The following is a 70,799-nucleotide window of genomic DNA, read 5'->3' on the forward strand; positions in this document are numbered from 1 at the left end:
TACCACCAAAAAAAAAAAGAGAGAGAGAGAAGTGTCTGCCCCTTAACTGAACCTACTTCCCAGGGTTACTAGCTCATTTCACAAATAAGAACATAGAGGCCCAGAGCGATGAAATGACATATAAAACTAAATAGTGGGTGAGCAGCAGTTGCCCAAATAGCTCCCCCCTTCTGGGTGTGGATGACCAGCTGGAGAAGAGACAGGAGCAAGTGGAGGAAGGACAGCCACCCAGTAGAGGAGTCAAGAGCATGGAAAATGTCTCTTTCGGCCAATTTTCCCGAGGAACCCTGGCTGAGGCTCAGGCTGGGGAATGGAAAGTGTGCAGGGAGGAGGCGCAGCCGTGTCCATCCGGAGAAACTGTTTGCAAAGTCCTGCTGGGAGAGGCAAAGGGGAGGAACCACTGGGCTGGGGAGGGGGAAGGGAAAGGAAGATCTGGGAGGCCAAGGACCTGGATCAGCCCAGGGCTGGGTCTCCTGGGAAAAGAGCAGGCGTCCCAAGCTCCCTGCTTCCTCCTTGGGCTCTGCCAGCTCCCTGCTGTGCCCTCCCCACGTATCTGGGCATCTGCCACTCTTAGAACCCAGAGGCTGGCAAACCCGGCTCTCCAGGGATGTGCACAGCTGACTCAGGGAGGGTGTGGTGACCAGGAAGAAGGCTAGATTCTACTCTCCCAGGGCTTGACCAGGGCTAAGCTTGAGAGCCATCAGTCACACCAGAAACAGCCTGATTTCTATGCCATCACTGTGGCCCCTCTGCCCAGAAAAATATTCCCTTGCTCATAGTACCCATAACTCCACCCCTGTAGGTTCAAGCAAGGCTGGTGGTTGACGGGTGCCCAGTACTCAGGCGATGGGCTTACTGGTTGTTAAATTATTTAGCTGGGGCCCAGCTAGTGGTTAATAACCCTGTCCAGATGCCCTCTGAGTATTTCCCAAGCATAATGGCCGTTTATGACTACCCTCTTCCAGGACACCCTAAGACTCCCCCAGTCACAAAAGGAGTAACACTGACCACTGCAGGGCTATGGGGACCATCAGGCAGTGACCCTCAGAACGGGCTGACACTTCCACATCGCTCCTTGAACCAGCCCTTTGGCTTATAACTTGTTTCCTGTTCAAAGACAAGTGGTAGAAATCTAGAAGCAAAGAGGGCTTGTGCATTCTTTTTTAACTTTCCATCTAAGAAAACTAAGACAGAGACTTGGCCAAGGTCACAGAGCCTATGCATTTAAGACAAGGCATTAGAACTCGGGTCCCTGATTCCTCACACTTCCCTGGGGCATCAATGTATCTGGTCCCACAAACACTGATGGAAGTGGAGGTAGAAGAGAGGAATCTGTCTCAAGGCAGAACTGAAAGCAAATAATCACGTGCCACTTATACCTGGTAACCATAGTCATGGCAACTGTCTCCTTGGCCACTATCTCATCACAGAGATTGTTGCCATGGCAACCACCACCCAGGGCCACCAACTTCCTGACACCCAAGAGCCTTAAGATAAAGCCAGAAGCAAGTCTGTTCCATAGCACTGACCCAGATCAGAGTTCCAAGGAGGAAAGAGACCAGAAAGTTGGTGAAGCCAAGCTTCTGGAGTCCTCCGCCCAGGGCTTCACAGCTTCCTTCTCTCCCAAGGATGACACCCCAGTCCCTGCCCCACTTCTCTGCCCACTTGGGGCTTCCCACATTCCTCCAGCCCCCATCATGATCTCCTTCCCACGGCATCTCACCCTTGGCTGCCTGTCAGCCAGCCCATCCTCCTGGGAACAGCTGACATGGGCGTATGGAGGACTCATCACAGGCTTTTCAACATTAGCTGAGGCTCCCTGAAGACGCCTTCAACACCCTTTGCCCTCCAAAGGAAACGCCATTCAGTGGTGGGGCTTCAGGCTCTGTGCTCTGAATTCACGAAGCCATTCTGATCCATCAGGCCCTATACACTGTGTAATGCCACACAGAGCTGCTGTCCTATTGTGGAAAGAGCTGAGCTGGGAAGCCGGAGGCCTCAGTCCTACCCCACTCTGAGCATCATCCCCTGATTGGCTTTTATCGAGCCACTTCTCTCTGGGATTCCATCCCCCACTGGATAGATGGGGATGGGGACACTGTTACGGTCATCCTCTTCTTCATGACATCCATTGTGAGACTGCTGGAGACCAAATGCAACCCAGAGTTTCACTAAACGAAAGGTGGCCATGGTGTAAAGAACTGACCTATCTTCCTGGAATCTCCTATTAAAGCAATGGAGCCACGTGTGGTGGTGCATGCACCCTATAGTCCCATCACTTGAGAAGTGTAAGAGGGAAGATTGTGAGTTCGAGGCCAGCCTGGGCAACTTAGCAAGACCCTATCTCAACAAGTAGAAATAATAATAACAATAAAATAAAAATTAGAAAAATGGAAAGTCAGAGGCTGGGAGTAGTGGCTCATGCCTGTAATCCCAGCTACTCAAGAGGTAGAGATCAGAAGAATTTTGGTTCAGGGTCAGCCCAGGTAAAAAGTTAGTGAGACCTCCATCTCAACAAACAAGCTGAGTGTGGTGGTACGCATCTGCAATCCCAACTACTTAGGAGGCTTAGGTAGGTGCAATCCCACACTGGCCCTGGCAAAAAGCATGCGACTCTATCTGAAAAATAACTAAAGCAAAAAGGGCTAGAAGACTGGATCAGCTGGTAGAGTGCTTTTTTAGCAAGTGCAAGACCCTGGATTCAACCCCAGTATTGCCAATAAAAAAAAAAATAAATAAATAATGGTATGTCAAGATTGGAAGGATGGTCCATGCACATGGAAGACCTGCAGCAAAAACAGGAAGGCTAAAAAGAATCTAAGGAGCCTGAGTAGCTAGTGTATATTGAAGAGTGTGGATGAAGAAAAAAATAGGTTAGAAGGAAACACCAGAGGTGACCGAGATCAGTTACCTCCTGGGAGTGAGGACACTGCGCTGTGGACCTCCAGGACTCACCGAAAGCTCTGAGGCAGTCTCCTGCCTGGGTCTGACCTGCGCACTTCTCTACTGTGGGATGTGGCTGGGCAGAATGAGGGATGGCCTGGGGCAACAGAGACCAAGCACTCTGGGAAACTGACCACTCATCCCTTCATTCAATGAAGATTTATTAGATACAGCCCAAGCTGTGTGGCCTTGGGCAAATTACTTAGCCTCTCTGTATCTCGTCATCATGTATCAAATAAGGACAATGAAGATGCCTGCCCCTTAGGGCGGTATAAAGATCAAGTGAGTTCACACATATGAGTGTTAGTCACAGTGCAAGGAAGGAAAGCCAGTACTCCAGAAGCATGCATTATAACTACCATGATGATTATTGGGCTCCTGCTAAACCCGTGGCACTCTCTGGATGGTAGATACACAGTGCAAGCCTGACTTGAATAATTCTCACCCTGAAGAGCTCATAGTCTAGTTAGGGAGAAAAACCAAAAAGGAAGACTTCTTAAATAATAAAAATAAGTACATATCACAAATTGTTGCATCAGATGTAAATCTTAACCCCCAACTCAGGAGTGCAAGAAATATTCAGTTCTTCATTTTCTCAAAAACAAATTTTACCCCAATCCCCATCATTAGGAGCTGGAGGGAAATTCAGTCTCCATCCTCACTGGAGGCTACTGCCTGCCAGGGACAAGGAGGGAAGCCAGGGGCTGTCCCTGGAGCTGGACCACTGGAGGCCTCTACAGCCCCCAAAGTCCAGCAACCCCTGCTTCCAAACCAAGAAAGGGGCCTGGGAGCCTTGCTGGAGGCTGGGACCAACCACCAGGCCTGGGCCCAGCCTTCCAGGTACTCCTTCTGTCCATCCCCAGAGTCTGTCTGCCTCTTGGGATAGGACAGTTCTGGATCTGGACTACACTAACCTTGCTTCCCTTCACAGCTTCTGACAGCTCCTATCTCCTGCCTAAGCTTCTAGAAGGGTTTGCAAAATCAGAATCTCCAGGCACCAAAAAAAGTATGATACTTGGTGACCTAAGGGAGGCTGCAGAGCTCATCTCTCCAAACTCCTGTAGAACAAGTAGCCTTTTGGTTAGGGGCCTGCACTCTAGAGCCATGCTACCTGGGTTCAAATGCTGGTGCTGTTGTTTGCTGTCTGTGATCCCTCAGAGAAGCTACATATCCTCTCTGTGCCTGTTACCTTAACCATGAAAGAGAGTCATATGTTTATTACAGGCACCACAATTTCACATGAAAAGTTCTCGGGACCATGCCTGACATTAGCAGATACTGAACAAACATTAGCACCCATCACATCAATGTGCAGGACTGAGACTGCCAGCTCTTCCAAATGTGTGAGAGAAGCCAAATACTCAAACTTTTATTCTGAAATTGCTGGACCAGTGCATGCAAGTCGTGGTGAAGACAATGGGAGTCACTGAAGGGTTTCCACCAAGGAGGTGTGTAGCCCGGGAGAGATGACGTGGCTTGGATTGGCCAGCAGCCTTGGGCGTGAACAGGCCCAGATTTCTCCAGGTGGAATCAGCCTCAAAGTCAAAGGCTGAATTTGAGTGTTAGAGTAGCCCTGGCACTTCCCCATAAACCAGGTGGTGGCCTTCCCATAGCTGGTGCTCCTGGGCCCATCTTGGACACAGCCACACCTCTGGGGCCCAATTTGATAACTAGCCTTGGCTGCCCTCTGCTGGCAGGAGAGGGAAGTAAGCAAGGTGAACCCCTGCCTCCCAAAGAAATGGAGCTGCATGGGGATGGCACGGAGAAGGATGCCTGCCCCAATCTTTCCCACCTCTTCCCAATTCAGAGACCCAGGACTGTGTCTTCCCTTTACATACTATCAAGAGTGCTTTTCTTTTTTTTGGCGGCACTGGGGTTTGAACTCGGCCTCACACTTGCTAGGCAGGCACTCTACCACTTGAGCCACTCCACCAGCCAAGGAGTGCTGCCGGAATAATTAGGAATTCTACTCCCTAAACAGAATCCTAATTCAGAAATGTCCTGCCTGATCTTAATCATGGCCACTTCTGTCCCCACTGTCCCTATCCTAGCCAAAGCTGCCACCATTTCTTCTTTCATCTACTTACTCACTTTTGCTCCTGGCCAAACCACTTCCCACTCAACAGCCAGAGTGCTCGTGGTATCCTCTGATTCCAAAATCCTTTTTCTTCTACATATAGCTCCTCCATGTCAAATGAGATGGGAAATCCCTAATGTGCGCAAATCACCCATCAGGGCGCTCCACAGTAGAAAACTGTACTGAACATGGGGCCGCCACCATGCCCATGTCAGAGCCTCACAAACATGGGGTTTGACTGCCCCATCTCTGGGAATGTCCAGATCTCTCAAGCAGAATGCCAGCCTCAGGACACCTTACTGGCTCCTCTAGTCTCTAAATCCACCCCTTCTTTCCTGACTCCTCATTATCTCCTTCCCACAAATTCCTGTTCCCTTCTAATGCAAAGAAGACTTTCCATTTCAACCCTGCCAGTTGGGAGCACTGGGGGGGTCTCACCTCCCCTCAAGCAGTTTGTCAAGGCGTCTTCCCACATATACGCACAGTTCCCTCTCCAGCAAAAACACTGATGTCGGGACAGGAACACTCACCTGGGTATCTCTGACTAACATCCCATCATTCCAGCCTCTCATGGCTCAGCCTGAGATCATGCAAATCCTGTGCCATCTCAGATTCAGCCTGTAACAGAAGCTCTGCCCACCCTAGAGGCTTCAAGCTAGGCACCCTGGCCAGCTTCATCCAAAGAGGCCCATGACCCTGGCCGCTTCCAGGTTTTTGAGGAAGTATACAGCATGTTAACGCAGTTCATGGGGTCTGCCATTTGCAGCACACAGGTTGGCCATGAAAAAGAATAAAAATGCTAAGCACATAAAAGCAGAGGAGATGCAGAGAGAGAAAGATGCAGAGAGAGAGCCTGGAAGTGCAGATACCAAGGCTCCTGGGGGTTCGTGAGGCCCAACTCCAGCCATGCCTGTCCTGGGCAGGGATTTGGTTCCTCACCTGTTCCTTGGAGTTCAAGAGCCAATAGGTTCCCTCCTTTGCCAAAAGTGCTTTGCCTAAAGCTGGGCTTCCAGCCCTTGTAAACTGAAGAATCCTGACTGGCTATCAGAAGGGCACTTGCCATCCCTCAACCCACAAAGAACAAAGGGAAGAAATCCCCAGTGGCAACTTTCTCTCCAAGTCTTCAGAGAGAGAACTTCTTTTTCCTTTTTAAATTTCAGAGCAGAGGAATGAGTTTGTTATATCATCTCCATTTTCCACAAGGACCTGTTGATTTGTACTTCTTACATAGTTTTTTATTCGTTTGCTTGCTTGATTGATTGCTCTGTTTTGTTTTGTTGTTCAAGGCTGGCCTTGAACTCGCCATCCCCTGCCTCAGCCTCACAAACTCAGGAGAGTTACAGATGTGCACCACCACACCTGGCTGTAGGTTTTTGTTTTAATCCCAAATTCTTGTGCTAGCTCATCCTTCTTTAGGTAACCATTCTAATGTGTTTGACACCCATTCTTTACTACATAAGCGTCCCTGTTAGATTTGCCTTGTTAGATAAATATTCTTAATTTATATAAATCAGATTCATTTTTCTTCTCTTAATGCTCAGCTCTATATTACAAAATCTGCACGTGTGGATTAGGGTTAGGGTGATAGTGAATGGGCCTTTATTGCCCCAATCAGATCCCCACCCAAATGCATCCTCCCCCGGCTATTCTGTATTGTGTGCATTGACTGAAAACCTGCTCACAAATGCCTGCTTCTCTGGAAAATTGCTCTTGATCCAACAGGAGCCAACTAGCCAGGAGACCAGCTCTCACCCCTGACCCTTACGCTGTGACCAGTGACTGACAGATGAGAAGTCCAGAGGGCTGAGCCACTAGCCCCAAAGTGGGAACAGCCCTGGTGCTGTTGTGCTCCAGAGTGCCCCTTGGGACTGAGCTGGAGCCAGTCTCCAGCAGAAACCACATCTCACTTGGCCTTCTGTCTCCTGCATTCTTCTCTCTTTTTTTTTTTTTTTTTTTTGGGTGGGACTGGAGTTTGAACTCAGGGCTTTGCGCTTACAAAGCAGACACTCTACCACTTAAGCCACACCTCCAGTCCATTTTACTTTCATTATTTTGGAGATGGGGGGTCTCACAAACTATTTGCCCAGGCTGCCCTCAAACTGCAATCCTTCCAATCTCAGTCTCCCAAGTAGCTAGGATTACAGGCATGAGCCACTGGTGCCCGGCCCCAAATCATGTAAACAAGACTCCTCATATCAGGCTCTGCTTCTAGGAACTCGACTTAGCCACTGTGCATTATCATCCAAACTGATATGATTTGAGAATGAGAGGGGCGCTATTATTAATTAGACCTAAGTTGGTTACAGTGGCTCACACCTGTAATCCCAGCTACTTTGGAGGCAGAAATAGGACAATTGTAATTCAAAGCCAGCCCAGGCTAAAAAAAGTAGTGAGACCCGATACCAACGAACAAGCCTTATGTGATGGTGCACATCTGTAATTTCAACTACTAGGGAGGCACAGGTAGAAGGATCACGTCCGAGGCCAGCCTGGGCAAAAACCAGAAGAACCTATGTGAAAACTGAAGCAAAGAGTGGTAGAGCACTTGCCTACCAAGCACAAGGCCCTGAGTTCAAGCTCCAGTACCCCAAAAATAAATAAAAATAATTAGACCAAGATGAAGGGGACAAACCAAACTGTCTTGCCCATCCCAGGACACAGCATCACCCAGAGTGGGCACTTGGGTGTGACTTCTTGTCAATGTCTGGGACACCAGAGTGAACATCTAGTACATTCTGTCCAGGCTCCAGTCACACACACTGGGTTTACTCTAACTTTCCACTCCACACACATGGTGTATACACAGGTACAGTGCAGGAGAATCTGACTTGTCCTCTGACAGGCCTCTGAGAATTTCTCTAGGATTGTGGGGCTGAAAACAACTTCTTAGGCACATCTGCACATAAGCAGTTTTGTACTCTAAAAAGATTTTCCCAAAGAGGGGATCTTAGCCTGGATACAAGGAGTTATGGGGGCAGAGAAGATTTGAGCCCTATTTCTTTCATCTCATACCTAACTCCTGTGATGCTGCTGGCTCCATCCTGATGGAAATGGAGTTGTGCAGGCTGTGGGGTAAAAAGAAAATGGTAGGTCTCACTCTTGCTTCCTTTCTCTATCCTTCAATTCTTTTTTTTTTTTTTTTTGGTAGTACGGGTATTTGAACTCAGAGCCTCACGCTTGCTAGAGAGGTGCTCTACTACTTGAGCCACTCCTCCAGCCCAAAAGAAAATGGTAGATGAAGGGAACAATACCCATCCATTCCTACACTAATAATTACTGAACTCGTACATTCATAGGTTCCATGGAGCCAGGAGCAGGTGGCTCACGCCTCATTTCCTAGATACTTTTGAGATTGGGAGGATCCAGGTCCAAGACCAGCCTGTGCAAATAGTTTAAGAGTCCCCATCTCCAAAATAACCAGAACAAAATGAACTGGCGGCATGACTCAAGTGGTAGAGCGCCTGTTTTGCAAGGATGAAGCCCTGAGTTCAAATCCCAGTCCAAATAAATAAATAAAAATATAAAGGCCCTGTGGCCTCAGCAGATAAGAACAGCAAACAGGTATACAGAATTTTACTGCTTTTCAGCTGGTTCTCTCACAAGCACCAAGAGCACGATGGACCTGGGCTCCTCATGGCTATGTATTGGCCCCACCTGCAGCCTAATTTCTGACACAACCAACTGAAGCATCCCTGAGGAGTTCTCAAACTAACTGCGCAAGTGAGTCACGTATAGAAGTGGGTGGAGCCCAGATCTGAGATTTTGCATTTCTCAGGCTCCTGGTGGGGCCGCACAAGCCTGAGGCCCTCACCTTGAGCCACAGTGTCCTGTGGAACCATTATCACAAAAGAGATTCTACATTGATGCCATAGTATTGTTATTTAACAAACAATCCACATTCACATTTCCCTACTTGTCTGAAGTTTCTCTTCATAGCATTTTTTTTTTGGCAGTACTGATTTTGAACTCAGAGCCTTGCACTGACTAGACAGGTGCTCTACCACTTGGGTCACACTCCTAGACCAGCAGCTTGTCTTTTTGTCCCATTTTATTATGTATGTATTTATTTATCTTTTGATTGGACTGGGGTCTGAACTCAGGGCTTCATGCTTGCAAAGCAAGTGCTCTATCATTTGAGCCACACTTCCAGTCCATTTTGCTCTGGTTATTTTGGAGATGGGGGTCTAGTGAATTATTTGCCAGAGCTGGCCTGAAACCTTGATCCTCCAGATCTCAGCCTCCCAAATAGCTAGGATTATAGACATGAGCCACCTATGCCCAGTTTGGGTTTTGTGCCATTACTGGTGGTAATGAGCTTGATCTCTTGGTTAAGACAGCATCCCAGGGAAAGTTGTTCTCTTTGTGATTACCAAGTTACTCAGTGTAACACTATGTGAATATCCAGTCCCTGAATGACCTGCCTCCCAATGGTTTTAGTATTCAGTGATTATCCTTGCTTGTTACTATAGAAACTATTTAAACATTTAATGGTGTATGCAGTGTGTGGGTGGGTGGGTGTGAGTGAGAGAGAGAGAGAGAGAGGTGGAGGAAGGGGGAGGGAGAGAAGACAAAGACACAGAGAGAGACACAGAGAAACAGAGAGAGAATGAGTGTGTGTGTGCCTGGAACAAATGGCTCACACCTGTAATCCCAGATACTCAGGAGGCAGAGATCAGGAGGATATGTTTGAAGCCAGCTCAGGTAAGTAGCTCCAGACCCTATCTCAAAAATACCCTACACAAAATAGGGCTGGTGGAGTGGCTCAAGTGGTAGAGCACCTGCCTAGCAAGTATGTACCCTGAGTTCAAATCCCAGTACCACAAAAGAGAGAGAGAGAACATATTTGAAGGAACAAATGAAAAGTCTAAAATCTATTCATGCTCACTGTACACAACAATATGGGGAAATGAAGTGGGTTGCATCTTTCTTTGGAACAAATGTTTAGTAATTTAATGACCCCAGACTCTAATCAGGCTCCATTCTTGATCTCCAAGAAAGTAACCCCATATGGGAGACTTCCCCTTGGGGCACTCACTCTCTGACTGCCTCACTCCTGTCCCCAGGGAATATCAAGACAGGTGGGCTGCAAGCCAGAAATCCAACCCTTCACACACAGGAGCCCTGGCAAGAGATCTTTGAACCTGGGTCAGCCCCTGGATTTCCTGGTCATGTTCACAATCTCCTATCCTGGAACATAAGGGAAGATGCCAGATCTGCCCTATGCCAAACCAAACCAGGGCTCAGCCAAGCAGGAAGCAGAAGTGTCTCCAGTTTCCAGTTCTGTGCTCTCAGATGAGGAGATTCTGAGTCATGAGCCCTGGCTCCTGGGCAGAGTCTATGGCCTAAATTATTGATGAATGAATTCATGAGACCCACTGCCTCACGCATCCAGTCAGTCCATGTCCACTCTATCAAAAAAAGAGCATGAAACTACACCATCTGGCACAGAACTACATCACCCTGTTTGTCCAGACTTCTTAGCCTTCTGTGTAGCTGGAGTGTTAGAAAGAGCAGAGGCTTTGAGACTGACAGACCTGAATTCAAGGCTCTTGATCTCCCACTGCTCTGTGACCTGGGTGGGCAACTTTGCCTCTCTGAGGCTCAGTTTCCTCATCTGCAAAATGGGACCAATCATCCCTTACAGGTGTTATTAGTATCAAAGAAAACATACATGGAGTTACTGGTCCAGTGCCTGGCAGGTACTGCCTTCCAAGGCTGTATCAGGCCTTGTGATTCTATACCATCTATAATGTTCATCAACTTCCTGCCTCTCAATTCTAATTTCACTCTTTTTTGCCTGCTCTGTAATAAGAGTTGGGCTTAGTAAATGTTTCTCCTTTGCCAACTGACATGTGTTAAGCCTTTTTAGTAGCAAATATTAGATCTACACTGAAGGACAATGGATCTTCCCTGCCAAGTGCCAGGTTGGGTCACCATCAGGTGGCTTGAGGGCATGTGCTCTTCTCCACTGCTTGGTCTACAGTCTCTCCAATGCTAAGAACCCTCAGGGTGCAGCTTTCTCCAGTTTTCCTAGCACATGCTTTAACTAGGGTCACAATAGCTTAGCCAGAGGCCTCGGGAATTTTCTATGTGTGTCTAAAGGTTGTTTTAAAAATCAAGTGAGAGTTTTTTAAAAAATCAATCAGGCATTGTGACTCACACCTGTAATCCTATTTGGAAGGTAGAGATCAGGAGGATCATAGTTTGAGGCAAGCCCAGGCAGAAAGTTTACAACACCCTATCTTGATCCATGGCTAGCACGGAGGGGTATGCCTGTCATCCCAGCTATGCAGAGAAACACAAATGGGAGGATCATGGTCTAGGCTGCCCTGGCACAAAGAGCAAAACTATCTCAGCAATACACACACAAAAAGGCCAGTGGAGTGTCTCAAGTGGTACAGCACCTGCCTAGCTGAGTTCACACCCCAGTACCACCACCAAAAAAATCAAGTGAAATATTCATGCATTCATTCAATAAACATTCATTGAGTGAAGCCACAAATAGTAGTTCATGCCTATAATCCCAGCACTCAGGAGACTGAGGCAGGAAGATCATGAGTTCAAAACTATGTAGCCTGAGCTACATAGTAAGACCTGTCTCTCTATATACATTTTTTAATTGAGTTCCCACTATGTGCCAGGCACTATTCCAGTTGCTTGAAATTCAGTGAATGTTAGAGACCTTGTATCTGTCTTTATGAAGCATACAATCCAGCAGAAAACACAAATTAAAATAATTACCTCCAAAACTTATGACCAATAAGTTACTAAGCAATAATTATCATTAAACAATAATTACCAAAATACAAATATTATATATATATCACTCCCATGCATAACACCCTAGACTATCTTCACATTACTCCTAGAATAAATCCATGCCATAGTCAACCAGGCCCAGTGTGAGATGATTCACGCCAGCCAATCTGACCTCATTTTGTACCATCTGCCCCCTTTCTCTTCCCTCCAAACATCATTCAGTTCCTCTAGCTCATTGAGCCCTTCCTCACCTCAGGATACTGGAATTCTTTTTTTCCCAGTCCCAGAAATCAAACTCACGTGGCAGGCAAATACTCTACCACTGAACTACATCTCCAGCCCCTCTACCTGGAATTCTTATCCATCTACTGACTCCTCCCTTCTCCTTTAGGTGTCAGGCCTCTTTTGAAGACTCTATGGGAGGTAGTTTCCTTCTGTCATTCACTGCCTAGCTCCACGTGGGCTTCATCTATAAAACCTAGAATCCCAGAGTCTAGCACCACATCACATATGTACTGGGTATAATTTGCTGAATGAAGGTGTTGATAAATAAATATATGTGCTTAAAACTGCTTGGGAAATGTTCTAGAATGATGCATAAAAAACTATTAAGAGTAGGTGGCTTCAGGAAGGCTGGACAGGAACACAAAAAATGTACCCTTTTGATCTGTTGAATTTTTATCACATGCATATGTTAAGCTTTCTGTTGTAAAAACCAATACAAGGGCTGTAGGAGTAGCTCAAGGGTAGAAAGCCTGCCTAGCAAGTGCAAGGCCCTAAGTTCAAGAGCCTCAATCCTGACATAAATAAATAAATAAAACTATACTAAACTGGGTGCTGATGGCTCACACCTGTAATCCTAGCTGCTCAGAAGGCAGAGATCAGTAGAATTGCACTCCGGCCCAGGAAATAGTTCCCAAGATTCTATCTCAAAAATAACCAATACAGGGCTGGCGGAGTGTCTCAGTTGGTAGAATGCCTGCCTGGCAAGCATGAAGCCTGAGTTCAAACCCCAGTACCACCAAAAAAAATACACAAAAAAGGACTGGTGGGGTGGCTCAAGTGGCAGATATTGAAAGTAACCTAAGTAATTAGTTCCTTCTAATTGTGATAAAAACCTTATAAACTGTAGGGGGTTACAGACTGGTAAGGGCTTATTGTCTGGTACATGGCAGGCATTTAATACATTTGCAAATCCCACATACTCCTTAAGCTATTTTTGCTCTGTTTTTCTCTAAATTGTTTATCTGCATTAACATGCTATATGACACTTAACTATACACTGACATTTTTATATTTTAAGAACGTTATAGTTTAGATTTTACATTTTATTTATTGTCTTCACAACCTTGTCCCCTAAAATGCAAGCTTCATGAGGACAGGGACGAACTTTTGCCTGTCTTGTTCACATTAGTGTCCTCAGACCCTAGGAGAGTGCCTGGCATAGTGGGACACCCAATAAATATTTAAGGAGGGAATGAACAATTGACTATTAGATGAAAGCATGCGTGCGTAATAAACAGATTCCTAGTTGGAGAATGAGGATTTGTGGCGAGTAGGACAGCCTGGGATTGAAGAAATAGACTGGGACTAGGGACTTGGTCCTCAGGCCTCTCTCTGACGAATGCTGGCCACAGTGGTCCAGAGCTCCTTTCCCGACAGCCCGCACGTTGCTTAGCAACCGGCCGCCCCGCCCTCCGCCGCCACTAGAGGGCGGGCGGGCGGGGAGACGTGGGCGCGCGCGCGTGCGTGTGCGAGTGTGCGCGGCGGGGGCCGGCGAGGGAGGCACGTCACTTCCTGTTGCTTTAGGGGAACGTGGCTTTTCTCCGCAGCGTCCGTCCCTCCATCTGCTTTTTCTGCTGCAGCGGCCAGAGCTGGAGTCGGAGCCCGAGCGCAGCCTCGCGATGGACTCGGCCGTCAGCGACCCGCACAACGGCAGCACCGAGGCAGGCGGCCCAGCCAACGTCACGACGCGGCCGCCCTCCACGCCCGAGGGCATCGCGCTGGCCTACGGCAGCCTCCTGCTCATGGCGCTGCTGCCCATCTTCTTCGGCTCCCTGCGCTCCGTGCGCTGTGCCCGCGGCAAGGTAGGGTCGGCGGCCAAGCCGGCCGCATTCCGCCCCGACCCCAGACAGGCTTGGCACATCCCCTACCCAGAAGACCCTTCATGGACCCTTCCCATTGTTGGTCACCGTTCCCTCCGCCCTGCGTCCCCATCGGGAGCTGGCCTTTGGTGTCTCAGAATCTGGGCACTGACCCCTGAACTTGGTACTGACACCTCCTCAAATAGGAACAGATTTCTACCTGTCCCTAGCACATGGCTCTCTGCATCATGCCGTAACTCTGAACACTGTGAGCCCACCCTCACTACGACTCTCACCCAGCCAGACCAGCCCCACCTTCTGCTGTTACCGGTCAACAGCAAGATGTTCTTATCCCACCTGGAACAGTCACCCCGTCCCCGGCTCTGAGTCAGCCCTAGTCTGTACCTGATGAGTATGGTCCTGAGAACAGAATGGCACCATCTCTTGTCCTCCCTCTGTTGGAAGCCCTGCCTGGCCTCACCTAGGACTATTTCTGGCATCCAGACCATCCTTAGGTTCTGACTCCTGTCTTCTCCTGGAATTATGGTCCTTTCTGTGATCCCCTAGAACTCCAGGCTCTTGCCCCTACCAAATTTAAAAAAAAAAAAAAACCCGCAAAACCAGGAATCTAGCCCCAGCTCACCCTCCCGTCCTTTGTTTCACTTTCTGGAACCAATTCCAGTCAGCCAGCTCCTCAGAATGTGGCACCTTGGTGCCTCCACTTTTTAATCAGGCACAGACCCTTCCTTTTGTTGTTTTCTTCTCCCTTACTATCTCCTAACCTTGGATTATCCTAGTCAAAGCCCAGACCCTGCTCCTAACCGCTGTGTTCCCATCCCAGCCCCCAACCCTACCTCAAAAGTAGTTTTTCTTCCCACTCCCCTAAGGCAGGCCCTCTGTCAAGTCGGACCTTCTGGCTGAGTAACTGAGCCACTGTTGGCCTCTCTAGTGAGACTGGGCCTTCCTTGACATCTGTCTGATTGGATACTTAAGAGGACTACAATGGGTTCTCACTTCCTGGCACCTTCTGGGGCCCCAGAAGCCTCTTAATGTACAACTCCCCGCTGCTCCTCCCCCACCTGAAGATGGACTCAAGCGGAAGCTGCCTAACCCAGAGAGGGCAGGCCCTCAAAGCAGCTGCCACTTTTGAAACTGCTCCATCTCAGGTTCTCAAAACATTACCCAACTTTGGCAGTGGCTGAGGGCTGCCACCTTTCTTCCCAAGAGTAGAGAACCCCCTTCTGGCTGTGTCTATAGTCAGACACAAGGGAGAACAGTCAGGCAGGGCATCAGCTGAGAGGCTCGGGTGTGACCCACTTTCCTTTCTCTTCTGAGCAGAGTTCAGGTGGCCTTAGCCTCTCTACCAGGCCTGTCAGGCAGAAATAGACCAGGACAAAGGCAGCAGAGAGCAACACAACATGAAGTTGGGTGTTTTGATCTGAGTGGCTCCTGGACTGTCTTGAGTAATTCTGCTTGGTACCTTCAGGAAGTGGATCACTCATTTCTTCAGAAAACACCTTCCAGACACCAGCATTTCCTGAACTTCCACTATTGTCTAGGGTTGGGGGGTGCTGCAATGATGTGTTGGTGAGAGTCCTGTCACCTGGGAGCTCAGGAGTATGAGTGAGGCAAGGATGACTACACCTGTGATTAAAATGCAACCAGTGCTGCAGGGTTGCAGAGGAGGGCCAAGCAGGCCTGGAGCAGGGTAGAGGGACTTTGTGCTGGAGGTAGATTTGAGCTATGATGGAGATGAAAAATTCCAGCCAGGAGAGAGCATTCTAAGCAGGGGAAACCAGGAAAGAGGGAGTTACTAAGGCTGGAAGATATGAAGGCAGTTCAGGAGACAGCTGAGGGTATGGTGTGGCTGAGGCAGAAGGTATAGCTAGAAGAGATCCTTAACTTCAGTTATCTGCCCTAAGCATCTCCCGCAGGGAAGCAGGGTTGAAAGACTCTGAAACTGCAACTGAATGTGACCATTCATTTGTGGTCTCCCACTACCAGTAACCAGGATGCTTTAAAGTTTATTAAACCATTTCCCCCTTTGATACTCACAGCGTGTGAGTGTGGCAGGCAGAACCAGTTTTGTTACCCCTAGAAAAGCCTAGGGTCAAAGAATGACTCCTGAAAGTCATTCTGCCATTTAGGGGCAGAACCAGGTGTGCCTTCTCCTAGACCAGGTGCTATCTTTGATACAGGTGCTTCTGAAAATCCACACAAGTAATATTTGGGCCAAGGGGAAGTACAGACCAAACCATTCCTTTTTCCACCCTGTCATTTCCCTGGCCATTTAGCAAAGAGGGAAAAGTACGTGTGAGGTACCTGGGAGATTGGGATTCCAACTGGTATTAAGACCCCAGAGCCAGCTGTGAGAGGATATGGGAGTACAGAATTCCTCTGGGATCAAAGTGTCCATAATAGGCAGGGCACACTGTGAAATTCTAGGAGAAGATGGAGTGTGTAGGGCAGGGGATTAGGAAGAAGTAGCCTGGGAGGGGCTCACCCTGTTAGGAGACTTGTGTTCCCAGGACAGAGCAAATCCTGCCCAAGCACTAGCTACACATTGAACTGGTTCAGAGGCTTTTGGCCTGAAGCACAGAGGAGCCCCTCAGCCAACAGGACTGGGTTTCTGCTCTGTGCTAGGTCCTGGCCTGGGTACCAGGAATGGTGGAGCAAGAAAGAGATGTGCGACCAGCCAACTACAGTGAATTCTGCTGTGCCTCCTGGAAGAGGCAACAGGTGTCTTTGCATGAATGAATGAGCGTTCAGCAGACAGGAGAGGGGACCAGTGAGAAGTGAGATGAGAACCCAAGAGAGGGCCTTGGACACCCCAGCAAGATACTGAGGGAGCTGGCACCCTTTCCAAGGAAAAGAAATCCTGAAGGCAACACAGTGCTTAACCTTCCCCTCCCTACCCCCCGGTACTGGAGGTTGAACTCGGGGTCTCATGCTTGTTAGGCAGGCACTCTACCACTTGATCCATGTCCCCTGCTCAGTTTGTGTTGGTTATTTTGAGATAGTGCCTCACTTTATGCTGGGGCTGTCCTGGACTGGATCACAGTCCTCCTAATTGTGCTTCCCTGAGTAGACAGGATGGCAGGTTTTGAGCCATCACACCTAGCTCACAGTGCTTAATCTTAGTAGTGACAAAAATACTACATACTTATAAAAAATTCAGGCAGTGCCAAATATAAAGAAAAAGTCTTGATACTACTTAGAAATAACCCACTTTGCTACTTAGTGTGCAACCTTCCAGAGCTTTTTCTTTTTTGTGGTTCTGAGAATTGGACCCAGGCCTTACACATGCTAAGCACACACTCTGCCAGCAAACTTCATCCCAGCCCACCTTCCAGAACTTTTTCTGTGTATGCATACAAACATAATATGTATATGCTTGTGTATATTTACACCTGCAAATTTAATTTTATAAAAGTGGGATTATACAGTATATATTGCTCTGCTACTTGATTTTGTTTTTCTTTAACAAAATGTATTAGTCATTTTTCTATGTTAGATCTACCTCGTCCTTCTATGACAGAGAGGATAGGTAATGTATGCCCCTGGTATAGAATTCAAAAGGTCCAAATAAAAGTCTTCTCCTGGGCTAGAGGTATGGCTCAAGAAGTAGAGTACCTGCTTTGCAGGTGCAAGGGCCTGAGTTCAAACTCCAGTCCCACCAAAAAAGAAAGTCTCCTCCCACACCAGTTTCCCTTTCCAGACTGCCCTTGTCATCTTTTTCTTAGCTATCCATCCCCAGAGATCCTGTGCCTTTTCAAATAAATAAGACTATGCTTTTCCCCCATTTTTGTTACATAGCATATTTTGTTACACTTTTCTACACCTTTTTTTCACCAAATACATGTTGAAGATACCCAATCATGTTTATATGTATGATACAGTCGTGTTCTTTAACAGCTGTGTAGTACCCCACTGTGCCCCACAGTTGTTCTGATTATCAAGAGGGCAGGCCCTGGGCCCACATCTTCAGCATCACCAGGGAACTTGTGAGAAATGCAAATTCACAATCAAAAGGCTGAGGCAGGCCCTCCTAGTCTTTGGCTACCACAAACCATGCTAAAATGAATATCCTTATACATTTAGTATATTTGTTTGTAGGATAAATTTCTCTAGATTGACTTGCTGAGTCAAAGACTATCTCCATTTTTTTACTTCAATTTTAAAAAACGATTCAGCATAGAGAGATGAGTTTACTCTACCAACAGCAGGGTCCTTGCTTCTTGTTTGATGGCTGTGTAGTAGTCTACAAGCAGGCCTGTGCTACCAGCAGGTGTAGACTTTAGAGAGAGCTCTCTGCAACTAGGTAGATGATGGTAGAGGGGTAAGAAGGCTGGTGCAGTTGTGAAGGTAGCCATGGCGCCCAAGTAGGTGAGTTCAGGAACTGTTCAGGGGGCAGAATCATGGCGAAGTGAGTGAGTGACTGTGGACATAAGTAAAGGAAAGCCTGGTGTCTCCAGCTGGGATGACAGGAACAGAATGGCCCAGGAATTCCAGATCACTTCTAGGGCACGGCTATAAGCAGTACTTACTCTAAGAGCTCAAGCTGTGCCAGTGGCTTGAAGCCGGGCATCTGTCTTCCCTTAACTGCTTTTGCTTCCGCCCTGATAACTGAACATCCAGAATGCCAATGGAGGCTAAATTTACTTCTGTTATTTGTGTCAGCTTGTTTTACCATTCTTTAGTTATGTTTTGTGTTCCAGGAGTTACTGTATCTACATTAAGTGTATTCGGTTTTAAAATCCAAAGTCAAAATGGTAGAGAAGCCTAATGGTTCAGGATTTTTGTGACTAGAGATTAACGTTCTTTACCTTCAGGATTCTGTCCCCACAGGAAGGCTACTGCCTTCCTGAGCATCGTCTTCTTACAAACTTCCATCAGAAACTTTCAGATAGGAAAGGTGGAGCTCATCTAGTAAATAGGAGCCAAGACCAAGCACCCAAAACACTGCTTAGCCCATGGACAGTTGGTAACAAATGTTACCTTTGCTACTATCACTGCCAGTCAGATTGCAAGTCTCCAGCTCTGACTCAGCACTGCGAAGGAGATGTTTATAAGTCACCCACAGAGGAGACCAGATTCCGCTATTTGGTGGAGCATCTGTCCACCCTTGGTTTGTCATCGAGTAATGTTAGGCCTCTTCCTGCCTGAGTACTGGGCTGAAGTGAAAAGGATTTGTGGAAATGAGCTGTAGCATTGGTTTGCAGGGGAAGCCACAGAGGCCTCTGTGTGCTTTCAAGCCCTGAGACTCTTATGTGCACGTCTCTGCCCGATAAGCACTCCATTCCCTTATACACAAGATAAACTCAACTCAGTTAGCATCTGTCTGCCTCCAGCTGCATAGCAGGACCTGTGCCTGCCTCTCAAAGCCTTAAGTGGCATCTGCTCTAGCCACCTGAGACACTTCTTATTTTCCTGGAGAAATAGTGTCTTGTCTGCCTGCTTGTGACTTCCTTGTACATAATAATGATACTACAAATAGCATATACAGCTTGAATGATTACTCAAGTCACAGTGCTAAGTACTTCCAGTGCAGAAATGGGAATCCTTGCAGCTCATTTTACAGCCAAGGAAACTGAGGCTCTAAGAGAGAAAATCACTTTCCCAGAGTCCTCCCTACAGCTGGGAGTCTGGCTGGGCCTCTTGGCCTGAACCCTCTCAGCTACTTAGTGTTCTACCATTTATTGAATCAGTGTGCATGTCTGTCTTGTCACACATTCCACTGCATTATAATAGTCTGTTTACCTGCCAGGGTGTGAGCCTGTCTGCCTGGGAACTCTTCAAGATCAGGAGCTATCTGATTTATTTTATACCCACACTGCTGTATTAAACTTGTGGAGGTGCACAGAGCAGGCAAGGTACTTGTCCAAGTCTCATCACACACTACTGCCAAAAGCAGAAACCAGGGGCTGGCAGTGAAGACAGAAGAAAACTGGCCCCACCCCACCTCCTGGCATAGCTGCCAGAGAGTGATTCACACAAAGCTGCCTCCAGTGGCTTCAGAAAGGAGGATGTCCTTCAGCCTGGGCCTGGCCTCTTTGGCCCCTCATATAGGAGTTTGGTTAAGGGCCTCCTCACTTGCCTCTCACTGATAATCACAGCCTGTCACATGGTGGTCACAGTACTTTGTAGTTTTCCAAGCTATTTCACATCCCATAGCATTTGATTTAAACCTCTCAGCCCCTTTTTGAGGTAAGTGAAGCTAAAGATTGACATCCTGTTTGACAGATGAGTAAACTGAGGCTCAGAGAGCAAATAACTTGCCTCAGTTATCCAGCAGGCCATTGACAGCAGTGAATACCTAGGATTTATTTTTTGTGGGCTGGGGGCAGGGGGTAACATGGGGTTTGAAGGTAGGGCCTTGCACTTGAGCAATGATGCCAGATGTTTTTGCTTTAGGTATTTTTCGAGTAGGGTCTTGCTTTATGCCTGGACCACTATTTAGGCTTCCCCATAGCTGGGGTAATAGACACGTACCACCATGCCCTGGCCAGCTTTTATTGGTTGAGATGGGATCTTGCTATTGGCCCAAGATGGCTTCAGACTTCCATCCTCCCAATCTAGGACTACAGTATGAGCCACCATGCCTCCTTTTTTTTTTTTTTTTGCAGTACTGGGGTTTCAACTCAGCTTCGCACTTGCTAAGCAGGCGCTCTTCTGTCTTACATGCATCTTTTTGTGTTTGTGTGAGTTCTACCTGTAGGAAAAATTCCCAGAAGTGGAATTTGCGTAGTCAAAGTTACCTCTACAGGAAGACCAATGGGCCCTTTCTTTCCCCACAGCTCACCGACTCAGTACATTACCAAGTATGAACGCTTGCCATTCTGATGGACGAAAAAGAATCTTGTTTTACTGTAGGTTGAATGAGGGGCTGGGGATGTTCCTCAGGTGCAGAGTGGTTACCCTAATGTGTGAGGCCCTGGGTCCAATCTCCAGCACTGCAAAAAAAAAAAAAAAAAGAACTTGTTTTTCCCTATGGCTAAGAGCCATTTGGAGCTCAGTGCATCTTCTCTTTGTGCCCTTGGTCATGTGCAAATTATGATTTGATGCATCCAGCCAAGTTGTACCCCCCAAAAGGCCAAATAGGGTTATACTCAAGCTGATGGTATGTACACATCTCTGTTCCCCACACCTCCCTCTCCTAGTGGTCACTTTCTTGCTGCCTTAGACTCCCATCTCCTTGCCCTTTCCAATCTTTCACCTCAGGGCAGAAGAGTCTCTGAGCCAAAATCATCCTCTCCAGGTGGCTCCCCTCTTAGTATGTTTTTCCCTGGTGGTTTTTAAGAGCCAGCTATAAGCCAAACTATTGGTGAGACTGCAGAACTGTATGTGGTCCTTTCTCCCAGGGATGCCTGTTAACAAGGCAGATGTGGTGGTGTTGGGATCTCAGGCCCTCTGAGAACCTGTTCTTTTGTGGAGAGAATTTCACTTTGGCATAAGCAGAAGTCTAATCTTCCACTGCTGGGACTTTAGGTAACCAAGACATAACACAGTGGAAAAAACACACCTGTAATCCCATCTACTCAGGAGGTTGAGGCAAAAGGATTGCAAATTCAAGGCCAGCCTAGACACACATAGTATGACCCTACCTCAAAAGAAAACTTTGGGGAGAAAGCTTATCCTAGTGGGGAAACCTGGAAGGGCTTCAGGGCAGGACACGGGGGGGGGGGGGGGGCTTGAGGACTGTGAGGATTTTGACTAGAAGAGGGAGGGCACATAGAGAGCTTTTCAGCACACATTTTAATACAGGGTTGTACTACCACTAGTGAGTTTTCATTAGAAAATCTTTGGCATGCATTCTGTGAAGGTGACTGAATTCCTATGTAACACTCTTACTGCATTTTCAGTTTCCGTTTTTACAACAGTGAAATTGTTTTTTATTGCGTTCTGTCCTTTTTCACGTAAGTATCCTTTCAGCTCTACACTTATATCACCTTACCAACCATAGCATCCACCATTGTAAATTTAATTGTGGCTTTTCTCTTCACTGTAGTGAGGTCTCCCAATCACATTTTTTGAATTTTAAGTTTAGCTTTTTCCTGCAATTTGTGTCTTCCCATGTGCAGTTTGAACCTTTGTCAGTTTTGTTATATTTCAATTCATAATATTCATTACCTGCTGGGTAAAAGACTAACCATAGCTCCCTCTTAGCTGACCCATAAGAAAATTGGTAACAGGAGCCAGGTGGGATGGTGCATTCATACCTGTAATCTTAGCATGTGGGAGACTGAGGCTGGAGGATTGAAAGTTTGAGGCCAGCCTGGACTACGTAGTGAGACCCTGTCTCAAAAACAAAACGAATGCAGTTTTCTTCATGAAATCTAGTGTTACCAGTTTCCAAGGCTTTTTCTCACGGTTGTCACATGCTGTAATTGCCTCTGCCATAGCTCCACTCTCCCAGGTACACCACACGTACCCTGGGTTCTCCCTGGACTGTCTTAGTCAGGGTCCAAGTCTCAATGGGAAAATGATGGGATGGAAGTATCTTGCCCAGTTGTGAGGTGGGCAGCCTCTGGAACAGAGAGAACAGCATTAGCTAAAGCCTTGAGGCAGGAACCCCTGAGGCAGTGACTGGACCATAACCAAGGAGGGAAGAGACAAATGAGGTTTTGAAGCATCTCATTCCACCACTATTCAGACCCCCTGCCCCAACTCAGCAGCACCTTTCTTCTTTCCTCTAGAATGCCTCGGACATGCCCGAAACCATCACCAGTCGGGACGCTGCCCGCTTCCCCATCATCGCCAGCTGCACACTGCTGGGGCTGTATCTGTTTTTCAAAGTAAGTTTTTTGCTACCTGTGGTGTCATTTGGTTTAAATGATTTTATTTCATTTTATTTTTCCCATCACAGGGGCCATGCATGTTCATTAATAGAAAATAAAGACCAAGTAGAAATGAATAATTCATCCATAGACCCATGAGCCAGGGACAACTGCTGTCAGTGTTTATATCCCTTTCCCACCAGTCTTTCTTTTCTCCATGTAGTGTTTTGTTCTGGTCTGGTCTCATTGTACTATTTATGTTGGGCTGGGGTATAGTTTGTGTCACAGACACACCTCTACCATACTAATCGCCTTTTTTTTTTTCTTTTTTTTTTTTTTTAATTTATCGAGGTTTATTTTCCAAATAAAAGTTACACAGGCTCAGTGTTGAAAACCTGGAAAACACAGGAAAGTAAAAAGGGTGAAACAACAGCCATCCAAAACCCCACTTGCAGAGACAGTCACAGTTTCCCTTTGGAGGTGTGTCCACGTTTTCCCGTGCATGGTCTCTCCATGGCTGTGGCCACATGGTGGATTTGGTCTGTAGCTGCTTCATTCACTTCACATTGACAACATCGTGAGCATTTTCTCATGTTACCGCAAACTCTCCTTAAGCCTTTTCTTTTTTTAGATATAACTGTACTATTTTCTGATTATAAAATATATGCAGAAAACATAGAAAAGTGTGTCGAAGAAAGAGAACACAGTACTCTGTTAACCATTTGCCATGTCTGCTGTCTCTCCTTCCAGGCTTTTAATAAGCATATTTTTAATATAATTTTAACTGTGATGTTGTATTCTTTGTTTTTTTAATAGTACCTCACAAGCACTTTTTTCCTAGACATTGAAAATTACTCAAGGATGGCGCGTGTGTGTGTGTGTGTGTGTGTGTGTGTGTGTGTGTGTCTGTCTGTCTGTCTGTCTGTCTGTGTGTATGTGTTACTGGGGAAGTGCTCTACCAGTTGAGCCATGCCCCCAGTCCTCAATGATGGCTTTAATTTGTATTTTCAACGTGCAGGAATATGGTTTAAATTTTTTTTCAAGGCTAGATATGTAGTTTAGTGATGGAGTACTTGCATGTATGAGGCCCTAGGTTCAAGTCCCAGCACCACAAAAAGACAAAATAATTTTTTTTCAACCTAAGGAAAGGTGCAGATAAACCATAATCCTCTACCCAATGTAGTTTCTTATGAATCTCTTATTCATAGATCTAGGTGCATGGCTTTTTTTTTTTTTTTTTTTGGCAGTACTGTAATTTGAAATCAGTCTCTTGCTTGCTAGGCAGGTGCTCTACCACTTGGGCCACTTCACCAGCCCTTTTTGTGTTGGTTATTTTTAAAATAGGGTATTGGTTTAAGCTTATGCTGGCCGAGACCATGACCCTCCTGTGCTGGGATGGCAGACATCCAAGCATTAGTTGGGGTGGGGTCTATCAAATTTCTTGTGTGGACTGGCCTCAAACCATGATCTTCCTGATCTCCAACTCCCCAGTAATTAGAGTTAACAGGATTGAACCACTGCACCTAGCCAAAAGAACTTAATACATATATCAACTTAATCTTACCAGGAAGGTATTTTTATATCAGCACAATCAAATCTACCTGATTATTTTTGTGGTACTGGAGTTTTGAACTTGGGGCTTCCTACTTGCAAGCAGGTGCTCTACCATTTGAGCCACATCTCCAAGCTAATTTCCTCTGGTTATTTTGGAGATGGGGGTTGTTGAACTATTTGCCCAGGTCGGCCTCGAACCTTGGTTCTCCCAAGTACGTAGGATTATAGGTGTGAGCCACTAGTGCCTGGTTACCTGATTCTTTTTTTAACAGCTACTCATGGTTCTGTTTATGAGGTACCCCTGAGGGTATTTGGTTGTGTTGAGTGTTGGAGATCATAGCAGTTCTTCTGTGAACATTTTCATCACATATTTTGAAATTGGTACATGCTTATATTTTCTTCAAGTATATCTACAGTCTTGGTTTGTAACTGGACAGATAGTACCAATTGTGTGTGTGTGTGTGTGTGTGTGTGTGTGTGTGTGTGTGTGCGTGCTGGAAATCAAACCTAGGGCCTCACACATACCAAGCACATGCTCTTCTACTGAGATACCTCCCTAGCCCAGATAGTGCCAAATTGGCCTCCAAAAAGACTGCACCACTTTATATTCCTACTAGCATTTACAAGTGTGCTAGTTTCCCTCTATTCAGCTATGTTAGCTAGCACCAAAATTTTTTGTCTTTACCAGAGAGTGGATGAAACAAAAGCATAATTTTTAACGTCTGCTTCCCATTGCATCAGTCCTTCATCGTTGAGTCAAAAATACTCTTTAAAGCTGAGCGCGGTGGCTCATGCCTGTAATTCTAGCTACTCAAGAGGCAGAGATCAGGAGGATCAAGGTTTGAGGCCAGCCCAGTTCCCCCTACAAAAAAAAAGTTTGGAGGACCCCATGTCAACCAGTGACTGGGTGTGGTGGAGAGTGCCTGTTGTTCCAGCTACACAAGTAGGCACAAATAGGATCGCAGTTCAGGCCAGCCTGAGCATAAAGCAAGACCCTGTCTCAGAAATGACTGGCACAATGTTCATTGAGAAGAAAGCCACACTAGTGGTCTTTACACATTCCCGAGATCATGTTTTCTCACAGAAAGTCTTATAAGTTTGGGAATCCAACCAAGAAAGGTAATTATGTTGGGTTTTGCAAGATATACAACAATGACCTATTCTCTGTCAGTTTTTCAACAGAGTTTTGATTAAGGAAAAAAAATAACCAACACAAAAAGGACTGGGGAATGGTTCAAGTAGTAGCATGCCTGCCTAGCAAGCATAAGGCTCTGAGTTCAACCCTCAGTACTGCCAAAAAAAAAAAAACTTCTTTATCCTTGGTTTGGTGGCAAATGCTGGAATCCCAGCACTCAGGAGGCTGAATGCAGGAGCATCTTGAGTTCAAGGCTATCCTGGGTTGCATAGAGAGACCCTGTCTCAAAAAATACAGAAAATAGTCAGGCGCCGGTGGCTCACATCTATAAACCTACCTACTCAGGAGGCAGAGATCAGGAGGATTGAGGTTCAAAGGCAGCCCCGGCAAATAGTTCACAAGACCCTATCTCGAAAAAAATCCATCACAACAAAAGGGCTGGTGGAGTGCTCAAGTGGTAAGAGCACCTGCTTAGCAGTCCTAGCAAGTATAAGGCCCTGAGTTCAAGCCCCAGTACCACCAAAAAAAAAAAAAAAAAAAGGAAAGGATGCACCAAATAACATTTGCATATTCACCAATTTTTTTTTTCTTTTTTTCCTGGACCTCAGGTGAATAGCTGAATGTATCAAATGCCTTGGTTCACAGCCTACAAATCTCAGACCCACCTTCTTTGTGTCTTCCCCTTTACCCGTAATGCCAACCTCCATTTCCCTCTCCACCAGAGGTCCCTGCTCTATATGTTTGGTGTGTTGATGTCTCTTTGTGTAAGAGAGTTGAGCTGCCATACTTAGAACTGTGCACTGTGTCTCCCTCTGCTTCCTGTCCCTCCACCTGTACTTCTGAGGCCTCCCTGTGGCTCTGCACTGCCAGCCCATTGCTTCTGACTTGGTTTGTGGAGGACATTTCTCAAAACTCTGTTGTGCTAAGTGCAGGAATATATACCCAGCCTCTTGCCACAAGACTGCATCATATGTTTTAAGTACTTAGTACTCTTTCCTTAGATCAGATCCCCTTCCCTGAAAGGAATTTCTGGCAGCAAAGGTTGTGAACCTTTTTTGTTGTTGTTGTACTGGGGTTTGAACTCAGAGCTTCACACTTGCTAGGCAAGAAGCTCCCACCCAGAGGGGCATGTGCAAGTACAAGGTTCATTACACTCACACACAGGGCTTAATATAAGGTTGTGTGGGAGTCACTTCCAGGGAGTAGGTTCATCCAAAAAGGTGGGAGGAAGAACAACTGGGCAGGTGCCTGTGTTGGCAGTTAATGCAAAGAACACAAGCAGAAGGCATGAGAAGATTTCACTGTGTGTTTAAATGTCACTAGGTCACAGTTGAGGTGAGGGCAAAAGAACTTGTAGCAGGAACCAGCCTTACCATACTGGTCCACCTGTTCACCTGGCAGGGTGTTCTCAGCCTATTTGTGAGGGGATGTTGATGCATCAGAAAAATGTGAGGTTTTAAAATTTTTTAATACAGTAATATTTACTTTATAGCATTTACTTTATCTCAGCTTCATTTAAAACTAATTGCTTTGAGACAACTTACAAAAATTAAATCCAAAACAGAATGTACTAGCACATGCCTATAATTTCAACACTCAAGGAATAGAGCCAGGAGAATCATAAATTCGAGGCCAACTTGAGCTACATACATAGCAAGATACTGTCTTAAAAAAAATTAAATCCAGTGGCAAAAGAAAAACAGGGAGAAATTAGGGTGAAGAAGAAAACTGAAGAAGACCTTGGGTGGGGAACCTTACCCAGACACTATGGTCTAAAAACATATTCTTACCATTAAAAGCCCATAGTTGTACCCCTGACTTTCTAGCTGCCAACACAAAGGAATGTGAGTCTTGCTGCTCAATTCACAGGTCCACATAGTCAGAGCAACCAGAGCTCACAGGTGTGGCCAAGACAGATTTTTGTCCCAGAGGCTCACATTGAAAGAATGCTATGTTAAAGGACCTGCACATCTCTATAAATGAAACACAGTTCTTGTGTTTTGTGGACAGAATATGTCATGAGTCTTGTTCTTGTAGCATTCACGTTTTGGGACTCTGATTTGTTTGTCCATTAGTCTTGCTGCATTTATTGAGAGCCTGCCACATCAGGCCCTGTACTATAGAGAGAAAAGCAGCAAACAGTCCCCATCCCCAAGGAGCATCTTGTTAAGTGGTAAAGACAGACACCAATCATGTAGATAAACGTGAAGTGGCTCTGAGAAGAGCTGTGAAGGGTGAAGACAAGGTCTCTAGTGCCAGGAAAGCACAGAAGAACCAGCCAGGCTAAGCCCCTTCTGCCCAAGCCCCATCTCAGACAGCAACACCTCCATCTTCTTGCTCCTCAACCAGAAATCAGCCATCATCCTCAGCCACTCCGACTCAGCACTGTTCAACAGCCTCCCCTCCCCTCCCGTCCAGGGTACCATGCTCTCTCTGCTGGGTTATACAGGACCTTCCTCCCTGGACACTCGGCTTCCACTCTTGCCTTGTAGGCTCTTCTACACAGCAGCAGAGGGATCCTCTCAGGCCATCAGATCATGTCTAGTGCTGGCCTGTCTCACTGGTGAATCTGCAGTCTCCTGGCACTGTAGAGGGTGGCTCCCTCTTGCTGCCCAGCTTCATCTCCTTATCCTTTCCCCATGGTCCTTCAGCTCCAGGTTCTCACTATTCCCTGCACACACAAATGAGCACCCATATTTGTACCAGCCCTTCCCTCTGCCTCGGGTGTCTCCCCCGGGTTTCTCCAGTGTGTTCCCTCACTTCAGGGTTCTACTCTAGTGTCCTCCTTTCCAAAGGCTCTCCCTAGCCATCTGTGTGAAACAGCAGCTCTCCCCTTGCATTCTTAACTCCTTGCCCTGCTTTGCTTTCCTAGTGCCTATTACCACCTTATAGTGTATTGTATATCACTGTTTCTTTTGTGATTCTTTCTCCCTCACTGGCACATGAACTCTGGCCTTATTCCTTGCTGCATCCCCAGCATTCAGCATGATGCCCTGCACAAGTAGACAACCAGTAAATGTCTGCTGTATTGCTAGGGGGAGAGGGCGTGTCAAGGAAACAACCCAAGGAAAGTTCCTCTGAGCTGAGAGCTGAGGATGGATGGGTAGAGGTGGCCTAGGTGAGAGAGAAGAGACAGGCAGCCTAACAGCACACACCAGGCCAGTGTGGCTGCAGCATGTAGAATGAGGGCAATGTACAAACCAGGACTGAGCACATCTGCAGCAGCCAGCACAAGGGCCTGCAAGATCAGGTCAAGGATGTGAGCCTTCAGCTTCCTCTGGCAGCAGAGGGAAGCCATCGTGGGGCTTAAAACAGGAGTGGTCCAATCAGACTGATGTTTAAACGACTCTGTAACAGGCGTACATGGGAGCACACCATCCCCACCCCCAGTTAGAGACCATCACAGTACCAAATTCAGAAGAGAGTGCAGCAGATGGGGAGTGATACAGCATAGCCTTCCCTGGATCAAGAATTAACATGACAGTTAGTTTTGGAGCGTTGCAACAGAATGTTTCTTAGTTTTACCTGGCAATAAGATGACAGGAGGCAGCTATCAGGGCCGACTGTCCTAACTTGAAGGGTTGTAGGAAGAGTGGTCAGAAGAGCTGATGTGGAGAGTAGAGCAGCATACCAAGATGTCTTGTAACTAGCATGTCTGCAGCTTTGGTGGCCACTCTAGTAGCTCTCCAGACTTTTGAGCAGGGAGAAGGATACATGGATCAGTGAATTCTAGGTTCTGACAGCTTTCTTGGGTCTCTGCGTAAGACTCCCTCACCCCCCAGGACTACAGTGCAAGACTCTGGGCCCAAACAATATAACTGATGCTCTCTAGATAATGGAGCCACTCAGTGCATTTGGGAGCTTAAAGGTCCACCCTCTTTCCCACAGCTGTAGAAGATAGAGGCCCCCTAGTGTCTGAGATGCTTCCTAAACATCCCCTAACTTCAAAGGCTGAGACTAACCTCCAGAAGAGGCGTGGGGACTCTGGTTTCCTTGTGACCACTGGTAACCCTGACTTCCTGTTTCTTTTTTTTATTTTGCCTCAGATATTCTCCCAGGAGTACATCAACCTCTTGCTGTCCATGTATTTCTTCGTGCTGGGAATCCTGGCCCTGTCCCACACCATCAGGTCAGAAGGCACCTCTGCGGCATTTGAAGCAGCTTTCTCGGGAGCCAGTAAAGGGTCTTGGATATCATGACCATTGGTGTCATTCAGAGCCAGCTGTGAAATCTGGCTATAAAATCTAAGGGAATCTTTTCCTTGTTGCACTGTAGGTGACCTGGGATGAAAACCATAATCTCTCTGGGCCACAGTTTTCTTTTATAAGGACTGATAAGAGTATCCATTTGGGAGAGTTGGTTGTGAATAGTAATATCTTGGTAACTGTCACAGTACTGGGATGGTGATAACCAGTGCACTTTCCAGGCACTAGGCTCAGCTACACTTTGGCTTTTTTCATGAGAGAAACAGTATAGAGAGCATTAAGGAGTGCGGGTTCTGCAATAAACTACCTGACTTTGAATCCAGACTGCCACTTACTAGCCCTGTAACCTTGGGCAAGTTACTTAATCTCTCTGGTCTCAATTTCCTCCTGAATGTGGAAGAAAATAACAGTACCTTCCTCCTGGGGTTATATAGAAAACTTCTAGCATGGTGTCTTGCACTTACTATGTTCAGTAACTGAGGGCTGGGTATGTGGCTTAAGTGGTAGAGTGCCTGCCTTAAAGCACAAGAGCCTGAGTTCAAACCCAGTACCACAAGGGTAAGAAGAAGAAATACAGTCACTGTTACCTTTGTTATTACTACTGTTACTGTTACCTGTGTTAACCTGCCAGACAACCTTATGTGATTAGCTTTTGCTTTTAATGGAAAGTGTAGCCCAGAAGGGGTAGGAAGTTTGCTAGGATCATACAGCTAGTAAGTAATAGAGCCAGGATTCAAACCCAGGTCTGGCCCCAGAGCCAATCCTCTGGGAGAATTCTAGTCCAGTTCCCCAGTCTGAACATGAAGGCCCAAAGAACCTGAGTGATGGCAACAGGCCCAGTCACCTCTGCTTATAGGACAGACCTCTGCACTCATGAGGACCTGGGGCAGGAGTGGGAAGCAGTCATTTTAGGCTCTGGTCCTCTCCTTTACTAGGTGATAAGGACCTTCCTTCCACCCTCTCCCCCACAAGTCTAGCCCATCCCATCCCAGCATCTGCAAGAGGCTTGAGATCCCACTTCTCCTCACAGCCCAACCTCACCACAAAGTGAGAGAATCCAGTATATTTTGAAAGCCATAGTTAGGCTATGTGCTAAGGAATTGACATGTCACTTTATCTCAGCAACCCTGCAAAACAGATGATATCTCCACCCAACTGACCATGCAGGGTATTTTGAACTTCTGTCATTTTGACACCAAAGTCATTTTTTTTTTCCCCATTTAGAGCAATAACTGAGAGACAATGTCCCAAATTTCTTATAGGTTAGCCAATAAACAGTGGTCTGTCTTTAGCCAATTCATAGTTTTTAGTAATATTATCAACAAAAAATAAAACCAGCAGTGGGCTAGGGGGATAGCTTAGTGGTAGAGCACTTGTCTAGCAAGTTTAAAGCTCTGTGTTTGATCCCTAGAACTACAGAAAAAAAGAAAAGAAAAAAACAATAGCAATTAAAACTGCACATGGTAAAATTCACTAACTAGAAACTAACAGAAACTCTGAGGATGTGGCTTAAGTGGTAGAACTCCTGCCTGATAAGCACAGAGCCCTGAGTTCAAATCTCCATGCTGTTCCCCTCACCCCCTCCAGCAGCAGAATAATAATTCTCTCTCTCTCTCTCTCTCTCTCTCTCTCTCTGTATGTGTGTATGTGTGTTTGTGTATGTATGCGCACGCTGAAGGTCAAACCCAGGAGGACCTCATGCATACTAGTCAGGTGCTCTGCCACTTAGCCACATACCCACCCATGAGTCATTTTCTTAATAAAATTTAGAGCCAATAGCCAGGTGCAGTGGGCAACATCTATAATCCCAGCAACTCGGGAGTTTGAATTGGGAGGATCTTAAGTTCAAGGCAAGCCTAGACTATGTTTTAGAACAATAAAATTTGACCTGGGAAAAGTAAAGCTTGTAAAAATAATGGTTGGCTATGGGCAGATGGGTACTCACCACACAGTGTCAAAGCTGTCCGCTGGAAAATTTGATAGTAATCAGAAAATGTCAAATGAAATCGTTAGCATAAATTTTACAGGGAAAAGAACTAAATCCTGTGAAAATTTCATTACAACGGGGGATTCTAATTTAATCATGTTTTTTGGAGAGTTGATCCAAAAATTGAATTGACTCTTCTTCAGTTAAATTGGGTTTTCTTAAGTACCTTCTCAAAAAAAGTTACACTGTCGGAATTTCCATGAGCTGTTTGTTTCTGCAAATTTAAGAATCAGCCATTCCTCAGGATCTACACAACAAGGCCCAAAGTTCTGAAACAGGAAAATCAGGCTTAAAAGGGTTACGTGACTGGTAAGAGCAGAGTGAAGTTTTGAGCCCAGGTCTGTCTCACTCCAAAGCCAGCAAAAATGAAGGGAGGAGAATGCTCAGAGAGGTTGGACTACCCACCTCTCTCCATGAATCTGAGGGTTGTCAGAGGAGAGGCCTGCCAAAAGGCTGAAAGAGCTGAGCCCCAAGCAGTGCCAGCCCAGGCTGCAGTTCTCCTTGGATCTCTACCAGACTCACTCTTCACTCCCTGCCCACCTCAAGTGTCTCTGAGAACAAACCACATCTCAGAGTATTAGGGAGAAGGGACATGACCTGCCTTCACCTTGTGTAGTCACCAGGACTCAAGCTCAGCCAGATCCAGACATCCTCTTGCCAAGAAAGGCTTGGCTTATTTTTATCACCTCTGACTGAGCTAACTGTTGAAGGACAGAGGCCCAATCTGCCACTCCAGGAGGGGAGGGCAACATCTAGTTTCATTAACATTTTGTCTTCTACCCCCCAGAGGAGAAGGGCACCAGGATGTGGCTTCTTAGCAGGAGGCAGTGACTTTTGGTTTGACATGAGTCATTGAGGGCCAGAATGAATGTCTGCCCGCCACAAAAGTATATTCAGAGTAGTTCACCAAGCATTTACAACACACCACCCAAGCACTATGTCTGACGTTGGTGGGATGAAGATGGATGATGAGACAGGACCACTGCTCACATTCACACCTGCCGGGTATCATGACTCTTCCCGTGAATAATACAGCATCCCCTCTTCTCAAAATAAAGACATCAGTCTGCTGGGTATGATAGTGCACACCTGCAATCTCAGCCACTCAGAAGGCTGAGGCAGGAGTATCACAAGTTTGAGGCCAGTCTGGGCAACTTAGTGAGACTCTGCCTCAAAATAAAAAAGGGCTGGGGGTGTAGCTCAGTGGTAGAGCACAGGATTAGCATGTGCCAGACCCTGGATTCAGTCCCCAGCACCAAAAAAAAAAAAATGACATCAATCTAAAAGATTTCATACTTGAAGTTGCAGTTAAGCCCAGAGGGCGCCAAGCACTCACTTAGTCCTCTTAATAATCCTCCAAGAAAGGTACTGTTTAATGTTCAAGAAGAGGAATTGGTTGCACAGTTAAGTAACTTTTCCAAAATCACACCTCGAGTAAGTAGTGGAGCTAGGGTTGGAACCTAGAAGTTTGGCTCCAGAATCCATGCTCTTAACCATCACACTGCTAGTTGAAAAGCAGAGCACCAAGCTCCGAACGAAGGTGGAGAAGGAATAAGCCAGGCTGGGATAAAGGCCTTAGCTCCTCAGGCTGCCTTTCTGCCTCTCCCTGTACCTACACATACACCCTGGCTTCAGACTCCCCCAAAAGTGATGTCAGCAAACTGATCATCCAGCCTCATCCATTCCAGCTTCTGCCTCCCCCTCTTCAGAGCCCTGCCTTAGAAACCCACTCCTGATTCCAGCCCTGAACCTGTTACATCTCTGTCCACAAGACCTCTCTTCATTTATACCACAGCCCCTGCAGTCTATAAGGGATCACTTGTTTGACAAGTTGGGAAACTGAGGTCTGGAGATAGTTTTTGAATCCACATACTTCTCCAAGCCACCATGGATTTAAAAAGAGAACTCCCTTGTGCCTTCCTTTACCATGGTGGTCTGGACATGTCTAGGTTTGCCTTGGTCCCTTTTAGTTGGTAGGATCATTCCTGGATGTGCCCACTTCATTAGCCATTACCAGTCTGATCAAATGTCACCACATGCTTTCAAGCTCATGCTGTAAAGACTGTACCATGATAGAAGCTCACAGTTCTTAAATGTGCCTGCTACAGGCTCAACGCTGGGCTGAGCATCTCACTTCTCAACTTTACACAGAAATCATTGACACAGGTGAGGAAACAAACCCAGGAAGACTCTGCCACTGGTGTGAATCCAAGCCTGAGGCTCTGGATTCAACCTCCAGGACTGAAAAGAAATAGTGAAGTGACAGCCCCTGGACCACATGGCTGGTGTGTGGCAAAGCAAGTTTTAGGGATGGGCTGCTGGGACTGATAGCTATTCCACAATACTGCTACCCCCAAGACCAGGCTGGGCCAAAAGACCTTGGTTTGCTAACTTGCTTTGAAGATGGTCCAGAAAAGAACAATTCACAACTGGTTCCCTGCCTGACTAGGAAGTAGAGCATACTGGATATGAGAGAATGCTTCTAGAGATGAGCCTGGACTGGTCCTGAGCAATAGAGGTCTCATAGTAGGAGTGAATGTGAGGGCTGTGATTAATCTGGCTAATGGATTCCAGCTGCAATTGCAAAATTTCAAGTCTGTTGCTGGAAAGCAGAAAAACATCATAGAGTGGCAAGGGTTGGCTGTCAGGTCATCAGACTTGATGGGTGTGGAAAGGAGTCAAGGAATGCGTTTCTTGACAAGAGACTTTCATATAGGTGCTACATGGACCAGACTTGAGAATGCCTGACTCTCACACGCTTTTACACCAAGTCTATGTGCCTCTGCTTTGCATTTGTTTGGTGGTAACAGAAGCAGTATGAAAATCACTAATTTAGAGATCTAGGTTTGAATCTTGACACAGATAATGGCTCCCTGTGTGTGACCCTGGGAAAGCTATTCTGTAAGGCCTCTGTTTCCATATCTGTAGAGTGGGAACAGTGAAACCTACCTATCAGAGGAGCTGTGAGGGTATCAGAAGATGACAGCAGTAAATGTGTATTGATGGGTTTGTCAACTCTGATTACCCATGGGGGCTGTTTGCCGACTTGCTTTGTCTTTCCTTCCAGCCCCTTCATGAATAAGTTTTTTCCAGCCAACTTCCCAAATCGACAGTATCAGCTGCTCTTCACACAGGGCTCTGGGGAAAACAAGGAAGGTCAGTGTTGCCCACTTCCCCCTTCCCCTGTGATGTGTCATGGCTGTCTTCTCCCCCTTTGTCTCTCCAATACTGGGTTCTCCAAATAGGTGATAGGATGAAAGAAATAGGCTCTGGACTCTCATGGTCTGGGTTCATATCCCACCTCTGCCACACCTAGTCATGGGACTCTGGTGAATGCCTTACCTCTCTGAGCATTGGGTGTTTTTGTTGGGAGTTTTTTTCACCCCAACTACAAAATGAAAATGATGGTGACAATCTAGCACCTTCTTAGGACTGAAAGTAAATGATGAGTGGAAATCATTCAGCACACTGCCTGGCTCATAAAAAATTTTTATTATTGCCCCATGTAAGATTTGAAAAGGAGATTCAATGGTTTTTTTTTTAATTGGTTATCATATGGGTTCTAATATAGTGGCAAGATCATCAGCGGCTTGACCAAATGCAAGGTATTTCTTCTGTAAATTATAAGTTTGTGAAATGCATCACACTCCTCCCGAGCCTAGGAAGGCTTTGTCCCTAGACAGCATCGATATTATGTGATTCTTTTCTGTACCTCTAGTGCATCTGTGCCAAATAAATTATTGGATTTTTTTTTTTTAAAGCTAAGGCTTTTTTTTTTTTTTTTTTTTTTTTTTTTTTTAAACCTCGGGGTCCGCGATCCCAGGTCTCATATGGCCCAACTCCGCCATACTTACGGGTGGCCCTCGGGTCCAGGATGTCGACCATCACTCCACAGTCCAACCAGAAGAACAGGCATCCGGGTCCCTTTAACTATGGTGGGGGGAAGGGAGGGTGTGAGCAAGTCGGCCTCACGTCCAGTTAGAATCATCAGGGCGCACCCGTCTGGGGTTCTCCCCCCCACACACCCTCCCCATGGAGTTGTACGCACCTCTTCCTGCCCGCGGCCCGCCCTTTCCGGTCCCCCATCCCATGGTGAATCGGAAATTGGAAGAAGAGCCGGAAGTTGGGAGAAGAGTCGAATGACCACGGATGTGTTCAGAGAAGCGGAAGTAGTCATATTTTGCGCAGCCGTAAAGTGCGGTTGGCTGGATCACTTTCCGGTTGACTAGATCACTTTCCGGTTGACGACAACGGCCCGACCGGACCATCGGTGCCGGCCTGCCTTGAACGCGGATCTCTGTGGGACCCTTGCCGATTCAAGTTTCCTGTCTATCCTTCCCTGTCGGCATCCCCTTCACCCAAGATCATGTTCAAGAAATTTGATGAAAAGGAAGATGTGTCCAACTGCATCCAGTTGAAAACTTCCGTTATTAAGGGCATTAAGAACCAACTGATAGAGCAGTTTCCAGGTATTGAGCCGTGGCTTAATCAAATCATGCCTAAGAAAGATCCTGTCAAAATAGTCCGATGCCATGAACATATGGAAATCCTTACGGTAAATGGAGAATTGCTGTTTTTCAGACAAAGAAAGGGACCTTTTTATCCAACACTGAGATTACTTCACAAATACCCTTTTATCCTGCCACACCAGCAGGTTGATAAAGGAGCCATCAAATTTGTGCTCAGTGGTGCAAATATCATGTGTCCGGGTTTAACTTCTTCTGGAGCAAAGCTTTACCCTGCTGCAGTAGATACCATTGTGGCAGTCATGGCAGAAGGAAAACAGCATGCCCTGTGTGTCGGAGTCATGAAGATGGCTGCAGAAGACATTGAGAAAGTCAACAAAGGAATCGGCATTGAGAATATCCACTATTTAAATGATGGGCTGTGGCACATGAAGACATATAAGTGAGCCTTAGAAGGAATGCATTGGCTAAATATGGATATTGTGTTGTGTATGTGTTTGTGTCTATGTGTGGCAGCATGAAGACAATGCTTCTGTGGTTATGCTGAATAAATTCAACAGATGCCTTTAAAAAAAAAAAACAGGGTGCCGTTACCACGGGAGAATAGAAATTGGGGGACAAGCAGCCTTTTACTGGGCTCTGGAATCTAACAGGAGTGGCTGTACTCTGTGACCCTGGGCAACCTCCATCACTTCTCTGGGTTTGCTTATTAGGAAGCTTGGAAGCATCGAGAATGGGTCTGACATCAGGATATCTACCAGAGGGTTCCCCACAAGATCAGCCTCAGGGGCTTCCTCCTGCTTTTTCTCTAGGCCTTCATCTCTTAAGCTTCTTCCTCCTCTGCTAGTGAATAAGAATTGCCAGCAACTCTCTTTGATTCCTTTGGTGGCAAAATAGAAATATTCTAGAATGAACTAGAACCTTGCTAAAGACCTGAGCTCAGTGGAAGCTGGCATGGATTGAGCATCCTCTGTGTGCCAGGCATTGTGCTGAGGGCATTATAAGGACCATCTCATTTACTCCCCAAGCAGCCCTATGAGGGAGGTGCTGTTGCCATTTTTACAAATGAGGAAACTAAAACTCAGAGAGGGAACTGTCTCCTCCAGGGTCACCCAGCTATAAGTGGCAGAACTTACGCTTCTAATACCAAGGACCACCTCCCACTGACCCTGCTTTCTCTCTGGGCCTCTGTTCCCTCTGTTCTCTCTTCTAGAAAATTAGGGGGGGTTGGGGTAGCTCCAGTGAGCTCTACCCATCCTAATATCCCCACCAGACTAGGCCTGTGGACCTCTGACCATGCCCATAGCCATGCCCTCCTCCATCCAGGGGCTAAGAGGTGGGAGGGGCAGCCCCACCCTGAGGAGTGGACTTACCTGGCCTCTCTGCCCAGAGATCGTCAACTATGAGTTTGACACTAAGGACCTGGTGTGCCTGGGCCTAAGCAGCATCGTTGGTGTCTGGTACCTGCTGAGAAAGGTAAGTAGCCAGGGCCTGAGGACAAGAGGTGGCTGGGATGACAGGGCAGGGTGGGACACAGCAAGCTGGCGTCACTCCCACCTTTTCCCAGCACTGGATTGCCAATAACCTGTTTGGCCTGGCCTTCTCTCTCAACGGGGTGGAGCTCCTACACCTAAACAACGTCAGCACCGGCTGCATCCTGCTGGGTGGACTCTTCATCTATGATGTCTTCTGGGTGAGTCAATCAGGAATGCCAGGTGTGTGTAGCTCTGGGCACCCCCACTCCTTCCTGCCTCTGGCCCAAGTTGCAGTTATCTAATAGGACCCCAGAGTAGGTCCTCTCTGGACCCGTCTGTGAAATGGAGCCAGAGAGGGCAGACTCCATTTCTTACTGAGAGCCTATTTGGTGCTCAGTGCCTTCATCCATCTTTATGTCTTCCTCACAATAGCCCTCAAAAAGTATTACTTAGTCCTGTGTCTTTACAGCAAGTGAGTTGAGACTTAGAGATATTCAGACAGGGGTAGTAGAATGCTGATGGGTGGCCCAGCAGAGACCTAGCAGGACAGCTGGCTGTGCTCTGGCTGAACACTCATTCCGTGAGGCATCACTGAGAGGTAGAGGTGGGCTCTACCTTGGCACCCTTCCCCTGGCCCCAGGCAGCCATTCTCTTCTTGAGTGGGTGTTGCCTCAGGCCTTTGTCTCTCAGAAAAGGCAGAACCCTGAACAAACAGGCTGCCTTACCTGAGCCAGCAGAGGTCCTTTTCAGACTCCTTCGAAATTCCTCTCTGTTGCCCAGAACCAGCATTAGTGGCTACCTCTCCTCAATTTCAGATCTGCTCTGAGCCCTTGCAGCTCCCTGAGGTCCACTCCTGCAAGAGCAGTGCATCCAGAAGCTAGCAACAACCATTCTTTCTCATCCAACCCCTACCTCCCTTCAGACTGTTTTCTTCTCTTTCCAGGTATTTGGCACCAATGTGATGGTGACAGTGGCCAAATCCTTTGAGGCACCAATAAAATGTAAGTGACACCTTCCCACAATGGAAAAAACCCTGCCCACCTAGCTGGTTCATAGTCCCTGTTTGGGTCAGTATCTCTCCCTTATCCCTTCCCCACATACCTCTTCTGCCAAGCTCATGTGTCTTTCCAGCCTCGTTCTCTACTCTTCATTAAATAATTTGGCTGTCTTCTTGAGCTGCCACCCTCCGTTCCAGCCCTGGCCTTGGCCACTTGGTCAGAATGCATTGTGGTGTGAATTGAGCAGGAATGGGAACAAGCAAGCACAGAGGAAGCATCTAGCAGCCTGTTGTAAGGCCTGCCCAGACTTTCCAAAAGGGGGGACCTCCATGCTGAGAACTGACTGGAACCTGTTAGCACCTGAGTGTCAGCTGCTATCAGTTCCACACCTCATACTGCCTTGATTTTGTTCTTCAGTGTAGACATTGTTCATAAGAAAATCCAACTCAGCCAGACACAGTGGCTCATGCCTGTAATCATAGTTACTTGGGAGGCAGAGATCAGGAGAATCATAGTTCGAAGCCATCCCAGGCAAATAGTTTGTGAGTCCCTATCTCAGAAAAAATACCCAACACAAAACGGGGTTAGCGGAGTGGCTCAAGTGGTAAAGCACCTATCTAGCAAGCATGAGGCCCTGAGTTTAAACCCCAATACCACCAAAAAAGAAAAAATTCCAACTCTGGGGGTTAGGGGTGTGGTTTGGGGGTAAGCACTTATCCAGCTTGCCTGAGGCCATGGGTTTTATCACTTACCACCACAAGAAAAATAAAATCCAACTGTCAACATCTTTAAACAAGAGGGAAATTTGTTATCTCACACTACAGGAAGCTTAGGGATAGGACAGCTGAGGGATAAGTTAGTGACTCTCAGCAGGGCCACCAAGAGCCAAGTTTACTTCTTTCTGTTCCCCCCCCCCCCCCCCGCACCTGACTGTCTTTAGCATGTCCACCTATCCCATAGCTCATCCCTCCAAGGTCTCTAGATGGGACCACGTTTGCGGTTGCTAGCATTAACTTATCACATAGCCATGTCCAGAGGCACAAAGGGGAAGCTGTGCCTCTTTTTTTATCAGGAAGGGATATTTTCCCTCAGTTCTGCCTGCATCCTCTCTCATTTCATTTATCAAAATTGGGTCACAGGCCCAAAGTCCATACTATGCATTAGCAAGACAAATGGGAAAAACATAGTTAGCTTAGAGTTCTGGCCCTAGACTGATCCCGAATCAGCCCCTGTGGTCATCAGACTCAGGGACAGCACAGGTGTGCATGGTAGCAGGGAAGAAGAGAGGAGCCTTGGGACAGTGACAACACTGACTTGTGGCAGTGGGAAGTTGAGGTGAAGTCAGCTCAGGCATCCTTCTCATGGTCCCATTCTCCACTATGGGCATTCTCCACTGGGGTGGGATTCATGGCCTCAGACTGTTACTACATTCTGTAATTCTCCTTCAGTGAAACTAGAGGAAAACACCTTTCTCCCAGCTTTGACCTGAGTAAACTTCCAGGGCTGGCCTGATTCATCTCCGTGGGGAGATAGAGGATGGTAATGATAGACCTGGTGGCAGAGTACATGGCAGCCCCCAAAACCAAGTCTATAAGGAGAGGGAGAATGGTTCTCCAGAGCAAAGAAACAGATGCTTAGCAAGCTTGATGATATTCAGGTCCCAGGAACCTGGGGGCTTGGGAGCCTGGAGAATTTAGCCAAGGTGTCATGAAGGAGGAACACACTTTACCAAGCACACAGGAGCAGTGGGTGTTTGAGAGGATGCATACAGTTTCAGAAAAGGACTGGAGCAGGAAAATGCACAGGAGGACCTGTAAGAAAAGAACAGGGGAGGGTGTGTGTGCCTGAGCTCGGGAGCAGCAGAAAAGAGACTAGGAATGGTGCACAGAGGCCAGATTTGGGGAAGCTAAGGATGCCATGCCTGGGATCTTGGACACTGCCTAGGATGCAGTAAGGGAAATGACAACGCTGTCATGTTGGTTTCTTGGTGCTTAGAATCTGGCTTTCTGACCTATTGCCTTCTGCTAGAACGGGAGCTCGGATACAGAATAGTTAAGGATATACATGCTAGCTGGATATGGTGATTCATGCCTCTAGTCCCAGCCATTTGAGAGACTGAGGCAGGAGAATCATTTGAGCCCAGAAGTTCGAGATCAGCCTAGGTAACATAGCAAGATCCCCTTCTCAAAAAAAGTAAATAAAAGGAAGAAAAAGAGCATATATGGTGAGGTCAGGCTGCTTGGTTTGGATCTCACATCTGCCATTTGCCAACATAGCCTCGGACTCCTTCCACATCTGAAAAAAGGAAATAATTGTGTCCACCACTCAGAATTGAATGGTACCAAGATTGAGAGGATCAAATGAGGAAATCTGTAAATCACTTTGCATTTGAGGTAGCTAGAAGCAGGCAGGAAGCAGGCAGGCAAGGGCATCTCTGTATCTCAGGAAAGCACAAGCTTTGCCAGAGCCCTGTCACACCTCTGTGTATGCACCATTGGCCAAAGTTGAATCGTGTACCTTCCGCCTCTGCATGGAAGTTGGAAATTTGGAGAACAGGATTGTCCTGATTGGCATGGCCATAGCCACACTTAAACCATCACCTGGGAAGACTGCCCATACAAAGTCAGGATAGGAGTAGTAAAAGGAGGGGCAGGACAGCAGTTAACAATGTGTACAAGTCATCTAATCCTCACTACAACCCTGTGGGGTCACTTCTGTTACGATACGCATTTTATCAATGAGAAAACTAAAGCAGTCGAGTAAACTATACAGAGTCAGATGGCAGAGCCAGGCTTCAGGCCACTTGTGACTGCACCCTTTCCACAAGACCTTGTAATGAAATCCAAGGACAGCTACCTCTTGCTATCACTGGACAAAGAGGGAGTCACTGGAGAGAAATGCCTCCCTCTAAACAAACTGCAGCAAGAATTTGAGTGAGGGGCTTTAAGCAAGGAGTAGTAGGTATGTGGTCTTTTCTTCTTCAGCACATATAGAAGTAGCCCACTTCTATATATATATTTGCTTCACAGCAAAGGCACTTTTTCTACCTCAGCCATAGTCACTGTGGCTTTGCTCCATTGAGCCAAAGACTTACGTAGCTATAAACAGGGTATTGAAATTGTATGGTGTATGTTATCTTTGGCTAGATAACCCTAAATTCCTCCCGTCTCTAAACAGCTGTGATTCCAGATAGAAACATTGTCTGTCAGCCTGTGAACTTCCCCATCACCCCCAAAACAAAAATGTGTGGGTGTCATACATTTCCGGGGTGAGAGGCTGGAAGCCTGAGTAATCTGGGCTCCAGCCAACTCCTCCCACCCCTACCTCCTGTTGCAGTGGTGTTTCCCCAGGACTTGCTGGAGAAGGGCCTGGAAGCAGACAACTTTGCCATGTTGGGACTTGGAGACATCGTCATTCCAGGTGATGGCTGGGGACGAGGCTGTAGCTGGAGGGCTGGAGAGGTATTTTCTGGAACAAGGATGAGTATTATGGAACAGACAGCCTTACCTGTTGAGAAAGGGTTGGTGAAGGATTTTATCTTAACAAACATTGTAGCGTAGCAGTTATACGCCAGGCCCCGAGCTGGGCCCTGGATGGACAACAGTAAGCAAGACTGTCCTCACAGAACTTCTAGTCCAGATAAGCTGATTTACTCTAAAACTACAAAAGTACATAATGACAGAGGAGATCCAATCTGGGAAAAAGCCTATTCTGTGACAAGTGACAGCCTCAGAGGACACTCTTCACACATACATACATACACACACCCCCCCTTTCCTGGTGTTTCCAAGTGCTAGAGGTGTCCTAAAACTGCCATCAACCCCTTGTTTCAGTCCCGTATTGAGAAGGCTTCAGGGAGAACACACAACACATTGTGTGTGCAAATGTGGGCTTTTTTGGGGGGAGGAGATAGATTCATTGTACATTTATGTACACTTTTGGCAGAAGGACATGTGTACATACTGCTTGTTGTCACAAGCTGGGCTTTGAGCCCCTCTGTCATTGTGCCCATGGATATGGCACAGAGACCCTGTCCACAGTCCCAATCATAGTGTACATACCACTCGTCAACAGCCGTGCCTTGCCTTGGAGTATTAGCACCCCAGATTCCCAGTCAAGAGACTCGGGGCAGGGTTGGTGGAGTAGCCCAAGTGATAGAATGCTTGCCTACTGCCTAGCAAGCACAAGGCTCTGAGTTCAAACCTCAATACTGAAAAAAAAAAGACTCAGGGCAAAGTTGAGCTGCCACTCAGACTGCAGACCTGGGTCCAATCTCTGAGTATGCTTGATTCTCTAGTCTCAGGCCCAGAGTTAGAAGGTTCAAAGCTTACTATAAAGTTTAGAGCAAATTAAAAGCCTACTTATTGGGCTGGAGACATAATTCAAGTGGTAGAGCGCTTTCCTAGCCCTGAGTTCAAATCCCAGTATCACCAAAAAAAAAAAGCCAGCTCACTTTCCAGTGTAGGAAGAAATAACAATTGTAAAAACCTAGGATGGTATAGGCCCTTCATTTTGTGATGCTTTCATCTGTGACATGTATGCAAGTGAAGCTGAGGCTTTCCCTGCTTCATCACTAAGGAAACAGACACTCGGAAGTGAAGGGACTAATAGACATTCACATACTTGTAATCAGCAAGGCCAGGACTCAGAGCAAGTCTGTCTGACTGCAAAAAAGGTTATGCTGTAAGGCTAGTGGAGTGGCTCAAGTGTTAGAGTATCTGTCTAGCATATACAAGGCCCTGAGTTCAACTCTCAGTATTGCAAAAACAGTTGTACTCTAGAGGGCTGGAGTATAGTTTAGTGTAAGGTTCTGGGTTCTATCCCCAGCACCACTAAAAAAAGCCACCCATTCTGTACCAAGCGAGGTGCTGGGGACTTTTGTATGTTGTTGTTACTGCTCCAGCAGCCCAAGGAAATAGAGGATATTTCCATTTTCCAGATGAGGAAATTGAGATTCAAAGAGATGGATCCTGTCCAAAGCTCTGGCTTTGATCCCCAGTACTACAAAGAGAGCTGAGGGGAGGGAGAGAGAGATGGTTCCACTTGCCTTGAAGCCTGGGTTTGAACCCAAGTGTTTCCATGATTCTAGGTGCTGTAAGGCAGGGAGGCTGTTTTCCCAGACACAGCTCTCTCACACAGAACTGGAATCCTATAAAGTATTTGGTTCACTTTTCAGGGGATGATTTTTCACAGGTAGTCAGTGACAGACTTCCCCAATGTCCTTGGTAGTCATAGTTCTGGGCTTCAGAGATGCACAGACTATCTCCACATATCTAACCTTCTTGTATTCATGTATATCTCCAAATCTTTGAGCAGTCACCATAATTTAAGTTGACTGCACCCTCACCCAGCCATAGTGGAGAATTGTTTTGAAGACTAGATAAGCTGGTAGAAGTGACCATTCCTTGCAGAGCTCCAAGCCCTGGGTTGGTTGGAGAACAGTTTTTAGCCGCCAGAGGTCACTAAGTTTTCCCACTTTGTTGAAGGGCAGCATTGGTCTGCTCTCTACCTACCAGCTCTCTTCTCACACATTCTTCATAAAGGGCTAATTCATTTCCCTCTTTAAAATTAATCATAGGTTATTCTCATTCTCTCACATACATACCACCCCTGGGCTGAGCTCTCTTGGGTTCGTTTATCCCTGCATTGCCTTCAGTGCACATTTGGGGTAGAAGACCCAGGGTGACAGCCTGATGCTGTGATGTCTGGTGAATGTAGTTCCAGGCCAAAGCAAAGCTCCAGGACTTTGCTTTTGTTCTAGAGAAACAGGATTTCAGCAGATGTTTGGCAGTGATGGCTATCCCCTTGGCCCCTGATGATGACTCCATGACTAGGACACCAGTTGAGGGCCAGGCCCAATCTCACATTAGTTCACTGTCCTCCTTTCTTGCTACCCTCTGACACTGGCTTTTTCCCCACAGGGATCTTCATTGCCCTGCTGCTGCGTTTTGACATCAGGTAAGTGAGGGAGGATCTACCCTGGACTAGGTTTCTCCTGGGATTCACCAGCAACTTTCAAGAGCCAACTTAGGGGACCAGACCCTCCACGCCTTAGCAACCAGAGCAATTCTGATTTCACCTGCATTCTGAAGTTCTAAATGTTCCTAGAGTCTGTGGCCCAAAAGTTTTTTTTTTTTTCCTTTTATTATTCATATGTGCATACAAGGCTTGGGTCATTTCTCCCCCCTGCCCCCACCCCCTCCCTTACCACCTACTCCACCCCCTCCCTCTCCCCCCCACTCCCTCAATACCCAGCAGAAACTATTTTGCCCTTATTTCTAATTTTGTTGTAGAGAGAGTATAAGCAATAACAGGAAGGAACAAGGGTTTTTGCTGGTTGAGATAAGGATAGCTATACAGGGCATTGACTCACATTGATTTCCTGTGTGGGGGTGTTACCTTCTAGGTTAATTCTTTTTGATCTAACCTTTTCTCTAGTTCCTGGTCCCCTTTTCCTATTGGCCTCAGTTGCTTTTAAGGTATCTGCTTTAGTTTCTCTGTGTTAAGGGCAACAAATGATAGCTAATTTTTTAGGTGTCTTACCTATTCTCACTCTTCCCTTGTGTGCTCTCACTTTTATCATGTGCTCAAAGTCCAATCCCATTGTTGTGTTTGCCCTTGATCTAATGTCCACATATGAGGGAGAACATACGATTTTTGGTCTTTTGGGCCAGGCTAACCTCACTCAGAATGATGTTCTCCAATTCCATCCATTTACCAGCGAATGATAACATTTCATTCTTCTTCATGGCTGCATAAAATTCCATTGTGTATAGATACCACATTTTCTTAATCTATTCGTCAGTGGTGGGGCATCTTGGCTGTTTCCATAACTTGGCTATTGTGAATAGTGCCGCAATAAACATGGGTGTGCAGGTGCCTCTGGAGTAACCTGTGTCACAGTCTTTTGGGTATATCCCCAAGAGTGGTATTGCTGAATCAAATGGTAGATCCATGTCTGGCTTTTTAAATAGCCTCCAAATTTTTTTCCAGAGTGGTTGTACTAGTCTACATTCCCACCAACAGTGTAAGAGGGTTCCTTTTTCCCCACATCCTCGCCAACACCTGTTGGTGGTGGTGTTGCTGATGATGGCTATTCTAACAGGGGTGAGGTGGAATCTTAGTGTGGTTTTAATTTGCATTTCCTTTATTGCTAGAGATGGTGAGCATTTTTTCATGTGTTTTTTGGCCATTTGAATTTCTTCTTTTGAGAAAGTTCTGTTTAGTTCACATGCCCATTTCTTTATTGGTTCATTAGTTTTGGGAGAATTTAGTTTTTTAAGTTCCCTGTATATTCTGGTTACCAGTCCTTTGTCTGATGTATAGTTGGCAAATATTTTCTCCCACTCTGTGGGTGTTCTCTTCAGTTTAGGGACCATTTCTTTTGATGAACAGAAGCTTTTTAGCTTTATGAAGTCCCATTTATCTATGCTATCTCTTAGTTGCTGTGCTGCTGGGGGGCCCAAAAGTTTTTTAAAGTTAAAAGTCACAAGCCAAGAGATAAACTCAGGAAGTCCTAGTAGTACTTGTAGTGCTTTCTCCCTGCACCCCTGGCAAGCAGCCTAGACTTGCTGAGCCTCAGGTTCCTCATCCTGATGTGGAGGTAAGTAAGCATTCCTCCCTCAGGGATACTGTGACAGTCTGGAGAGAGTGCTGAGTGCAGGCTGACCTCTGTAGTTCAGGGGAAGGCCTACTTCAGCCATTGTCATCTCTACCTGGAGTTAGGTCACCACGTCCCAACTGTTACCTGCACTCTCATTTCTCAGATTTTTTTTTCATTTTATTGTAGAAAATGAACACAGGGCTGGGGTGTGGCTGAGTGGTAGAGCACTTGCCCAGTAGGCACAAGGCTCAGAGTCCATCCCCAGCACCACAGAAGAGAGAGAGAAAGAAGGGGCCAACTGGCCACCTTGGGTTACCACTTACAGCAGAAAAGCTACCATCCAGGCTGGCAGAGTGGTTAAAGTGGCAGAGCACCTGCCTAGCAAGTGTGAGGCCCTGAGTTCAAACCCCAGTACTGCCAAAAAAAGAAAGAAAGAAAAATTCATTCGACTGAATGTATCTGGGCACTCGTGTACTTTCAATGCTCAGTTAGCCCAGCCAGGTCTTGCTATGTATATTGCTATTTGAAGTAGTTTTGAACTTAATTTCATCATGCCTGTGATTGCAAAAACGGTAGTAGTGTTGACAGTGGTGATGAGAATCTCAGTATAGTGTCACTGAAATACAGTTTTCAGGGCTGCGATGTAGCTTAGTGTTACAACACATGCTTGGCCTGAACATGGCCCTAGGTTTCATCCCCAACACAGCAATAAAAGGAAACTAATTTTCATGTGAGACAACTTCTCTCTAATCATAGATATCTGTTTTGGGAGGATTGTTGTTTTTGGTTTTTGAGATGGAGTCTCACTGTTTAGCCCACTCTCAAACTCTAAATCCTCCTGCTTAGCTAAGCCTCCTGAGTGCCACCAGGATTACAGATATGCACCACCACACCTGCCTTTTTGTTTTGGGGGTTCTTTGTTGGTTGGTTCGTTGGGGGTTTTTTATTTGTTTTTCAGTGCTGGAATTCAAACCAAAGGTCTTGAGCATGCTAAGCAGGCACTATACCACTGGAGCTACTCCCCCAACCCCAATATCTGGGTTCTTTGTATAGTGTCCCATGAGCACATAGGCTTACAGACAGACACCTTTGGAAGGACTTTGGACAGTTAGTAAGTAGAGGTGCATCTAAACCAACCACCAGTACCCAGGCTGTCAAGATAACACAGAGAAACCTACTAAAGTCCCTGACTTATCTGCTGCAGACACAGACTCAGCTCTCAGCACCCCAGAGGCAGAAGACCTTCCTCACCTGGGCTTACAAGATAACCAGGCCTTCAGAGTGACTCCAGAATTGGTGGTTTCCAAAAGGAATCATTTACACACAGCTGTCACAGCACAGTAGCTGTTGGTGTCCTCAGAGCTCAGGCTCAGAAGCAGCCAGAGTGGCTAGATGCTGTTGGCTCAGACCTATAATCCTTGCTAGTCAGAAGGCAGAGATTAAGAGGATGGTGGTTCAAAGCCAGCCCTAGGCAAATAGTTCATGAGACCCCATCTTGAAAAAAACCCATCACAAAAAAAGGACTGGCAGAGTGGCTCAAGGTGTAGGCCCTGAGTTCAAACCCCAGTATCACCAAAAAAAAAAAAAAAAAAAAAAAACAGCTAGGGCAAGGAGAGAGGGAGTCAAAAGTACTCAAAATACAAATGTTAACCAAGCCTGTAGTGCTTTGTAGGCACTGTTCCAGATGCTGGGGACACACAGGTTATGCAGCTAACATTGTAAAGGGAAGCCAGGTAACAGCAGTGTCAGGTTGCATGTGATTCATAGATTCTGAAGCTGATCTTGGATAAATTACTTCCAGGAAGCCACTGGCATTTTATCCATGCAGTCAGCATCTATTTAGTGCCCACACATAAGTTACTGAACTATTGCATACACCATGCTTAAAAGTGGAAGATTTTTATGCTGCCTAAAGCCTTTTTTTTTTTTTTTTTTTTTTTTTGGCAGCACTTCGTAGCTAGGATTCAGGCATTGCCCAGTGCTGACTACAGTCTTAGACCACTGTTCCAGGTTATAATATTTGATAGTCATAACCACCAAGGAATTACACTCGTTTTTTTAGACAAACTGAGCCTGAGAGAAGGAAACTGCCTTATCCAAAGACACCTACCTGGGAGCAGTAGCAGACTGTATACCCCCTTGAGACTACCAGCCCAGAGCTCTCAGTTACCCCCCACATCTGTAGTGTCTTCCCCAGAAGGAACGTTGGCTACTTCAGGCTCTATGTCTAACCCTTCTTCTTCCCACTTTCCCTGCAGCTTAAAGAAGAACACCCACACCTACTTCTACACCAGCTTTGCTGCCTACATCTTTGGCCTGGGCCTTACCATCTCCATCATGCATATCTTCAAGCATGCCCAGGTTAGCAGGACTGTCCTTGGTGTGTGTGGAATGCTTTGCTGCAAGTATCAAGACTTACAAAGGGTTTGTTTGTCATGTACTCAAGCACTCAGCTGTGGATGTTCCCCAGTGGGATCAGTAGTCATGTCCATGATTCTTTTGACCTTTTGCTTGTGGTAGTAGTGTGGCTACCACTGCTCCAAGTAGCACATATACTTCACTGGCAAGAAGGACCAAAAAGCAACCAGGTGCAGTGGCCCATGCCTATAATCTGAACTACTCAGGAAGATCAAAGTTCAGGACCAGCATAAGCAAAAAGTTCAGGAGACCCCCCCCCACCATCTTGACCAATAAAAAGCTGGGGGCTGGCAGAATGGCTTAAGTGGTGGGGCACCTGTCTAGCAAGCATGAGACCCTGCCAAAAAAAAAAAACTGGGCATGGTGATGTGGGCCTGTCATCCCAGCTATGCAGGAAGAATAAGTAGGCGAATGAAGGCTGGCCTGGGCATAAACACAAGATCCTCTCTCAAAATAACCAAAGCAAAGAGGGTTGGGGGGGTGGCTCAAATGGTAGAGTGTACCAGCCAGTAAGCCAAAACCCTGAGTTCAAACCCTATCACCACAAAAAAAAAAAAAAAGAAAGGAGTAAGAAGTAAAAAGCATTCTAGTTACACTGTTGTCTTAGGAAGGCAGGAACTTTCCCACACCCTCTATCCTCTCAGCAGATTTTTGCCCACATCTCATTGACCAGATAGATCAGTGTCACGTGGCTACCCTCGCCGCAAGAGGAGAGTCAGGAAGAGGAGTTGGCTTCCCTGGCTCAATGGTGGGGCAGATAGAACAGGATTAGGTGGGTGTTAGGTTTTTTAGTGCAGTTGTACCCCGACCACCACCACCAAGTCAGCTAAGGTGCCCTCCTCCTACTGCTGTGATGGGTGCTGGGTGCCGGGCCACCACTGAGTGAGCAGTGCAAAATGAAGTCTAAGAGCCACCAGTGGCTTGGAGAGGAGAAAGCTGGGAGGGAACAGAAGTGTACAGGATGGCTGCCTCTGCTGGCAGTAGGAAGAGCTCTTGTTTGCTAAGCACATCCCACGTGTCAGGCTCTGTGTTCATAAGGGTCCTTGTGAACAGATGAAGAACCTGGAGTCCAGGCGCCATGCAGTGAGCATGTAGTAGAGCCAGGATTCAAGCCTGGGTTAGTGTATAAACCAGGCCCAGGCTCTGCAGCCTTGGCCATAGGAAAGGCAGCCTGGAATGGAGGCTAAGGAAAACCTGTTTAAAACTCTGTCCTCTCTGTGGGACTCTGGACAGGTTGTCAAAGTTTTGCTTAGTTTTCCTCATTTAATAATAAGAACAGAAGTTGCTATAAGCAAAATACTAGGCCGGAAGCTGGTAGCTCATACCTGTAATCCTAGCTGCTTGGGAGGGTGATATTGGGAGGCTTGTAGTATGAGGCCTCCCAAATAGTTCACAGAACTCCATCTCCAAAATAATCAGAGCAAAGTGTACTGGAGGTGTGAGTCAAGCTGTAGAGTGCTGCTTTGCAAATACGAAGACCTGAGTTCAAGCTCTAGTCACACCAAAAAAAGAAAATACTCAGAACTGTGCCTGCCCCAGGTAGTACTACAATAATACCTCCTTCCCCATCCCTCACACAGTTTCATTTTCTGTTTTTATTTTTCAAATTTAATTTATTTTAATTAGCATATAATTATTCTACAAATAAAAATTTAGATTTTTTTTTAAAAACTGTGGTTTGAACTCAGGGCTTAATGCTTGCTAAACAGACACTACCATCTGAGCCACACTTTCAGCCCTTTTTGCTGTGGTTCTTTTGGAGATGGGACGTCGCTTTTTGCCCAGGCCTGCCTGGATCATGATCCTCTTACTTAAAGCTTCCCTCTGTCTCTGAAACAAGTGCATGCTCCCACACCTTGTTAAGAATGGGGATCTCAGGGCTGGAGTAGTGGCTCAAGTGGCAGAGCGATTGCCTAGCAAGTATGAAGCCTTGAGTTCAAACCTCAGCAGTACCTCCAAAAAAATCTGGTGGGGATGGTGGAGTGGCTTAGGCGGAAAGAGCACTACTAGCAAGCATGAGCCCCTGAGTTCAAACCCCAGTGCCAAAAAAAGAGTGGGAGAGACTCATAAACCTTGTTTTGTTTTGTTCTGCTGGTACTGGGGTTTGAACTCAGGGTTTGCTAGCACCTTGCTAGGCAGGTGCTCTACCACTTGAGCCACTCCACCAGCTCTTTTTGTGTTGGGTATTTTTTGCAAGATACAGTCTCAAGACCTATTTGCCTGGGCTGGCTTTGAACCATGATCCTCCTGATTTCTGCCTTCTGAGTAGCTAGGATTACAGGCGTGAGCCACCAGCATCAAACCTCACAAACTTTTCTGCCTGGGCTTGCCTAAAATCATGATCCTCATCATCTTAACCTCTCAAGTAGTTTAGGATTGCAGGCGTGAGCCTCTGGTGCCCAGCTAACAATTCACAATCTTTCAGTTTCATGCCATTCTGAGTATCATGATGGACTTTCTCACCATCTCATGTGAGCCATCCCTTTGTCCAGCATATCCACACTATAGACATACACTCCCTGCCCATTAGTCAGTGGCCATCTCACATACAGACAGGATACAGTACTATCCAGAGTTTCATGTATCCCTGGGGTCTTGGACTTATTGTTCCCCTTTCCTGCCCTCCCCTCCGAGGTGCCCAGCCACACAGGAGTTGCCTTGGAATTAATCACAAGATCTGTTTATTGATCATTCTGTGCCAGACACCAAGCTAAACTTACAGAAGGTCCAAGTCCCCTAGCCCATAGGTAGAAAAACCAAGAATGCTTGTAGGACCACTTCTCACGCAGTTCTGCTTCAGATTGCCTCAGAAGCTGCAGAAAGTGGCATGCACTCACAAGCAGATGGCAGACAACAAGTGCACCTGGGTTGAGGGACTAGTTTAGAGACCTTTAGGAGGTCTCGGCTGCAGCTCTCTGTTCCATGTTGTCCAAGCCCAGAGTGATTTCCCTGGCAGCCACCAGGTGGCACGCTTGCCTTCCCAGGTGCCACAGAGGAAGATTCCATTCTGAGCTCTCACATGCAGGTAACATCCTCTCTTTTGTGGGGGAAACCGTAGCCCTGGGAGGACAGGTCACAGCAGGCTGAGCTGGGCCCTGGCTGAAACCCTGGACTGGATTCTTGACCCCTAGGCCTAAAACTGTGCTACTCCTCAGCTCTTCTCTCCAGTCATCCAAGTGATCATCTCCCTAAAAATCACTGGGAAGGGAATCCACTGCTGAAGGAGAACCTGTTGTCTTCTCCAAGATACAGCCAGCATTGCCAGCATTGCTCTAGATAGGAGTCACCTCTGTGACCTCCGTGAGGCCGTACACTTATTTATCCTTTTGCAGAAACCTGATCCAAACCAGGAAGCTAGCAACCCCCTTTAGGAAGGCCAGTGAAGATGATCAGGTATAACATCCTTGTCACACAGAGGGGGAGGCAAGCCTAAAGAGGGAAATAGTTTAAGCATGGACACACATCAAAGCCAAGTCCCAGTGGAAAGCTAGAAACTTTGACCCCCAGCTCAGTTTTCTGAGCTGTACATCCCACCTTCTCCTTAGCTGACTATGACAAGGTTCCCTGGTGCCTTGAGAAGAAAGAAAATGATACAGGCTTGTATCCCTCTGATAATAGCAAACTTGCCACCTCCCAGAGGAGCCTTTCCTCATGGGCCTGTGGCACCCAGCTCTCTGATGAGAAGGCTACACCCACCCTCCCCTCCATTTTGCCCAGTCTGGCTTCAGTGAAAAGCATGCACTGCGCCCAGAGGCAGAGGAGTATTGGTCCAAATCCTGACCAGTTACATCATTTTACACGGGTCCTTCTCCCTCCTCTGACACTGTTTACTCACTTATTAAATGGGTATGATGTCTGCTTTTATTATTTTCTTTTTTACTGTTTTTGAATGTTTATTTTGTTCTATTTCTAGGTTTTTGTTGTTGATTTTGTTTCTGTTTTTGTTTTTTGTGGCAGTGCTGGGGATCAAATCCAGGGCCTCATTCATAGTAGGCAAGCACTCTACCTTATCCCTTTTGTCTACCTTCTTGATTTGAAAGCTTACATTATGGTTTTCAAATCTTTCCTATTTTCTCATGAATTTGTTTAGGGTTATATGTTTTCCTCTGAGTACCACTTTGGCTGCTTCTCACAGGTTTTGGAGTAGACCTTTGTCACTGTGATTTTTTTTGGTTTCAGCCCAAAGCCTAGCTCACAGCAAAGATCCAATGTGGGAGAAGCAAAGCTGCCCAGACTCAAGTCCCAGCTTAGCCACTTACGCAAGTCATCCTCCCATAAAGGGGGTGTTGAGGGGAGAAAAAAAAAGTCATCCTGTCTCTGAGCCTCAGTAACATCTGTCAAACTCAGGTCCAAATGCCTAGCGTAATACTAGATTCAAGGATAATCTGCATGAAATGGTCTGAAGATGGGTGCAAGGATGCAGAGGAAAGATTACTGTTTTTTGTGGCCATGGACTGGCTTTGCACTAACAATGATACCTCCTATCTTCACCCCATACATCTCCAAGACCCCTCATAACGTCTGAGCACAGTGAAGAAGCTGTTCACGTCATATTACCACACTGCCACACACACACGGAGCCAGGCATGCAGCAGTGAACAAGGCAACTAGAAGGGCCTGCCTTCACTGAGTCTAAGCTAGAAGATGAGGGAAACTCCAGTCTATACGGGATAGTCCCTTACAAATGGCTGAGGAAGCCAAGCATGGTGATTCATCCCTGTAATCCCGTCTATACCAGAAACAGAAATAGGATTGAGGTTGAAGCCAGCTCAGGCAGAAGTTATCAAGACCCTATCTCAAAAACAAGCTAAACATGGTGGCCCATACCTATAATCCCAGCTACATAGGAAGCAGAGGTAGAATTGCCATCCAAGGCCAACCTGAGCAAAAGTACAAGATCCTATCTGAAAAACAAACTAAAAATCAAAGTACTGGACTGTGTCTCAAGTGATAGAGTGCCAAGTGAGGGGCCCTGAGTTTAATCCTCAGTACACAAAAAGACCAGGCAATGCTGTGAAGGAGAATTAGAGGGATTCTGAGAATGTGCAGCATGCAAACCTGACCCTGTATGTGGCATCTCCCCACGGAGGTGACAACCGAGCCGAGAGCAAAAGGAGGAGGAAAGTAGGCACAAGTGAGAAGACATCTCAGGCAGCAGGAACTACATGTGCAAAGGTCCTGGGGTTATGGCCTGAGTAAGGGTTGGTGAGATCAGAGAAGGAGGCAGGTGTCATATCTCATACAGCCTTAAGGCCACTGGCAGTATTGAGGACTTTGTAGGGTTGAACAGTGGAGTGACGTCCACCTTTCAGTTGCTGAAGGCAAAGAATAACTTCAGGTCTGGCATGCCTGGATTTCCATCCTATTTAGCACTTAGACCTCAGAGGCCTCTGTTGTCCCCTCCCTCCCTAGAGCAACAGCTCCTGGGACTGCACAGCAGGGCATCCTCGTGCCCGTAGGGGCTCTGACTCCAAGCCCATCTTTCCCAGGAGACTCGCATAGACTTGGGACCAGAGCACCAAGGTTTGAATCCCAGTGGAGCCAGTGACCACTAGGTGGACAGTAGCAAGTACCACAGGCATGGCGGCTGTGCTGTGTTGACACAGTCATCATCATTATAGCAGCCTCTCCCAAGAACACTTACTGGGAGGAAAGCTGATTGGGAGATTGCAGCTTTGAACACTACTAGACAGGCTTCTGGGACCCTTGAAGCTCTTCATCCTTGAGTTTTGTGTTTCCTGCATTCCCTGCCAGGGAGGAACAGCCCTGATCTGGGAGTCAGGAGTGCTGGGTTTGGGCCCAGCTACTGACCTGCTCTGTAAACCTGTGCCCAAGCTCTGAGCAGGTGACCTACCCAGCACTGCCTCACCAGCCTCTCTTCTCACAGCCTGCCCTCCTGTATCTGGTCCCTGCCTGCATTGGCTTTCCTATCCTGGTGGCACTGGCCAAGGGAGAAGTGACAGAGATGTTCAGGTAAGCAGGACAGGGGGTAGAGGTTCACATCGGCCCAGGTGTACCTGCGAGCAGCTAGTGGAGACCTCTAGGGTGTATTCAGGTCTCCGGGGGAACATTGTTCCTGCCACCTGCTTCAGCCCTCACCCTTTCTGTCAGCACCTGGGTACCTGGCCTGTGGCCAGCAGTGGGAATCTTTCCCACTGGGGCTTTCTAGGAAGCCCCCACACCACATGCCATCTGGGTCGTAAGAACAGAATGACTTATTGGGGGTTCTCTCACAGCTGCCTACTGTCTGGGACCCTGGGGTCCCAGCCTAGCTCTGCTACCAGGTTACTTGAAAGGTATGTCTTTTCTTCACTGCTGTAAGTAACAGAATTGGGAAGTGAGGAAAGGTTGAAAGTGCTCTCCAATGGAAGTTGTGTCAGTCCCTGTCCAGCTGCCTCAGTGGCCATACCCCACTGTTCACTGCTTTCTCTGCATCACAGTGTGTCTCACTCATTCACATAATCCTTTCCCCACAGCTATGGCACGTCTGCCACACCTTGTACACAGCCCCACCCTCACCCCAAAGTCTGCGTGACTCTAGCAGGTGTCTGCTCCCTAGCACTGACCCTTTCTGCCAGGGACCTAGAAATAGCTGCCAACTGCGACAAAAGCTGCCCACTTGGGGGCCTTCCACCCACTCCACCTGCCTGGCCTCCAAAGTGTCCCTCCAGCACCTGCCAGGGACTCCTGTGCACCTGTCTGCCTACAGGGCAGCCTATGACTCACCCCTCCCCCATACCTGCCCCTGCCCTCCTTGTCCTGCCTGGAATCCTCAGTTCCCAGCCTGCCCGCCCCTATCTCCTACCCTGCCAAAGCCCTGGTCTCTGAGGCAGGTAGGAGTGGGAAGGTGAACTGGAGGACAGGTGTAAGGAGCTTTGGGAGCAGGCGTGGCACCTGATCCCTGAGCTCAACACCTCCTTCTGTCACATCAGCCTCATCCCCCTGCCCTATCCTTGGGGTGACCTTCCAATTCAGTCCTGTGTGTCCTCAACAGGTGGATCTCTGAGCACCCAGCCAGGGCAGAAGGTGCCCCTTCACCCACTTGGGGCTTGTTTTCCCTAAATACTCAGCCATCTAGTCACTCCACCCCCATCCAGGAGGTTCTTAGGGAAAGGTGAGAAAGTAGCAGTCTCTCTCTTCTCTTTATGTCCTTCTCTCCAGACTCTCCACCTGACCTTTTGCTTTGTTTCTCTTACTGCCACTCACCTCTTTAAAGTTCATTCATCCTTATTGTGTCACCCCTCCCCATGCCTTACAAATGCTGGGCAAGTGCTCTACCACTAAGCTATATCCCAACCCTCATTTATTTATTCTTGAACAAGTTACACATTCACAGAGCTCAGAACTGCACAGCTGTGAGAGGGAGAACATCCTCATGCCCCATAGGCCATCAGAGACACCTGTGCACTGACATGCAAACGTGTGTGCTCCAGTGGTGACATTCTCCGGTATTCTGCACCTTAATGGAGGGTTTTGGTGTGGGCAGTGGTGTTTGGCACTAGGCATTGAACCCTTGCACGTGCTAAGCAGGTGCTGTACATGAGTAACACCCCCAGCTCTTGGTGTTTCACAAAACAGCGTATCTTAGAGATACTTTCCACAGCAGCACATCCACAGCGTCCTCGTTCTTGTAACTGTCCCTTTACCAAGGTGCACCTTTTCTTTTTCTGCAAGTGATGCTGGCTTCTTTCTGCAATGTAAGACTGCCATGCTCTCAGCCTCTTGGGAAAGAAGTCTCTCTCTTCCCTTAGTCTTCCCCTCTCCATCTCTTCGTTCTATCTCTGTCTCTGTCTTTCGCACAGCTACGAGTCCTCAGCGGAAATCCTGCCTCATACCCCGAGGCTCACCCACTTTCCCACAGTCTCGGGCTCCCCTGCCAGCCTGGCCGACTCCATGCAGCAGAAACTGGCCGGCCCTCGTCGCCGGCGCCCGCAGAATCCCAGCACCATGTAATGCCCAGCAGGTGCCCACCTGCCCGCTCCCCCACTGCCCGGGGCCCAAGGTAGGGCAGATGCTCCAGCTCCAATGTAAGCAGCAGGAGGCAGCTCCTCCAGCCACCAGGCACTTGCTGCACCTGCTGTGGGGAGCAAGCAAACCAGAGCCTCTCCAGCAACATGGGCTCACACAAGAGGGGTAACAGGATGTGAGAGACCTGCTAGACAGTGGTAGCTGTGGTGACTGCTCACTGTGTATATGACCCTGGGCAAGTCACTTCTTCCAGAGCCTTTCTTCATCTGTAAGTAGGCACACTCGCGCCTCTCAGAGTTAATCTGGTGAGGAAGCATGTATCAAACTTGGCATAAAAGCAGTTACACAGTAAGTGAAGCCCATGGTAAGAGCTCGGGCAGGGTGTCCATCCTCAAGAGTGGCACAGAGCTGTTTGCCAGTGGAATGGTTCCCCCACTTGCACCCAGGGCTGAGCAGCTTGACTCCTACATTGTGCCCCAGGAAGCAGCCATCTCCCATAGTCTCATCCTGGCTGCCCTTTTATCCACTCCAGAAGAGTGTTCAAGAAGCTGAAAGTTAGGGCTGGAGATGTGGCTCGAGTGGTCGAGCGCCTGCTTTGCAAGCGTAAAGACCCAAGTTCAAACCCCAGTACTCCCCCCAAAAAACCTGAAAGTTAGCCAGGCACCAGTAGCTCATGCCTATAATTCCAGCTACTTTGGAAGCTAAGATCAAGAGGATTGCAGTTTGAGGCTAGCCCAGGCAAATAGTTTGTGAGATCCCATTTCCAAAATAACCAGAGCAAAATGGGCTAGAGGTGTGGCTCAAGCACTAGAGCACCTGCTTTGCAAGCATGAAGCCCTGAGTTCAAACCCCAGTCCCAACAAAAAAATTTTAAAAAAAGAAGCTGTAAGTTGACTCACACAATTCCAGGCCTAGCCTCTCCCACCTACTATTACCCTTGCTGCCTCTTGACACCACAGGGCACAGAGAAAGCAGAGCAAACTGTCTGAGGGCCACACACTGGGGCTAGGCCAGAGGCTGGGAGATGCTGGGCAGTGGACATGGAATCACCTTTGTGTGCCCGGAGGAATAAGGGGCAACTGAGACCCTGCTCTCCCCCTCCTAAATGTGTTTTTGTTTTATTTTCTGGTCAGTTACGAGGAATCAAATCCTAAGGATCCAACTGCTGTGACAGAATCCAAAGATGCAACAGAGGCATCAGCATCGAAGAAGCAGGAGAAGAAGGAGAAATGAGGCAGCTGGGCCTGACCCTCTGAGGGCCAGACCAGACAGGTGGGGGACAGACTGGCAGGCAACATGGGCAGAGGACGCCCACAGGAAGCAAAGGTGGCTCCAGGACAGGGGAGGGCAGCAGGACCCCTCTGGCCGGTCCTCTGGGGCCTACTTCCCTCTCCCCTTTCTCTGGCCTTCCTCTGCTCCGCCTCATCCCCTGCAGGCAAAGGAAACCCCCAGCATCCTCCTTCCCCAGGAGCCAGGTGGGAACTGGGTATGATTTTTAGATTTTTGTATTGTGAACTGACTTTGCCTCACATTAAAAGCTCTTCCCATGTCCAGGTAGGCTACTGTGCTCCTGGAAAGCTCTCTGCATCTGCATCCGGCATCTTACACATAAATTCACTAGGTCTCATCTGCCACCCAGAGATTTCTCTGCAAACCCCTTCCTGGGCCCCCACCCCAGTGCAAAGTCAGCTTAACACCCTAAGAATACTCCCTGGCCAGCAGTAGGGGCTCAAGAGCCCTCCTCCCCAGTTATCAGGTTCTCCTCACCACCTTCCTCCCAATACTCCAATACTTAGGGGCAGTGAGGATATTGGGCAGGTGCCCACTGTGCTTCCACTCACTTTCGCAAGAGGTAGTGAGAGTATCACAGAACCAGAAGGGGACCAGTAACTAAAGCCTGCCAGCTTCCATGCTCCTAATGTCCATATGGCTTCATCTGACCCCAGGCTGCCCTGGAGATAAGAGGACTCATCACTCCAATTTGGCTCATTCCTGGAATTCTTCCCAAAATAACTACTTGGGGACCAGTCACAGCACTGGCCCCCAGCGGGCCCTCAGGCTGGGGTGGAGAGGGACTGGGCCCAGTGACTTGTAAGAGAACATACAGACCCTGAAGCTGGACACCCTGAGGCCATAGTTTCCCTCACCCTTGGCCTTCAGGAGAGCCCCCAGTGAAGAAGGCAAGGAGTGAGCACAGCCCTCATCTACCTGCTAGCATGGGGTCACGGGGGGAGGAACTGAGACAGGAGGTGTGGCCATTGGTCTGAGAATCAGTCAAGACTTCCAGCTCCCAGCCCAGGGCTCTCTTACCCAAGCTTCAGGTTCAGAGGCTGGAAATAACTGGCTTCCAAATAGTTTGGAATGGCCAAAGGACAAACCTGACCAAGAGCCTCAGGGTGAGGGTATGCGATTATGACCATCTCACATAGAGAGAGCACCTTTTTTTATTATTTTATTTTGGGGTTTGAACTCAGGGCTTTGCACTTGCAAAGCAGGCACTATCACTTGAGCCATGCCTCCAGCCCGTTATTTTTGCTCTGGTTATTTTGGAGACTGGGAGGGGGTCTCGTGAACTATTTGCCAGGGCTGTCCTGGAGCCTCAATTCTCTCAATCTCAGCCTAGTATTACAGGCATAAACCACTGGTGCCCTGCTCAGAGAGCCTTTTTTATTGGTAGTACTGAGCTTTAAATTCAGGGGCCTTAAAGTTTGCTAGGCAGGAACTCTACCACTTGAGCCAGGCCACCAACCCAGAGCATCTTGATTCTGGATTTCACTTAATACTTGCAGTCTTAGGCCTTAAGTGCTGCTGTTGGCCCCACTGTGCAGACAAAGGAACTGAGGCAGCTTGTCAATGGACAGGGATCTGACCTCAAGCAATCTGAATCAAATTCCAAGTTCCTAAGGACTATAAGCAGCTGCTCTCCAGAACCTTGGGGCGGAGTCACTGATGGTGTGCCAGGCTCCTCTGAGCCAGCCTCCCAATTTCTCTGGGCCCAAGATTCTACGGCAAGGAAAAGAAGAGAGGAAATCTCAATGGCTTCTCCCAGCCATGGGGTCTCTTTCAGGGGCTTCTCCATCTCTGAGGACTCCAGTCGTATCCAGAGGGAGGCCGGATGGCCCTGCAGTCCTGGAACAAAGCTCTATGAGGGTGGGAGATGGGCAGGCAGCCCAGGCTCACAGCGTGGTTGGCTCTGTGGCTCAGGACCCACAAAGGCTTCATTGAGTTACCGCTGGCCCCCGGCAGGGGCTGAGGTGGCAATGGCGCCAGGCGCCTGCCACCTAATGACCGTCCTGGCCCTGCCAGATGTTCCACAGACCTCGGGAGCGCCGACCAAGGCCCGCCCGGCCGGCCGGCCGGCCGCAGAGGCCACTCCAATTCCAATTAACCAGCTTCAGCTGAGCAAACAGCGGGCAGTGAGGCCCAGCCTGGGCGGTAGGCCCAGCCGGCAGAGCCTCTGAGTCTAGACTCCAGATGTGAACCACCACTGCCTGAGTCCCATGGAAAAATGGCACCAGGCCTGGCATGGATTGGCCTGCACTCTGGGAGGTGGGGTGGTGGGGTGGGTGGTTGGGCAGGGCCTTGCGTGGGCCTGGTGCCAACCTCACCCTGGGGTGGGGGTGTACTCTTGGGAAGCTGTTCTAGAATTCAAGTTTTTTTCATAGTTTGTGTCTCTACACCTCAGTCTGCCCTGGTTGCAGGAGACAGGAGGGGAGTCCAAGGGGAAAACTGCTGGGAGTCCCAGCACACACTTTGTTCTTAGCAGTGTAATTAATATGTGACCGGCATGATGCTGGTGCTTGAGAAATATTCAATCTTTGTAACACCCTGTGGTACCTGCCATCATTTTTACAACTAAGAAAACTGAGGCAAAGAGGCCATTAAGTGCCCAGGAGACATTTGAAGGAGGCCTGGCTTCCAAGCCCATGATGTTCACCGCAGTGCCGCTTGACATAAATCAGGATTCTGGGTTCCTGGCTCCCTTCCTTGGGGACAGCGTTGGAGGAGTGGGGCTGGGGAGAGGATGGCAACCTTAAAGTTTACCCATGCAGACCTGGTTTCCCCAGTGGACAGCACCCCCGTCCACACTGTCCTGTGGCCTCAGCTGTGAAGGGATGGGTAAGCACCTCCTCCCATGGCCAATCCAGCTTTTCAGAGGGAAAGCTTTGTGCCCTCCTTGGGCCTCAATACCAGGTACGTTAGAGCCTGTCATGTTGCTGGGGACACACAAGGAACGCCCTCCACTCCTCCGAGCTGACATTCTGGTCGAGGAGGTATTTCGGTAGCCAGATGAGCAGATCATGTCATGCGGTATGAGCGCAGGAGATATGCCTCCGGTCCCTACGATCCCGTCTGGGCTGCCAGGGGCAGGACAAGAGCCGGTGCCATCCAGCTGGCCTTGCCCAAACGGGGCAAAAATAGAGCGAGACTGGCCAGGGTCTCAGAGAGCGGGAGTCGGAGGCGGGGCCTGCGCCTCCCTCCCCGCCCCCTCCCGGGTTTGCACTCCCCCGCTGACCCCAGGCCGCGTCGCGGGAGGAGGCTGCATCCTGCGGGGTGCGCCAGGAAGGGCCGAGCGAGCGGGAAGGAAAACACCACCTCCCGCCCCCGCCGCGGCCACACCTGGGCTCTGCAGGCGGCAGGGGGCCGGCCGGCGCCAGGCTCCAGCGAGTCTGGGCCGCCTCCCCGCGGGCCGGCGGGGGCCGCCAGATGGGCCGGCCGCCCGCGCAGCAGCGCAGGCAGGAAGCGGCCGTCAGGCTGCCAGGAGGGCGGGGCGTGGGCCACGGTCGTCACGCCCTAGTGGGAGGGGCCTGAGGCCCTGAGTCGTCCCTCGCGAGCGCGAGAATCGCGGCCCTGTGCACCCTCGCCTCGCTGGGTTTCCATAGGCAAGTTGCTTCACTTCTCTGTGCCTCTGGTTTTCCTACCTAAAGAACGGAGCTGCGGAGCTCAGCTTTTTTTTTTTTTTTTTTAATTTGGCGGTACTGGGGTTTGAACTCAGGGCCTCAAGCTTGCTAGGCACCTGAACCACTCTACTAGCCCCTTTTTGTGTTGGCTATTTTCGAGATAGGGGCTCATGAACTGGTTGCCTGGACTGGCTTCGAACTCGTGATCCTGCTGATCTTTGCCTCCTGAGTAGCTAGTATTCCAGGTGTGAGCCTCCAGCGCCCTGCTCTTTGATTTTTTGAGATAGAGTATCCCAGTGTAGCCCAGGTTGGCCTGGAACTCACTGTGTTGCCCAGACTGGCATCAAACTCAAGATCCCCTGCCTTAGCCCTCAGCCCAGCACTTGTCAGCTTTTTTCTTGTCACTATGTGACCTCAGGACAATTTCCCCCTTTTCTATGATTTTTTTACCTGGAAAATGGGGAAACAATTGTACCTCCCTCTGACATGGGCTATCTCCTGATATAAACTCAGAAGTACTAAGCTTGTGTTTTCCTCCCCACTCCTGTGGCCCCACACCAGAACTCTTCAGACACTCAGTATTTGTTAAATGAACTATCCTGAGACCTGACACATGGTGGGCACTGTGTAAAAACAAACCCCATTACCACCAAAAAGAAAAAGAAAAAAGAAAAACAAGTATTAGCTATGTCCCCCATCTGGCCAAGGAGGCATTAACAGCTCAGAAAGGGTCTGAGACTTGCCCAGAACCACAAAGAGCTAGGAAATGGCAAGGATGAGATTTGAATCCAAGTTCAATACAAAAAGGAGTGAGGCTCACCTCCCTCACCTGCTTTTCCTCTAGGAGGAAGGCATTCCATTCTGGTAGAGGAAAAGGACCCAGAAGGGAGGACGGCTGGGAGGGACAGAGCTGGGGATAAGATGGAGAGAGCGAGGCAGATCCCACAAGGCCGGTCCTAGGAGTTTACTATAGTGGCTTTATCCTAAAAGCAATGGGGAACTGAGCAAGAGAGAGACATCACCCTTTGTATGCATTAGGGGAAGCCAGAAAGATAGGGACAGGGCTCCAGACCACTGATAATGATACTCTGACTGATAAAAGGGCAGAAGCCAAAGGACAGATGGACTATGAGAGACTGAGGACTCAGAACAGGCCATAGGTAATCCAGCTGCCCCTTGGCAGCATGGCAGGGCCATAAGCCCACACGTCTTGACTCCATTTACCAATGTCCTCTTTAGGGATTATTCATCCAGCACCACTCTCACCCTTTAAAATGTCCTAAGCTGAAGACTAGGGGTGTAGCTCAGGGCCCAAGGCCCTGGGCTCTGTCCACAGCATGGAGCCTCTTCTCCATACCTGGACCAGCCCCAAGAAGAAGGCTATTCTCCTGCAGCTTTGAGATGAAAGGAACCAGGGCAGCAAGAGCTCTGGGGGCAGAGAAGTGAGATTGAAGCAGTATTTCCCCTGGGCCAGGGCTCTCAGAGCAACGGCTCTATGGTCCTGTTTGCATGCACTTGTACACCCGCCTGACTTCCCTGTGGAAGTGCGGTGTGCCTCCTGCAATGCACACTCTGTACTTCAAGCACACATAAGTGCACCCGCAGACCTATGTGGTTGCTCGTGCAACCTGTAGGCATCCAGGAGCCTTCCAGTCACTACTGGGCAGTGCAGAGAGCCATCATGGAAGGAAAATACTAATTGCAGCTGCCATTATTATTCGCTGTGTGCCAAGCAAGTGCTTACATGCTTTACTTCCTTAACCCTCATGCCATCCCTCTCCCCAGTGTGGTCAGTCTCCATTATACAGATAGGGAAATAAAGGCAAGAGCAGAAGGGACCTACCCAAAGTCACACAGAAATTGAGAGCCTTCCCAAGGTATCACATGATGCATGAGGACACCACCCCCTCTGGACCTGGCCACTCCATCCTCCTTGTCATTTTTCATGTCATTCAATATTCATCTATTAAAACCTTTTATTGGGGCTCCGGGTGTGGCTCTGTGGTAGAGCACTTGCCTAGCATGTCAAGGCCCTGGCCACCCCCAGCACCACAAAAAAAAAAAAAAAAGATCACAAAAACTTCATGCATGCCTTGTAGGAAATTAGAATATATTAATATATACTCTAATATATTAATATACATTAAAAGTAGGAAAATAAGATAGCACCTCCCTACCACCCTGAAGTCACCACCAACACCTGAACACTGAACAGAGGCCCTTTCCATTTTTTTCTTCTGCATGGGATGTATTCTTTAACCCAAATCAGATCTACAGGGCATTTTGTTTTGACACCAACTTTGTTTCCAGTTAGCCTTCTTCCTGTCTAATACCCTGACATCCTCCAACCTTTGTCATTTTAAGGCAGAACAGGTGGAACAAATAGGTTATCTGCATATGAAGGCACCCCTGCCTCAGAGGTGAGGCCTAACCACCCTCTTCTTCCTGCCCTCTCCTAAGTAGTGAAGTGAGGCAGTCCTGTGCCCTGGGGTGACCCTGAGAAGTGGAAAGAGGGGCCCCCTCTTCTGCCCTTGCTGTTGCATTCAAGGCCTCCTGGTTGGTGCCTGAGCACTTCAGGCATGTGCCCTTCCTTAGGGCCAGGAGTTGGGTGCCCACCCCTCTTTGGCTGTCCCAAGGCCCGCCCAGCTGGCTCCCTAAATCGGGGGAACTGAGGGGAGGGAAAGGCACAGGAAACAGGTGTCACAGATTGAAGGGAGGAGTAGAGAAAACCCAGGGGCCAAGGTGTGGAGCTAGGAGGGACAAGCCTGACCTAGGACCTTCCTGCTTGCTGGGCTGGATGTGGGTCCTATGAGAATGTGCACAACTGTTTAGGTTTGTGTAAGTGTAGTGGCAAGTGTGTGGGTATTGGAATCTTATGAAAGACAGTCTTATAGATATATTTCTACTTAGTTGTGTTTGTGAATTGTCAAAAAAACAAAATTGCACTTGGCAGTCTGAGATCGGGAGGATCACCATTCAAGGCAAGCTCCGCATCTCCAAAGTAACCAGAGCAAACAAAATGAACTGAAGGTGTGGCTCAAGTGGTAGAGTGTCTGCTTTGCAGGCACTGAGTTCAAGCCCCAGTACCAAAAAAAAAAAAAAAAAAAAAATTACAACAAATTTAAAGATCTTAACTGCTTCTCCTGCCCACTTCCTGGCTATAGACCCTAAGCCTCATGCACAGGAGGCAGCTGCTCTGTGACTGATCCACAATCCCCCAGCCCTTAACTGTCTTCCATTTGGGATTTGATAACCAGGCAGCACCTCGTTCTATAAAATACAATATGAAATATTAAATAGGAGCTCTGCTTCAGAGTAGGGCTGAAGACAGCAGAAAGAGCAAAAAATGGATTGATCTTTTCAGTTATTTTCCATCTTAAAGGTCAAAGGCACAGGGGATTTCCTTACGCCTTATCAGGATGACAGCAGAGCTGTCCTGTTTGGGGATTTGGCTTTTATCCCCATTCTCCTGATTTCTTGGACAGTCAGATAAACTTAGTTTTGACTTGGTGGTGTGGACTGTCAGCCTAAGTAACTCCTTTTTGGATTGGTCTGTTGGGCCAGTCCAAACCAACAGCCTCCTGTACTTGTCATTCCCCCATACTTACGCATTTGTGTCTGTATTGGTTTGTTTAGGAGTGTGTGTGAGAACATTCATGGGTAAATGCCTGCACTGAGGGGTGTGTGTGTGTGTGTGTGTGTGTGTGTGTGTGAGAGAGAGAGAGAGAGAGAGAGAGACGATGTCTGACTGTTGGAAATGTCTGGCTTTACAAAGCTTTTTCACAAGGCTTTGCATGTGTGAGCTTGTGAACCTGTGCTGTTCCAGGTTCTTTCTGCCCAGGTGTGTGCATGTGTTCCAGGCCTGTTTTTTGGGTCCCTGCTCCCCTCTGCCTGGCTTATCCCCCAGTCTTATGTCCTATGTTCCACAACTCCCCATCTTACAGCCTCATGGAAAAATTCCAGAAAAAGCACCAACTCTGGGGCTAAAAAAACAGGGCCTGCTTGGAATTCTGACTCTGCCATCTTCTCCTGTGTGGCTCTTAGTCAATTGATTCAATGCCTTAGTTTCCACCATCTGTAAAATGGGGATACACAGTCCCTGGGTAGGGTTTTTGTTGTCTATTACCTGCCCCCTTAGCAAACACCAGACAGCCCTTACAGCTCTGATCAAACTGGTAACACTTTGTTTAAACCTAAAATCCGTTTCTCCAAATTTCGCTCAGCAGCTAACCGCGAATCACCCTGCATCTTGCCTAGAGAGAAGCCAGAGGAAGGTTCAGAAGAGCCCTGCTGGGGAAGGCCCCCCAGCAGAGGTGCGGGTTTTTACGCAGACTCCAAAAGACGCGGTGGTTCTGGTGCGGCCCGCATGCGCCGCGCCAGACGCAGGAAAGTTGCATTTGGGAAAGAAGAGGCGTTTTCTTCCTTAAATTTTTGTTTTTGTTTTCAACCTGTATCTCTTTTAAGCCGCACAGGATGGAAATGTCCTAAATTAAGAAATTAAACAAGAGGGGCCGTGGCGTTACGTGGGTTTGTAATGGCCCTCTCGGGGTTCCCCGGGACCCTCTGCCCGGCAGCTGTGTGGTCCCGCCGATCCGCCGAGCCCCAGCCCGCGCCCACCCACCTCCAGCACGGCTCGTTCCCAGGATTCACATGGTAATGAAGGCATCCGTCTTCCCCTGACACACACTGGGCCCTTCCGACCCTCCAGGCCCGCACAATGGGCCCGGCGCCGCGGCCCCGCCACCTGTTGGATTTTCCCAGGGAAGGGAAGGAGCGGGTGAAGGGGACGAGAGCCGTGCTCGCAGCCCCCAGCGCGGTGGCCCCGCTCCTGAGCGGTTGTCCTCTGGCACCCAGCCGGCTGACCACCTCAGCACCCTGTGAGCTGGAGGTGATGCTACCTGACTTAGTGTGGCTGTGGTCGCGATGGGCACAGAGGAGCAGTGGCAGGGGCAAGGAGGTGGCCAGACGAGGGCTGAGCGGGGCGCGCGCCCTGCAGCCCCAGCACGGCCTTCCCGAGGTGGTGGGACTGGGATCCCGTCTCCGAGGACCGCCTAAGTACCGCGGTCCCATGCAGTTAGGATTTGGATCCAGTTGTGCCTCATCGCAGAGCCTGAAGTCCTAATCAACAGAATCGCTATCGTCGTCGTCACAATTGCTGAATTAGATAAGGATCCTGGGGAAAGCTGAAGAAGCTGGGAAGAGGGAAATCCGGTGTTAGCCATCTCTGTGTCCCCAGGACTTGGCCAGAGCGGGACACACAGTAGGTACTTCATAACTGAGGCCAGGCATGGAGGTGCACGCCTGTGTACGCAGGAGGATAGTTGAGTTTGAGGCCAGCTGGGCTGCATAGCCAGACCCTGTCTCAAAATAAACAAATAAATAAATAACCCTGAAGGTCCCACACGTGCATCCATCTTCACTCTCTGAGTATGGGATTTGTTTAATCCGGTTTTAGGCTCTGAAAGCATCTCTTGCATGTTAGGCACTGTGCTCTGGCGAGCTTCAAACCTTTCCTGCAATGCTTGATCTCAGAGCTATGTCGGCATTGTTGTAAGTCTGGTTAGTTTGTACCCTCAAAGGCGCAAGATTCCCCGAATATATGCAGAATCCCAGTTCGTGATTAATTTGAGGGCTTCTTGTTTTGCTGGTTGGTGTCCGTCCTGGAGTTTGAATTCAGGACCTCGTGCGCTTCCTAAGCAGGTGCTCTGCCACTTGAGCCACGCCCCCAGCCCAAAGGAGGGTTAGTGGGGTGGGGTGGAGACTGTCACAGCAGGCCTTTGGGAGGAGAGGATATTTGTTAAGTACAGCTAGAAACAGAAAATCAAGAGTCACCGCCTCTTCAAAAGGAACCTTGGAAATCATTGCATCCCCTCCCCCACCCCTCTGTACCAGTGCAAAATTGCTTCTCCTGCATCCTCCTTTCTGCACCCAAATATCCATACAGGGGTTACATCAAGGCATTTATGAGGACAGGAATGGAATCAAGGATTATTTTAAATTCGTTTACAGTAAAATCGTATTTCCAAGGGATCTATGATGAGTATGCTACCATTTTAATCAGCTTTTTTTATTAGACTACATTAATAGTACAAGGGTTTCATTGTAATAATTCCATAGATGCGTGGTGTACTTTGAACAAGTTCATCCCTCTATTATATTCCCTCGGCCCTCCTCCTCCCCTCCCCCCTATTTTGTGATGCTGGGATTTAAACTCAGAGCCTAAACCTTCAGCCACTCCATCAGCCCTATTTTTGTGTTGGGTTGTTTTGAGATAGGGTCTCTTGAACTATTTGCTAGAGCTGGCTTTGAACCTTGATCCCCCTGATCTCTGCCTCCTGAGTAGCTAGGATTACAGGCATGAGCCACTGGTGCCCAGCATTTTTTGTTTTGTTTTGTTTTTGAGATAGGATCTCCCTGTATATCCCAGGCTGGCCTGGAACTTGCTCTGTAGCCCAGGCTGGCCTTGAGATCCTCCTTCCTCCTTCCTCAGCCTCCTGACAGTACTGGGATTACAGGCATGGACAACCACCCCTGGCTTTAATCAGTTTTCGTTTGTTTGTTTGATACTGGGGTTTGAACTAAGGACCTACACCTTGAGCCACTCCACCAGCCCTTTTTGGGGATGGATTTTTTCAAGAAAGGGTGTTTCGAACTGTTTACCTAGGCTGGCTTCAAACCATGATCCTCCTGATCTCTGCTTTACTCAGTTTTAATACAGGGAATGTATTATTATGGAAAAAGAAATAATACAGAAATACAGATAACCAAAAGGAGAAGTCCACCTTAAATCTCACACCATCACACACAATCCCAAATCCCAATCCCTGAGATAAGCAAAACCAGCTTGCCTTTAAAATGTGCACTCTAGGGTTCTGGAGGCATGGCTCAAGTGGTAGAATGCCTGCCTAGCAAGCAGCTTGAGGCCTTGAATTTGATCCCAAACCTCAAAAAACAAGGGAGGAGAGCCTTCTAGACCAATCCTCCCACCATAAAAAAAAAAAAAACATTCTAAGGCTGGGACTTGTTAGGGTGAACAATAGCAAGGAAGCCATGTTAGAACTGGACTTGAAGGTGACTTACTGAAAACTCTCCACCTAGTCCTAAATAAAAATAGACATCCACCTTTAGCCATTTACTTGAAACTCCCCACCTGGTCCAGAAGGGATCACCCACCCTTAAGCCATTATCTTGGGAGGGTCAGAAGGCCATTGAGGATCACCCAACCCAGTGACCTTCCTGGGGCTTCTCCACCCTCCTCCTTCAAGCAGCTAGGGGCTGCTGCTCTCTTGCTGGGGTCCCCTTCCACAGGGCTTCTTCCCGAATAAACCCTGTGCTGGCGTGCAGCTGTCTTTCCGGCCTAACCATTCCGAGCTTCTGTCATTCTAACAGGAATATAGCTCGGTGGTAGAGCAATGCCCTAAATCCCCTGGATAGAGAAGGTCTTGGGTTCAATGGCCAGGTGAGAGAGAATATACTAAATGTAACATATAGATTACATATATAAATCACATATTATAGACTTCCACTTACATGAAGTCCCCAGAATAGACATCTACACAGACAGAAAATAAATTGGTGACTTCCTGGGGCTGGGGAAATGGGAAGTAACTAATGGGCATAGGGTTTCTGTTTGGGAGATCATGTTGTAAAATGGATTGTAGTGATGATTATACAACTCTGCTAATACACTAAAAACCACTGAGTTTTACACTCCTCCCCTCCCCCCACAGTGTTGGGATTTGAACTCAGGGCCTTGAGCTTCCAACAGGCCCCCTACCACTCGAGCCACCCCCTGCTCCCCTCAGTTATATACTTCATTTTTCTTTTTTTTAATTGCAGTACTGGCGTTTGAACTCAGGGCCTTCACCCTAAGCCACTCCATCAAGCCTTTTTTGTGAAGGGTTTTTTTCAAGACAGTCAGGCAGGATAAATTAGGGAAAGATCAGGACTCAGAAAATTATTACATCTCAGATTAACCATGCTTTGGCTCAGGAACGCCTATGCCCTTCCCCCCCCACCCCCCACCCCGCATTGATTATTGGATGAGTCACCTGGCTCCTCCCTTGCCTGACGTTATCATAGGTTTTAAAAGCTGCTGAAGCGCAGAACCGCTCTCTCAGCTTCCGGCTTGCACCTGGGCTTCAGCCTGCTGCCCTTTGTATTTCCCTGCCTTAACTTTTTTTTCTTTTTTCTTGGTGGGGCTTGAACTCAGGATCTTCACCAGCCAGTCCACCAGCCCTATTTTCGTGAAGGATTTTTCAAGATAGGGTCTCGCGGAATTATTTGCCCGGGCTGGCTTCAAACTGTGATCCTCCTGATTCCGCCTCCTGAGTAGCTAGGATTATAGCCACAGCCGTGAGGCACCGGTGCCTGGCGTTCCCTGACTTTTAATAAACTTCATCTACACCAAGTAACCTGCCATTCATTGATTCTTTCACACGGGACAAATAATTTGCTGGTCTTCCAGCACTATTAACAATAGGATCTCCAGAACTACTTGCCTGGGCTGGCTTTGAACCACCATCCTCCTGATCTCTGCCTCCTCAGTAGCTAGGATTACAGTCATGAGCTACAGGCACCGGACTTCCCCCAACTTTCTTAATAGTTGGATGCTCACATGAGTAATCTTGCTACTTGGGAGGCAGAGATGGAGGGAGGATCATGGTTAGAGGCCAGCCTGGGCAAAATAAAAATAGTTCATGAGACTCCCCCACCTCCAAAACAACCACAGCAAAAAATGGGCTGGAGGTATGGCTCAAATGGTAGAATGCCTGCTATGCAAGCACAAAACCCTGAATCCCACAAAAAAAGGAAGACAAGAAATTCCTACCTAAACCAACTGCTGTCACTGTACAAATAGAGAAACGCAAGGCCTGAGGTGAAGAGGGCCTTGCCTCACACACAATGGGGATAATACCTTTTAGTGGTTGGATCAGAGTTGTTGAGATTCAACCCTCTAACTAAAACACTCCCATGACTCCTGTCTCACCCAGCATAAAAGATGAAGTCCTCCCTATGACCTCCCAATATCTCCCTGACTACCTTCCTCCTTGCTCACTCACCACAATGGCCTTTCAAAGATACCAGGAAGACACACCTCTGCCTCAGGACCTTTGCACTGGCAGAGACTTCTGCCTAGAGTATTCTTTTCCTCAATAGCTGAGGGAAGAGAGGGAACAAGTTCTTCATTGAAATATCACCTTCTCAGGGAGGCCTTTATGATCATCCCCCAGCCCTGGATTCAAGGTTGCGTGGTGGCTGAAGTGGTATAGCACTTACCTAGCAAGTGTGAGGCCCTGAGTTCAATCCCCAATACTGGAAAAAAAAACAAAAAAAACAAAAAAAATCTGGGTGCCTTCTACTTTAAAGGCAAAGATTAGAAGGATCCAGGTTCCAGGCCAACCTGGCCGGAAAGAGGAAAAAAAAAAAAAAACCACAAGACCCTATCT

The 70,799-nt window shown here is 47.8% G+C and overlaps 2 protein-coding genes across 7 annotated transcripts; both read left to right on the plus strand.

Moving 5' to 3' along the window:
• The first annotated feature begins 13,552 nt into the window (after positions 1-13,552).
• Hm13 (histocompatibility minor 13) lies at positions 13,553-58,002 on the plus strand. 6 transcript variants are annotated; one of them, XM_074074509.1, is made up of 14 exons: positions 13,553-13,866; positions 22,560-22,658; positions 29,376-29,458; positions 34,589-34,677; positions 37,378-37,463; positions 37,555-37,680; positions 38,406-38,463; positions 41,797-41,880; positions 44,382-44,418; positions 48,322-48,424; positions 54,369-54,454; positions 55,476-55,595; positions 56,284-56,444; positions 57,583-58,002. In XM_074074509.1, the coding sequence occupies exons 1-13, from the start codon at positions 13,684-13,686 to the stop codon at positions 56,432-56,434; spliced, it is 1,305 nt and encodes a 434-aa protein (XP_073930610.1). In that variant the 5' UTR covers positions 13,553-13,683; the 3' UTR covers positions 56,435-56,444; positions 57,583-58,002. The 6 variants fall into 6 exon arrangements, with proteins under 6 accessions (XP_073930610.1, XP_073930609.1, XP_073930611.1 ...); XM_074074508.1 differs by having other exon boundaries at positions 56,284-56,430; XM_074074510.1 differs by lacking the exon at positions 56,284-56,444 and having other exon boundaries at positions 13,554-13,866.
• Mcts2 (MCTS family member 2) lies at positions 35,888-37,368 on the plus strand. Its single transcript, XM_020171971.2, has one exon. The coding sequence runs from the start codon at positions 35,888-35,890 to the stop codon at positions 36,431-36,433; it is 546 nt and encodes a 181-aa protein (XP_020027560.1). The 3' UTR covers positions 36,434-37,368.
• Positions 58,003-70,799: the final 12,797 nt, after the last annotated feature.

Source organism: Castor canadensis, chromosome 5, assembly GCF_047511655.1.
Source record: "Castor canadensis chromosome 5, mCasCan1.hap1v2, whole genome shotgun sequence".
In the NCBI taxonomy this organism is placed as follows: Eukaryota; Metazoa; Chordata; class Mammalia; order Rodentia; family Castoridae; genus Castor; species Castor canadensis.

What these genes read in the sequence shown, in the direction of transcription:
- Mcts2 (XM_020171971.2), top strand. Translation starts at nt 35,888, where the DNA reads ATGTTCAAGAAATTTGATGAAAAGGAAGATGTGTCCAACTGCATCCAG.
- Hm13 (XM_074074508.1), top strand. Translation starts at nt 13,684, where the DNA reads ATGGACTCGGCCGTCAGCGACCCGCACAACGGCAGCACCGAGGCAGGC. An exon ending in CTTTGAGGCACCAATAAAAT is followed by an intron (nt 38,464 to 41,796) that starts GTAAGTGACACC and finishes CTCCTGTTGCAG; the next exon opens with TGGTGTTTCCCCAGGACTTG. An exon ending in ATATCTTCAAGCATGCCCAG is followed by an intron (nt 48,425 to 54,368) that starts GTTAGCAGGACT and finishes CTCTTCTCACAG; the next exon opens with CCTGCCCTCCTGTATCTGGT.